The 70,402-nt window shown below is 41.7% G+C and overlaps 2 protein-coding genes across 3 annotated transcripts; one reads left to right on the top strand and one right to left on the bottom strand.

Annotated features, from left to right (window-relative positions):
• Window positions 1-29,442: 29,442 nt before the first annotated feature.
• On the bottom strand, window positions 29,443-33,438 carry LOC108789495. Its single transcript, XM_018559521.1, has 2 exons — window positions 33,048-33,438; window positions 29,443-30,402 (listed from the first exon to the last, which is right to left on the bottom strand). Exons 1-2 carry the CDS (start codon window positions 33,362-33,364, stop codon window positions 29,526-29,528), a joined length of 1,194 nt encoding a protein of 397 aa, XP_018415023.1. The 5' UTR covers window positions 33,365-33,438; the 3' UTR covers window positions 29,443-29,525.
• Window positions 33,439-37,683: 4,245 nt separating this feature from the next.
• TMEM259 (transmembrane protein 259) lies at window positions 37,684-60,542 on the top strand. Of its 2 annotated transcripts, none has more exons than XM_018559537.1 (12): window positions 37,684-37,868; window positions 38,124-38,332; window positions 44,625-44,894; window positions 48,566-48,677; window positions 50,984-51,094; window positions 51,922-52,044; window positions 52,136-52,236; window positions 54,040-54,097; window positions 54,223-54,306; window positions 54,390-54,522; window positions 58,398-58,497; window positions 59,446-60,542. In XM_018559537.1, exons 2-12 carry the CDS (start codon window positions 38,135-38,137, stop codon window positions 60,043-60,045), a joined length of 1,890 nt encoding a protein of 629 aa, XP_018415039.1. In that variant the 5' UTR covers window positions 37,684-37,868; window positions 38,124-38,134; the 3' UTR covers window positions 60,046-60,542. The 2 variants fall into 2 exon arrangements, with proteins under 2 accessions (XP_018415039.1, XP_018415040.1); XM_018559538.1 differs by having other exon boundaries at window positions 37,684-37,871; window positions 38,127-38,332.
• The last annotated feature ends 9,860 nt before the right edge of the window (window positions 60,543-70,402 follow it).

Here is a 70,402-nt window from a genome sequence, read left to right as displayed (position 1 = left end):
CTTTTGGAACTAAAAAACAACATTTCTCTTTTACAAAGAGCATTTTCTTATTGTACTGGTCCTATTCTGGCCTAGACTATTGTAACAATGGGTAAATAAGCTTATATGAGATTATGATTATGGCAAAAATATGTAGCAGATAAGTATACAGAAAAAAGCCACCTCTTTGACTTACATGCCTTTTTAGCCCAATGGTAAATCCATCCCTGCCAGTGGGGTCCCCTGAGTGCTCCCCATAATGAAAGGGAGGGAGTAATACCCTTTCCGCATAGGATCATGGCAGTGACAGGTTTCTATTCCCCCCTTCGGTTACACCTGTGCCCTGGGAGGGAGCTTGTGGCAGGTCAGATGACCTTTGAAATCTTCTGGAAGGGTCTTGGGACTGTAACCGGAGTAACCGTAAGTGCCAGCCATCAGGAGAGCACCACCTGTGAGATTGGAGCTATAATACACTGAGCTATAATACCGAGGCTGACAGGGGTGTCTTTTTCTGGTGACATAAAGATGCTCCGGCGGCGACTTATTAAGCGTGTTGGCAAGGAACATGGAGATTATTGGCGGAAGAGGTGCCTAGACCTACCTCAGTTGTTGGGTCAAGCTTCTGATACTACCACCACTGCCCAAGAATAGGGTTGGGCTCAATGTTCGAGCCTAACGTGAGTTGGACCCGAACATCGGCAGTTTGTGTGTTCGGCGAACACATGAACTGTCAGGGTGTTCGGCGGGCTGTTGGCCAGCCGCGCACACCGCACAAGGCACTGTGCCTTGTGAGCCCTGATTGGCTAAAGCCTTGCGCCTAACCGCAGGTCAGGTGCAAGACTTTGGCCAATCAGGGCACAAAGAACAGTGGGAGCCATGATTGGGCAAAGTCATGATGACTCTGCCCAATCATGGCTCACCCTGTTACAACTGTAAACAGTTGGGCCGAGCTAGCTGTCACTGCTAGCTCCTCCCAAATGTTTATATTTTACCGGCATCTGTCAAAATGCCATTTTGCGGTGGGTGTTCGTCACAGCGACGGGACGGCGCTTGTCGGGTTTTTTTAAATTTTTTTAATTTCGATGTATTTTTTTGTTTTATTTTTTATTTCGTCGAGTCGTCGTCGTGGACAACACTGGACGTCGTGATTGACGTTGGATTACATCGGTGGATCAATTAATTAATTTTTTTAAATAAAAGACTTGTCAAAAACATGTCTTTAGTTTTTTTCCCAAATAAAGGATTTTTTTCAAAAGTCTGGACTTTTTACTTACAATTTTATTTAACCCTTTAGTGAATGGGTAGGAGTACAAGTACCCTTTACTCGTTCACAAGAGGGGGAGGCGGCATCTGGGTGCCCCTTTATTAAAGGTGTACCCTGATGTGAATAAGCCCCCTGCCCCCAACCCCCCCAGGGCTTGTGGGGAAGAGGCTCTTGTCCCCATTTACCAGACATTAAGGGCCTGGTATGACTTTAAAGGGGAACCCCACACACTTTTTCTTTTTTTTTTTTTTTTACATGGGGTCCCTCCTCATTATTGCAACCAGACCTTGAGGGTCTGGTATGACTTTGAGGGGGGAACCCCACGCTTTAAAAAAATGATAATTTGGTCCCTCCTAACATTCTTACCAGACCTAAAGGGTCTGGTATTGTTTGGGAGGGGGAACTGCACACTTTAAAAATAAAAATGTAATTTTTTTTTTCTTTAGAAATGTCAGTTTTGCTGCAGCAGGTTCTATACATCGTACAGATGCGCCACTTTACAGATGGGTTAAGGGGACCCCCCAGGCACGATATTTAAAGGAATTTTTATTCTTTCCCTTTAAGTGATGTAAAAATCACTGCTCCTTTTAAAAAGGTTTTTTTCCCCCCTTGATTCCTGTCCCCTAGTGCAGTACCCGGAACCCAATACACCTTTTATGGCCAATAAATTGCATATAAGCCATCTTAAAGGGGACAATTTTTTCTGAAAGTTCTACCCCCATTGACTTGCATTGAGTTTGAATTCAAACTTTTTGGATGTTCTAAAGTTCTCATTCGAACCGAACTCGGGCGTGTTCGGCCCATCACTACCCAAGAACAAGCTGCTACATCCATGGATGAAGACTGCCAGGAGGAAGATAGTTGCCAGGAAGCCTCTAGATAAAGGTCCTTTTCCAGTTAAGAGAACTGCCACTCAAAGGGGGAACAGTGAATGGACGGCTGCAGAAGAGGAAGTGCAGGCAAAGCAGAAGGTACTCTGCTCTGATCTACCACAAGGAGGGATGCTCGGTGGGAATCTCCCTGGTGCAGTCCACTAGACAATGAGCTGGGACCAGGGAGCATTTTAATGGTCCACCTATCATGGCTAAAACACACTAAAATAAAGGAATTGCCCTTTTTAAAAAAAAATCACATTGCACCACATCGCATGGTGCCATTAAGAAATAAAGTCAGAGCAGAGCACCTAACATTAATCTCATTTGTATCATTCCGCAGAGATGTGAACAAGGGCTTTTTAAAAAATATATATTTTAATGCAGGATCGGCACACTAGTGTGCCGCGGCACAGTGGTTGAAAAACGCTGGAATAGTGCAACTGTTCCTAAAACTCTTGGTATGCATCATCCTTAATTAGTACTAATTACTACTTACCTCAGTGTGATTGTGCGAGTCTATGTTGTTTTTTGCATGAATGATATCTATATATAGAAAACAAAAGGAGAACGTTTGCAACATAACCCTTAACTTATTTCCTAGTAATGTTTACTTTTTATTCCTACTGTTTTGTATTAAAACAGAAGGAAAGGCTAAATAATAAGGGGCGGTTCACACTTCAGCGTTGTGCTAAAGACAAGGGTTCCGTGCAGTTAGTGCACACTAGACATTTGCGAACGTACGAACTTGCAAATCAACGAATCCTAAATAACGAATTATTATGTGCACGAATATACGAAAAACTATATTCGGACATATATTAAATTAGTTTACAGAATGTGCGGCGGCTGACAACGCCTAGCGCTATGGACCCCAGCAGGTCACTTCACTGTTCTATGTGATTCATTCCCAATGTCAGCCCTCCACATTTACACGGATCTTTGCGGTCACATGAGCGTATAGAAATCGTTAAAAAAAAAGGTATTTGCATTGTGATTTATTTTAAAATGTATGCAAAGTAATGAGGCGCAATGGGGAGGCAACAGAAAATAAACATTTTCATCATTGTTTTACCTTTTAAGATGCACATTTCTATTCCAAAACTTAGTAAATCTTGCTCAATTAGTAGTCATCCTCCTCCAGGGCTTGTTCACACTAGATCCGGACCAGAGTGTTTTTTGTCTGCACTTGAAATGCATCCCAATGTGTTCCTATGGTATTTCTGGGCTCTGTTCACACCAGTGCAGTAGGTTCTGGGGCAGGGGGAAAGAAATGCTGCATGCACTATTTTTTCTATTCTGGAATGCACAAAAACGCATGCAAACACACTGCACCACACCTGAAAGCCCATTTTAGCCTAAAAAAACAAAAACGCACCGGAATACATCAAAAACGCACTGCATTTCCAATGCAGAAACGCATCCTGATCTGGTCCGGACATGGTATGAACAAGCCCTCAAACCTACTGTAGGAGTTACACTAGAAGTCTGTGACTTGGTGGCCACTTCACTGTGTAGTACTACAAAGTAGGATGCAGAGTCTGGTCATGTAATGATCAAACATGGAAAATCTCATGTACTTGCATTATTAAAAATGTGGCTGTAACATACACATACATAAAACATGCAGACATGGAAGAACGGACTTTTGTTGCTAAACCAAACCCTATAATGGGGAAGTGATTTGAGTGACTGACCGCAGAATGATTGTTGCTGCCAAAAGTGGTGATTAAACCATCTCAGAAATTGCTGACTTCCTGGGATTTGCACTACAGTCTTTAGGGCTCAGTCACACTAGCTGCAGTGCGTTCCGGCATGATTTCGGCCGGAACGCACTGCCTCGCATTGCGGCCGGCTCACTTTTTAGTGGGGGCAGGAGGGGGCGTGACGGGCCATTCAAGTGAATGGAGCCGTAGCCACGCCCTCCGGCCACAATGCAATCCGCCGCACGGGATCGCAAGGCACATTGTGCCTGCGGTCCGATCCTGTGCGGTGCGATCAAAATGCTACAAGCATTTGTAGCATTTTGCCGGAACGCACTGCCTCTAGTGTGACTGAGCCCTTAGTGTTTACAGAATATGGTGTGGAATGTAACAAAAAAAATACAGTGAGTAGTAGTCCTGTGGGCTAAACACTTTGTTAATGAGTAATTCTGCCCACTCATAAAGAGGAACTTTGTCTTCACAATAACAACAAGCACACCTTTATAAATGTTTAGTAATGACAATCTAAAAACACAATCTTCTAGATAATTGCCAGCTTTATATTCTTTACATATTTTATTTTCCTTTTCATTCTCATTTTTCTGACCGCGGCCATTTTAATTAAGGGCAGATTACTAAATCTCCCTTTACTGGCTGGCACGTGTGACTAGGACATGTGACTAGCACATCATCTCAGGGGAGGAAAATGCCTTTCCCTGAGATCTCATGATTACAGATGAGGATTTTCCAGCAATGCTCTGCTGATATAACCTTCGCAGGATGCATCGATTGGGCACAATTACATCTTTTGTGCCCCAATGGACCAGGAAGTAGAAAACAAGAATTTGTATGTAAAATAACAATGTTGAACTGATGAATGTAAGGTAACTTCAGCATGCAAAGCTGTATACTGATGTGATTTGGTAGCCAAAGGAGGTAAAGGCCCACTTTAAGTGCTTTTTTTTTTAGAAATTCAGCATGAGTTGCTGGCCCTTCTTACTTTATGTCTCCATGAGTAGATTAGACAATACAATTTGAGGTGGGGGAGGAAGCAAAGAGCATGGTGGATGGCTAAGGAGGATGTTGCTTGCCTGGGTGGTCAACAGGTGCATTCTGTAATGCCTGTGTGGATCTGTGAAGTAGATCATTAAAAGGAGAACTGAGGTGAGTGATTTTCACTCAACCTCATAGTTTGAGCTGACGTGTGACAATGAAACTGTCACATGTCGGCTCAATGGATCGGGAAGTGAGCGAGCGCATCCCGCTCCGATCCTCCAGCACTGACTGGGGGAACGGACAGGGGAGGGGGCGGGTACAGCTGGCTCTGCTTCCAGATAGGCAGAGCCAGCTGTCACTCACGCAGCTGGGTGGATCTCAGCAGTAATGTCGGGATCCGTCCCGACTGTGGCAGTCTCAGTATACCGCGAGCTGTAGCTCGCGATATATTGAGCTTTGGGTCACGGGAGGAGGTTAGTATATGTCCTCCCGTGACCCTTAGGAAAACTACGGGGAAAAACACTTACTCCATAGTTCTCCTGGATGTTTTCTGGATGTTCTTCTACCGTGTGGTAGGTCTTATCAGCAGGAGGTGCTATGCCATGGAAAATTCACAGGGTGCTTTCACTGTCTGAGAATAAAAGGTCCTCAATGATTCTGCTTTCATTAAGAGGCAATTCTTGCCAAATTGTTGAAGACTAGACTGCTCAGTAAAAGGCCAATTCCATCCCTGGACTGCCCATACACCAACCTGGCCAGCTCCTGGTTAGGCGCACCTTGTTTCCCCCTGATTTGCCTCTCCAAAACGGTCTGCTGCCCCCTTCTGACTCAACCTATAACCTCTTGTCCTCACTCCAGAACACTTTCCTACCATACCTCTGCACCTGCATATTTTAGTGTCATGCAGCAGACTTATGTAGGCCATAAACTGTGCAAATTGCAGCCGGCATTCCTTGATTAGCTGATTGAAGGAGCAGGTTGGAAATCTCCGGCCAAACGGAGCTTGCAGCCAATCTGCGTGTTTATTACATATGATCCTGTTACACATTTTCTTGCTTTTGAAACTTTAAGTGTACTGTATTGTGTTTACTCTGAATAAACTTTATTATATATAAAAAAAGAAAACGTGAAAAGGGGCTTGGAACTTTACCTACTGTCTAAACAAATACACAATATTAATATCGAATATTTCCTATTTATATCCAAGAAAACTTGTGAAAAGGAGCTAGGAAATCTGCCTATTGGCTAAACAAATACACAATATAAATAATATTCATTCATATTCATATCTTTTCTTAAACAAATATTTTCTTTAGTAGAATAGAGGAATATTGAGGTCATTGTAGATTTATCTGTGTTCATGTAGCATTTTAAACAAAGAATAAATAAAAATGTTTTTACATATACTGTACTAGTAAGCAGTAGACTACTAATGCTAGAAAATGGGACTGGCCTGTATGGACACTGATGCCAAAAGATAATAGCTGGTCTAATTGCTGGTGGTTCAGCTTCCGTTTATTATCATTCTCTCTCTTCATTCTTCACAAGAGTTATACTCCCATCTACAGGATAGAAGCAATACAATAAACGTTAAGTGGTTTCATGAAAGAACTAATATTATGTTAGGTTAACAAAAGTGTTTTGTTTTAAACATCAGACCAGGTAAAGGCAAACATTTTCATTTTTATTAAAGTGTAACTAAAGTAATTTTTTTTGTTTTGCAGTGGTGAAGGGTTCGAATCTGTCTGATTAGGGGTTAAAATTCCTGTCAAGTTTCTATTTAGATTGTAAGCCCTCACGGGTAGGGCCATCTTTACCATCTTTCTTAAGGTGTATTGTAACTGTAATTTCTTCCTTGTAAAGCACTGCGTAAACTGTTGGCTCTATATAAATCCTGTATAATAATAATATTGCTAAATTTTGAGAAGAGCTAGCACAGCAACACACCCACAACAGAAGTCCCATACAGGCCCGGCGCTACCGCAAGGCAAGTCAGGCGGCCGCCCTACGGCGCTGCAGGGTGAGGGCGGAAAAAACAGGGCATTTTGACAAGTAGTTGTACTTGTCAAAATGCCCCGATGTTTGCGCTATGTTTTTTTTTTTTTCCCACTTACTTCGGTGCGGGAGAGCAGCGGCGAGTCAGCGCTGGTCCAGTGGGAGGAGCTCCAGGTGGGGTCCTAATTTAGCTGGCCGGTGACTGCCTGAGGATCCCGACACGCGCGGCACCTCAGGCAGTTGCCGGCCAGCTAAATTAAGATTAGAAAATTCTTCGGGGCATGTAGCTCTGCAGCTAGGGGAAAATGTAATAACTGGGCATCGAACCAGGAAAGTATGAAGTCTCTTCCTTTACATTAAATCTTTGCTTGATATTCGTTTTACCCTGGACAGTGTTACTTTAAAGGCTGACTAGCAAAAGTGTACCCCTTCCAGAACAGGCAAGGTTGGGGATGGGAATGAGGGCAAAAGGTGATGGAATAGTGGCAGCTCGAGCAGTGGCAGGTGAGGTGGTGACTAAGAGGTGGCCCAACAAGCATGATCATGGGGGGGAGAAAGACTGGTCAGTTGTTGCTGGTGGGTGTTGAGAGTGTGGAGGGGTTTGATTGCTAGCAGAGCAGTGAGTAGTGAGAGCATTAGGTGGGTGTATTCCTGGCTGAATGGAAAGAGGATGGATGCAAAGCGGTGGTGGTAGGGGCTAGAGTGGTGAGAGGGGGAGTGGACATACTAAACACCTACCACTCCAGTATCTTCTTCCTTCACTGCAGCAGCAGGGTGGGGGTGATGGCAGAGTGGTGAGAGGACAGACATAGAAAAAAGTGCTGCTATTAGTTCTGGAAGTGCACCCATCTTTCTTACCACTGAACCAGCACAAATCCCTCCCCCTTCAATATAGTAGCATATGGAGCCAGACAATGAGCCACTCCACTCAGTGTTACTGCAGCTCCTGCAATGGTGTTCTGCTCTGGCGGCAGCGCATGTGCGGTATTTGTAGTACAGAGCAGGATCTCACTGCCCTATTGTGATGTAAAAAATAAGCTGGCAAGATCCTGCACCTGTGCGGTAGTGGCCTCCATATTTCTGATTTCACAATATGGTGGTGAGATCCTGCACATTCATGGTAGTCATATTACCGACCAGTCACTACAGCTCATGTGTGGGCTCTGATGTTGGAGGCCAGGTAAGGGGGCACGGGCATCAGAGGAATGGGCTCTGTATGAAGATGCAGGTGGTACACAATTTTGATGCTCATGCACCGACAGGCCCCCATTACTATGGAACCTGGTTTCCACCTAGCTTGCAAAATAAGTTTTTTTTTTTTTACTGTGCAATTCATTTTTTTAAATAAATTTTGCCAACCTTAGCAATTGAGCCTTATTAGATTGAGCAATTAATATATCAGGCTGAAAATAAGGGGAAACTAAAACTTAATTTCACTTCTTGTAGTCTTCTTTTATAAGAACTACAGGATAGGAAAGGATACGATGTACATAGGTGCCAAAAAGCCTTTACAGCTAAACAATTTAGAGTTAACAATGGCCCTAGAATTATTGCTTGCACTCCAGCAGGTGCAGTCATACCTGATATGTCTGCTACAATCATCGTTTTTGTACATGTGTGCTCATGTGATGTGTTCATATAAGCCTGTAATCGGGGATGGGGGCTTTTCAAATTTATTTTGGGTGTTTCTTAATTTATTTGCTTAAAGTAGAATTTTTCAGAAAAGGTTTTTTTTACATAACTGTATTATCATCACAAGGGGCTGACAAGCCCCTTATGTAAAAAGTGTTAATTGCTTTATGTTCGCCAACTATATGTTGCCCAGCAGTGTTTACTTATAAACACTTTTTTTTTTGCAAAAGTCACGATGAATGCGCTGCTCTGTCTCTTGTGTATTCAGTTATGTATAAATCACCAGTACAATAATATAATCAAGCCATTTCGATGAGAATCTATTGGCCAAAATGACTTTGTTTGCTTCACTGAAAGCAAACAGAACTATAGTAACTATTTATATTGTCTATTCATTGCTATAAGTTGTTTTACTTGCAACTCTCATTGCATGAACATAAATTGAATACATAACAGCTTAGGTAAACAGTAGCATTGGTCAGTTGTGTAAGTAATATATCACTTAGGTAGTTTAATTTTCTTTAGAGTGCTGATCAACCTGTTTCATGCATTCTAGCCAAACAAATGAGGTTAGATGTGTAAGAGTTTGTGGGAGGATGAACAGCTTTAATTAAACAGAATGCTTTGTTTTCCTAGCTGAAAAAGAGAAAGTGCACAAACAACTGTGTTATTTGTTAATGATGTTATGGCTCATTAATGAACACGATGACATGGCACAAATGATGCACAACTAGAAAAAATCATTTTGAAAAGTTTCTTATGGAAAGAAGAAATAAATGTAGTCAGCGGAAACAACAGCCTGTTTAGTTTGTTCACAAAATAACCCAAACTCAATTAGTAGTCACTCACATTCCCAACAATCCCATTATAGCAACTAGTAACTGTGATGTAATTGTGGTAAACAAATAATCTAGACAAATGAACCTAAGTGTTGGACCTTTAATCAAATGGGCTGGGAAATCCTGTTCTACCAGGTATTTTAAAAGTGAAAGTCTTGCCGTAGAAAAGACACCACAAGGTGCATATCATCTTTACTCTTTACAATTCCTTACTGAATATGCATGTTCTAAAGATCAGATTAGGCATTTGAAAGCTGAACCCAGACTACTTGCTGTCTTACATGCATGACATTATTACAGCTATCTGACACCTTGGTATTCACGGTTTCTAAAAAATGGCATGTATATTTATTAAAGCTATAACTGCCCTTTCCTCACAGAAGTGAAACTCAAGCACTCTAACAGTAATACTAAGCAAACATTTTTTCTTTAGTCTGGACACATTCTCGACTTACAGCAGAAGCACTCATAAAAGAGACACTCTGCCCAGTCTGTAACCAGGTATGGCTTAGCAGCCACAGGAGCAGTCCAAATGACTCCATTATTCCTCTATTCACCTCTCCAGCACTCCCCTAGTACTTATTCTCTGTGGCTACCACAGCAAATATTCAATGCTTACAGGCAGGAGGAATTAGGTGAACGCCTCCAATGATGCTGTGCATGGGCCTCAAAGGAGTTTTCGTCTCTGCTCCCTTCAAGCTTTGACACCAGAAAATGCCGGGTATGTTGGAGGCTGAATGGCCACGGTGATAGTGCTTCTTTCAAGCTGTACTTCTGTCCATCTGGTGACTTGTCTTCTTTACTACAGTTAAGAAACACTGATAAGTCACCTCCGTTCCGAGTCTACGACCAGATAATATAGGGGCAGCAGCAGGCTGAAGAGGCCATCTCTCTGTGTTCTCTTACATCAGCAGTTTGCTTCCTTATCAGTACATATGAATGTAGTACCACATATAGGGCCCAAGTACTGAAATCCCACTTCCAGTCTGAGTGCTGCTGCACAAGGGATTACAAGACGCTGATATTAAGTCAAATTTAAGTACTTAAATTGAAATATATATTTTTTTATAATACACATAGCTACCATAATATTAACCTGTCTGGTGTTTAGTTCTAACTCTAACAGGGAAACAGAGTATTTTGCAGTGGATAGTTCTTAGACTTGTAGACGTTACCTATTACCCTTTGTAAACGGGTTCCAGATAACGGGTTCCAGATAATAATTACAAATTGGAAGCAGCATTCATAGGTAGACTAGTCAAAGCTGCTGAGGAGCCTGTATAGTATAAGCATCATAGGCATGAAAAGACGTGTATACATATCACAGCCCAAACATTTAAAGGTCATTTGTCAGTCAGAAAAGTACAACTGGACATTTAGCAGATCTTTAAGTAGATAACCCCCTCCCCCCTTCCTGAGTTTATCATTATCTATCATATCCTGTCATATAGGTGCATCACACAGTGCTCTCAGGAGCAGCATATTTCTCATCATAATAGCCTTTGCATGGGAGGAAGGTAATAACGTTCTTGGGTTTTTGGAAATTTCTGACTTTTGAAAAGATTTTACACATTCTTATTGCTGGACTGTAGAGTTAAATGCATTAAACGTCAGTGCTGGTGATATTATCACTCAGAACCAACATACAGACAACCCTTGCTATTCAGCCTCTCTCCAAGGCAGTGTAGGGCATGAAAAAGGATTATGCTATACTCAAGAATGCAATGCATCAGGCACCGTGCACTACATAAATAGGATGCCAACTGGTCCCCTACAATAGTACAATTATTAATTATAGGTACTTATATAGCACCAACAATTCAATTTACGCATTGTTTTTACATATGGTACATTCACTTCAATCCCTGCCCTCGTGGAGCTTACAATTTAAGGTCTCTAACCAGTGGCGGACACGGACCTAAGGAACAAAGGACCCTGGTGCAAGATTTTTTTCTCAGGAGGGGTGCAGAGGGTCACAGGAGGGGTGTGGAAGATCTCTGGAGGGGTAGATGTGCAGGCGGTGGAAGCGCTGTAAGCAGGCGCCATGTGGTTCCCCAGAAGGCTGCTGCACCGGACCTTATGCAGCCGAAATATTAAATTGCTGAGGTGCAGAAGTCAGTTGTAACACAGAGTGCAGAGGTCAGTTGTGTAATGCAGAGGTCAGTGGTGTAACACAGAGTGCAGAGATCAGTTGTGTAATGCAGAGGTCAGTTGTGTAACGCAGACTGCAGAGGTCAGCGGTGCAACGCAGACTGCAGAGGTCAGCGGTGTAACGCAGACTGCAGAGGTCAGCAAAGTAACGCAGAGTGCAGGAGTCAGTGGTGTAACGCAGAGTGCAGAGGTCAGTGGTGTAACGCAGAGTGCAGAGGTCAGTGGTGTAGCGCAGAGTGCAGAGGTCAGTGGTGTAACATGGAAAGAACAGGGACTTACAGTGTACTTAGATGATTTGATGTAGGTGCTCTGCCCTCTTCCTCTGGGGAGGGGGCAGCAATGTTTCCTCGTGTTCTTGGTTAATGCCTACAGCCGCCTTCTTGTCCCGACTTCAGGACCCGCTCTCCTACAGCCGGCCAATGATAGGTCTGGACTCTCCATCTCAGCCTAAAGCAGCTGAAGTCGGTGGAGGAAGCTGCAGATGGCCGTGGAGGAGCCCGATCAGTGAAGGGGGCAGATAACAGAGACAGCTGAGCCCATTTTTCTCCTCCCTGACCGCTGCAGAGCGGCCGAGAGGGGTGAGCTCACAGAAGTGATCACTGCTGCAGAGGCGGCGTCTGTTTTTAAGGGGCCCCTCTGCCTACAATCCCGGAACCGCATCTCAATGGCCCCCCCTCCAGCCTTGGCCCCCCTCCAGCCTTGGGCACTGGGGCGGCGCACCGGCTGCACCGCCGGTAGATCTGCCCCATCTCTAACCCCACATGCATAGGAACAGGGACCCACATAACCTACCAGCATGTCGTTGGGAGTTTGTAACAGGGAAAACATCAAAAAACTTCATGCAGATAGTGTCCTAGTTGGGATTTGAAGTTGTAAGGCAGGAATGTTAACCACTAGGCAACTGTGGTGCCCCTTAAATGTAACCTCTCCTTTGAACACTTATCTGCAATTGTAGGTCACTTTGTACTTTTGATTACTTGGCAAGGGCAAAAGTTTTTTTTCTGAGATTTTAAGCCACAAATCCATAATACTACTAATAATAAACAGTAAAAATAATTCTAAATAAAGGCTGTACAAGTTGAGAGATATCCCTCAGTGCAATGGTTGCACACTGCTATGCCATTTGCAGGGGAATTCTGTTAAAAAAATGATATGTAAAATAATAAAGCATTATATTAGACAAATGTTAGCCCAAAAAATTAATGAAGGCTGCTTACAAAGGTGTAGAGGGAGAATGCTCTTTATAATATTACAGTGATAAGTCAAAAGCTGGGTGAATTTTCTTTTAACTGAAGATGTAATGTCATATACTACATTCTGCTATCTTGCTTATTTCCCATTTAATCATTTTCAATCAACCATCAGAGAGCTAAACGCTTTTTTTCTGTCAGTTTTCTTGTTGTTTTTGTCTACATCAACAGGTAAAAAATATTAGGTATGTTTGGTTTTATGCTTCGTCCTTTGTTTGTTCGCAATTATCTTACTGTTTGTAATACTTTTGCATTGACAGTATAAGCTAAGTGTGCTTTACTGGAAAAACAATAAAAATGTTTGAATTAAAAAAAATATATATATATTAGGTATATTAGGTTTCCACGTTAATATGTGTTTGTATAGCCTGCTTCACTAATTAGTAAAATTCCAACCAAAATTACTTACCGATCCTTCCAGAAGCTTTTACACGGTACACTAGCTGGATATGCTCAGCTCTCCTCACCTTTAGCAGGTGATCTGTGGGCTGTCAGCGTCTTTCTGTCACAATAGGTGAGCAAGCACCAAGCAACTCAAACAGAGCAGAACAAATAGGTGACGAAAGTGCGATATGGGTTCTTTATATACATCTTAAAACGTGAAACTTTTTATTCTGAAGAATGTAATAAAGTAAATGAATTGCAGGAACAACAACTTGCAAGCAGTAACTCAACTTTACTGAATTCAGAATGTGTAAACATGGATCCGCTCCAGGTGCGGCGTCTCAGTATACCGCGAGCTGTAGCTCGCGGTATACTGAGCTTAGGGTAACGGGAGGACGCTAGTTTGTGTCCTCCTGTTACCCTAAGGAGAACTATGGGGAAAAACACTGACCCCATAGTTCTCCTTTAACTTATAATTCTCAAAGGAATCACTTTCAGCTTAGCACTATGAAATAAAAAAATAACATAATATGTAGTTGCCAGTAAAAAAACTTTAAATGGAATCCTTAGCTAAACTCCAATTCCGAAACGCCAATATTTGTATTCTGTCTCATAATTTAAAAAAAAAGATCTTTCTTTAAAGTAACACTAAACTCAGGAGTTAAATCGCAAGTGCCTTAACTATTAACAAAAATGTGTCTTCTTTGTGTATCGCTTGGCTGTAGATCCTCAAATCATCTCTGAATTCATGCTGACACTGTCCTTCCTTCTGGAGGGTGGCTACTTTTGTTCTCTTTGGACCCAGTGTGAGTTGTAAAGGAGTCACCTCTCCAAGCTCACTCCTCTGATGGACTACAATCTCAATACAAATTAGTAAACTAATCATGAGATTATAGTCCATCATGGGAGTGAGCTTGGAGCGGTGACTACTTTTGTTCTCTTTGGTCCCTGTGTGAGTTGTAAAGGAGTCACCTCTCCAAGCTCACTCCTGTGATGGACTACAATCTCAATACAAATTAGTAAACTAAAGGTGAGATTGAAGTAATCACGGGAGCGAGCTTGTAGCGGTGGCTACTTTACAACACACATAGGGATCATGGGGAACAAAAGTAGCCACCTACCAGAAGGAAGGAAGTGTCAGCACCAATTCAGAGATGATTTAGGAATCTACTGCTGAGTGATACACAAATAAGATACATTTTTGTTAATAGTTAAGGTACCTGAATGTATTTTTAAGATTTAACTTTTGAGTTTAAAGTCACTTTAAATTTGTTATTTCTATAGTCACATATCATACAATCTGATGAGGGCACATTAGGAAATTCCTACAAAGCCTTTCAAACAGCATTCCCCAAATCAGTATGACCCTCATAGGAAGACCCTTAATTATCCTGTGAGGCTGCATAGTGTGTGTATGCAAATGTAAAAAAAATATATTTCCCCTATACCATATTTAGTTTAGGGTATCTTCATTTTATTATGCATGACAGAGTCTTCAGTTCGCACCAAAGGCTACCTTTTGTGTGGCAAAATAAAATCATAATGCCAATAGATAGCATCAGAATTCTAACACAGAGAACAGATTCATTGATATGCAGTTTGCATAAGTTAATGTATTCAGCAGATATTAACTCACATCCACAGACTCACATCCATCAAATTCAACCTTTTTTAAAGTGGAAGTTTAAAACAAATTGAAAGGAGACAGTTTTTAAGCAAAGGAAGCTTTGCATGTCTCTTCTGTTAAAAAACCCTTTTTACATGGCCCCATGCTATGTTGGCCCGCCCTAAGCCTCGGGTCTGAGCATCACTACGTCAAACATGCCCTCATGCCATCAATCTATCTCAAGTGGTGACACATTGTGCTTTATCCTCTTAATCATTTGCACACATGGCTACTCTTCGTAATGGGGCATATCCCTAAACACCCCCTCTCTTTTGGATTGTTTATCCCCTTCTTGTCATTTTATTACTTTGTCCTGTTTTACTGCTCCTTTGACGTTGTCATTTGCTTGTAATTGTATGACTTCTTTATTACAATAAAAATTACCTGTGAACAAAAAAAAATCCTCCAAAGAAATATACTTGTAAAAGAATACTCTGAACACCTAGCTTTTCCGCTGCTCACGTTAGTCCGTTCATGAGAAATCTTCATGTAAAATCCACTGAGATTCTTACACTTTCAGGAGTGTTAATCTCCTGGTTCCCCTGCAGTGCTTAGTGGTTCCACATGCAGACCTTTGGGGAAACAGTAGCGACATGGAGGTCAGCAGAAAGAACCAATCACACGTGGATTTCTCATGAACGGAGCAGCTTGGGCATCAGAAGTGGTAAGTATTCAGAATATACATGTATGCTTCTTTGGGGTTTTTGATTTAATGACAGAGCGGCTTTAAATAACTCTACAGCATCTGCTGCACACCAGATTTGTTGAACTGTTCAAGTTAAAAGAAGGTAAAAAAAAAATAAGATACAGTGGTTTAACAATTACTGAACTTTATTCTTTTAGCACATGTGGATGGGTGCCATTTTGGTATGGGGACACAGTAGGGGGTTCAGCTGCCATTGTGATGTGCAGGGTTCCTTGTGTGTCCCTATGGCTTTAAAGAGGTTGGGCTACCTCCTGGAGAACCTGCACCCAATTCATCCATTGCTATATATATGCTCCAAGATGGAGGCTCTCATAGATGAGAGCTAGGAATGCACTATACAGAGGGGTCTTGACGAGACAGTGCAGTTTCCACATGTTTTGCAAAAGTTGTGCAACTTAAACCTCTATTTTTAACCTTAGTAGTTAGACTGTGTACTTTTTTTGGCAGGCTGGCTGGCGAGTGTGCTGGGAATGTTTGTTTTTGTACTGTGTAAATCCCTTCCATGTGCACCTTGCTTTAAAGCTAGTTATAAATTGATGAGTGTGTTTGCCATTCGTTTCACTTGTTAGACCTGCCATACTTACATAGTATTTGAGGTTGAATAAATAAGTCCATCAAGTCCAACCTATTGTGTGTGTGTGTGTATAGGTCCCTGAGTCATCTCATTCTTAAGAGTACCTGTACCCCTGTACATTATGGTCTCTCAGGAAATCGTCCAAAAGCTTCTTGAATGATTCCACACTATTTGCTGAAATCACTGCTTGTGGCAGCGAGTTCCAGACCCTAACCGCGCTTACTGAGAAGAACCCCCTTCGCCCCTTGTGTTTGAATTTTTTTTACTACCAGTTTTAGGTGGTGGCCTCTAGTCTTTGTTACGGAATTAATCTTAAAGAGTTTGTTGCTAATGTTGCTATGACTATAGAACATCTTGTATAGTCCCCCCTTAATCTCCTTACTTCCAGAGTGAACATATTTAAATTTAGTAGCCGTGTCCCATAGTTCTGGTCCTCCATCCCCTTGATGAGTTTGGTTGCCCTCCGCTGGACTCTCTCCAGCTCAAGGACATCCTTTCTGTGCACCGATTCCCAAAACTGCACTGCATACTCCAGGTGAGGCGAACCAGTGATGTGTAAAGTGGCAAAATTATAGACCTGTCCCTGCAAAACATTCCCTTCTTGATGCAGGACAGGATCCTACTGGCTTTGCTTACAGCAACCTGGCACTGTAATCTATTATTCAGTTTATGGTCTACAGTGACCCCCAAATCTTTCTCCATTTCCAACTTCCCTAGCGGCATACCCATAATTGTATAACCCATTTGCTTATTTTTAATCCCAAGGTGCATAACTTTGCATTTATCGACAATAAACCTCATCTGCCACATAGTTGCCCACTCCCCTATTTTAACCAGGTCCTCCTGCAATGTTATACTATCTTGGTCCGTTTCTATTACCCTCCCAATTTTGATATCGTCAGCAAACACTGAGATATCGCTGTTTACTCCGTCCGCGATGTCGTTAATAAACAGGTTGAAAATCATGGGTCCCAGCACAGAACCCTGAGGCACACCGCTAATGACACTAGCCCAGTCTGAAAGGGCGCCATTTATTGATACTTCCTGTACCCGTTCCTTTAGCCAGTTCTCTATCCATGTACACACCCTTCCATCTATGCCCATGGACCTCAGCTTGTATGGTAAGCATTTGTGTGGTACCGTATCAAAAGCCTTTGAGAAATCCAGATACAGTATACCACATCCACAGAGCTCCCTCCGTCCAGATCTCTACTTACCCCCTCGTAAAAAGTCAGTAGGTTAGTCTGACAGAAACGGTCTTTCCTAAACCCATGCTGATTGTCATTAATTATACCATTATCCTGAACAAATTCTACCAAGTAGTCCTTAATCATTCCCTCTAACAGTTTACAAACTACCGATGTAAGACTAATTGGTCTGTAATTCCCCGGTTGGCATCTTGCCCCCTTTTTGAATATTGGAACTACCGTAGCCCTCCGCCAGTCACTCGGAACTCTACCAGTAATTAGAGAGTCCTTCAAAATTTTAAGGACTATAACCTCGCTTAGTTCCTTGAGTATCTTGGGGTGCAGGTTATCTGGTCCCAATGCTTTATTTGCATTAAGTAGATTAAGTCTTTGTTGTATCCTGGTTTCCGTCAACCACTTGGCTATATTTTGTGATGAACTATGTGTTTTATCATGGACGTCAAACCCGTTTCCCTCCTGAGTGTATACTGACGAGAAAAAAGTTTTCAGCACTTCGGCCCTCTCCTTGTCATTTGTGACTAACTTCCCGCTTTCGTAACTGACCCCTGAGACCGTAGGTTACATAGTTACATAGTATTTGAGGTTGAATAAAGACATAAGTCCATCAAGTCCAACCTATTGCGTGTGTGCATTTATGTTTGAGCTGGTGTGTGCGTGTGTATGAGTCCATGTGTGATTTTGCTCTTAGGAGTACTTGTACCCATGAATGTTATGGTCTCCAAGGAACCCGTCCAGAAGTTTCTTGAATGATTCCACACTCTTAGCTGAAATCACTTCCTGCGGCAGTGAGTTCCAGACCTTAACCGCTCTAACTATGAATAACCCCTTGCGCCCCGTGTGTTGAAATTTTTTTTCCACCAATTTTTGGTGGTGTCCTCTGGTCTTTGTTATGGAATTAACCGTAAAGAGTTTGTTAATAATGTTGCTGTCACCATTAAACAGTTTATACAAGAAAATCATGCCCCCCTTAATCTCCTAACTTCCAAAGAGAACATATTTATTTTTGTTTCATAGTTCAGGTCCTCCAACCCCTTAATGAGTTTGGTTGCCCTCCGCTGGACTTTTTCTAGCTCAAGGACATCAAGAGCATCAATACCATAAATACAGTATATAAATTATATCTAAATGCAGAACACATAGGTGGGGAATTTATCAAGCAATTGCGAGTGTCTGAACTTGCATGGAATATATTTCATGCACTTTGCGCCAGAATTATGATGAAAGTATAATGTTATTGATAAATTAGGTTTATTAGAATCCAGGAAAGAAGACTCGTAACTCCAGGAAAAAAGCTGTCGCTTCTTGAAGAGGTGGTCATGGGGACTTTTTAAGTTGTGATTGTTTTCTTAGGTGATTCCGCAGTTTCAGACAGCCGCAGAACAAGTGCAGATGAAAACAGGTGCAAAAAATATGCAATTGGAAAAGTAGTCCAAGCTCTGGTCAAAACAGGGGCACGTGTTAAAAGACAGATTTGCACATAAAAAAAAAATATCTAAGAGGCTAAAACTGTCGCAATTGCTTTGATAAATTCCCCCCAAAGAATGTAACATATAATAAAACATATATGTAATCGAAAATAATACATGCATAAATTCATTACAGATATATAAGATTTTTAACAACAATTCATAATTAATGGCTCAATGATATGACAATGATAATTGAAATTAATAAATCACCCAATTCAGTATTGCAAAACCAAAATTCAAAAACATAAAAAAACTGTAATTGAAAAAGCCACTAGATGGCACTACAAATCATATACTATTCCCCAATAAACACATAACAAGTGACACTGAATATAATCTTAAGGGGGGCCCAACACCTTGCGATTATCGTACGATAATCGCGGGAAATCCCGCGGTCATACGATAATCGCAAGGTGTATGGAAGGAGTGCAACCGTTTTTACTGTATGGTCGCACGTCTTTTGTCGAACCAGCATGCTAGAAAACCCGCCGAGAAATCGTACGATTGTCGGCGGGTTTCTCGCCTGCTCGTTCGACAACTGCGGAATGGACCGGTGTGCGCACGTGCACACTGCTCGTTCAGCATTGTGGTCATCGGAAGATAAGTGTAAAGCTCCTTATTTTACAAAGGGCTGCTTTTATAAGTTCTTCATTTTAGAGCCTTGCTTTTTCAAATGATACTTTTGCTGCATATTGTACCAGCTTATCCGGTACTGTCAGAATACAATACCCCAAAGGGAAAGGGGGGGTCCCCTCCATTCCCGCTGCTGGTGTGAATGGGGGGAATTGAGAGTATGGCATAGGGGCATTTATTAATGCTATTTGCCACTGCTATTCCACTTTAAATAGAAACTACTAGTTTCAGGTCAATGTTATATTAGTTTGATTTTTAATACATGACAATGATTTCTAAGAGCACTATAGGTTACCTGAAAAGACAGCAAAGCAATCAGCATCTCTGCTCAGAAAAGGCTAGATCTCACTGTAATCTCTAACAAAACCTTTTGATAAGGGATGCACAATGATATGATGCACATGTGTCCTAAAATTCTTACTTATTATATACAGCTTAAGAGGCGAATACAAATAAATATTTATTTACTTGACTCAAAAAGATTTTTTTGAAGGGTATTTATTTATAAAGCAATTTTACCAAATTAACAATAATACATCTACCTACGATGAAAACAACCCACAGGCAACATACAGGTTGCAGAACACAACGAACAAGTTATTTTATTTCTTTAACCTAGACCATAAAAGAATTAAGCAAATATACAAAACCACTATACTTTCCATGTCATGCCATCTAGTGGTGAGATAAATTAAGTCTCCTATCTTGTTATCTGCAGAAACACAAAGACCTTAACTGCTACCGTGTTTCCCCGAAAATAAGACACTGTCTTATATTTTTTTGGCTCAAAAAAAAACACACTAGGTCTTATTTTCGGGGTAGGTCTTATTTTTTTATTTTTTATGTACAACAATCCACACCTATTCATGTACAACAGTCTACATGTATTCATGTACACAAATATGGTGATCAGGACAATCAGGGGTGCCTAACCTTTGCTAGAGCAATTTGGTAACCAATCGCTGGCCAGAATGGCCGAAGCACACTTTCACTATCGATTCCTCACAGGCGGAGAGCATTTGGTATCACTCCGCCTGTGACAGGAGGCGGGGCTATAGAGGAGGCATCGGCTTATGCGGCTCTGCTCCCTCCTCTGTCGCCTCGCTTCTTTTAGCGCTGGCTTCGTTGGCACCGCTGACTCTCTCCTGCCTCTCCCACGGCTCTTCAAGTTCCCCCTTATGCCACCACCGGCCCTGGGAATGGTCACAACTAGGTCTTATTTTCGGGGTAGGTCTTATATTTTAGCAATTCCCAAAAATAATACTAGGTCTTATTTTCAGGGTAGGTCTTATTTTCGGGGAAACAGGGTATAAAGTTGTGAACGATACAGTTAGGGTTAATCAACATAAAAAATATAAACTATACCAGAATGGAAGAATTAAAATCATTATTATGGTAAACTGAAAAATTACAGGATTCATTAAGGAATATTTGTCAAGCAAATTAGGGACAAGTTTAGACATAAATCAGTCTGTTTGAAAAAGTGTGTGACAGTTTTTGTGTATTAGTAACCCCTAGCACCTGTAATCCTGTTGCATTAAATTGGCTGTCAGATGAGGAACGTGAGTTTTCGAATAGGCCTGTAAACACGAAGGAGGAATTCTATAAGAATCATGTAAAAGCACTTGCACCGCATCTATGTGATATCTACAATAGTTGCCTTACATCTACCCCCTTCTATGTGTGAGGGACATATTACTTTGATTTATAAACCTCCTAAGAATCCCTCTCATTGTACCTTATACAGATCTATTGCCCTATTAAATTGTGATCTTAAAATCTAAATGAACGTGTTTAGTTAGAGACTCAATAGCTTTGTACACCATCTGATTGATCCAGACCAAACGGGCCTTACTCCACATAAGTCCACTGATATTAATATTTGAAGGCTGTTTACTAACATTCATGCCTCTCATGTTAACATTGGTACTAGGACTATTGCTTCCCTGGATATAGAAAAAGCTTTGGAAACAATGAATTAGTCTTATTTGTGGGAAGTTCTTAAAAAGATGGGCTTTCCAGCTGACTTTATCCGGTGTTTGCAGTGTCTTTACAGTAGTCCTGTTGCTGCTATCAGGCTGGGTGGGATGCTCTCCACTTTCTTTCTGCTGCGGCAAGTACATGTCAGCCTTGTTCATTATTGCAATGGAACCCATTGAGGAGGCTCTTAGAATTTCCCCATCTGTGCAGGGGCTAAGGGTGAGGTGGCTAGAGGACAGGATGGCCCTGTACTCAGACAATCTCCTGTTGTTTCTTAGTAACGCAAGGTCATCTTTGAAGGGGGGCACTACAGTGCCTGATGGGGTATCCCATATCAAAATATTGTCTGATACTCTACAGGAACAGAAAATAATGTACTTTGCTACTTGGCACTGTTGTTATTTGGTACTGGCTACACATTACTACAGATATCTGCAGCTGGCCCGTGCCTTCAGTGCTCAGTTCCCTCAACAGTGTGTGGAGTTGCACAGTACTTTACTTGAATATTTACAGGGTTATTCACAAAAGGGTGAAGAGTTTGGAGAAGTGAACAATCTAGGACAACATAGCTGATATGTAAAAATTCTCCTATTCAGCTCTTTCCAGTTCAGCTATGGTGTCCTAGATGACATTTTTTGCTACTCTTGTGTTGTTCACGGTGCCATCCGTGGTCGCCACAAGCACCCACCTCCTTCTGTAGGTTTACTATTGTTCCGGTAAGGAGTGCGGCTGGTTATCTATTACATAGTACTATGCGTCCCCAGTTGTTTACAAACATTGGAGTGATCACTCTAAATGTTTGCTCTGCACACAGAGGATCGGTAAATATAACTGATATTTACCGATCCTCAGCTCTCCATCCTGATCCGCTCGGCCACCCACAAAGGGGCGGCACAGCCTGCAGCGTCTCTTTGGATCCCTGCTGCGCTCCCCAGCCAGTATGGGCAGTGGGGATCCGAGGAGAAATGAAGCGCTGAAGCTGGCGAGAGGGGCGGAGGAGAGAGCACTGTCACTTCAAGATGGCCGATCGGCGGGGATGCCAGAAGCTGCAGTCTGTGCCTCTCCTCTACTCCTGGCCACCCTATGTGGCCGCCTGGCGCCCCTGTTTTTTACTGGCTGTGTCCTGTTGGGCAGATTTTTCTTCACTTCCTGTCCTGGAGATGCTACAGAAAGTGTGAAGAAACCTGTACGAAGTCAGGGGAATTATCTTAGTTATCAGAACCGGTGCCCCTATTGGAAGATTTGCTCTCACCTCTTTTTCTGGTGATGAGAACTCTCATTACTTTCTGTCTCAGTGATAATAATCACCACGGCAAATAAAGTGGTGAATCTCCCCGGCAAGGACACAGACAGCAATAAAAAGTTATGAGTGGTTATCATTTCTTCACTATCTAAAAAAAAATGTTTTGCAATACACACACTTTAAACCTCTAACTGTAGCTGTCCCTTTATACGTAACCAAGTTAACCATAAAACCTTAACAAAGAACTCCAGGCATTTTAAAAATTAACCCTTGCAGTGGGGCTACCCATGCACTGCAAGGGTTAAGTTCCCATTTTGGGCTAGGGGCTAAAATAAAAAAAAAAGGATATACGCACCTGATCCTTGGTCCTGCCTAGCCGCTAGACTGGTCCCCGCAGCCTCTTCTCCCCTGGGCTCCAGCAGTCTAAGTACCGCTGAAGTCCATTGACTTGCATTGAACGTGAGGACATTCCACAACCGCAGCGGAACCGAGGATCAGGTGAACGTATCTTCTTTATTCTGGCCCAAAACAAGCACTTAACCCTTGAAATGCCAGGGTAGCCCCACTACAAGGGTCAATTTGTAAAATGCCTGGAGTGCTTCTTTAACTACCACCTAAACTATAAGATCTATACTTACCTTATTAGGCCAATACTTTGGCACAATACAAAACACAGACAGCTCCCAGCACATTTACCAGCTAGCCTACAACAAAACAAACACAAGACCAAGTGCTCCATGCATGTGATGCCCTGGGGGTATTCCACAATGAATTAATCATGATGATGATGCTTCAACAATGAAGAAATACTAAACTCAGAAATTAGATAATAAAAATAGCTTCTATTATACAAACAATAAATGACTGTGTACCTTTTTTGCCATAGTTCAGCTCTAAATGCTCCAAAATCTGTTTCAATGTTCTCCAGCCACAACTTCCTGCCAGAGGGTGACTACTTTTCTTCTCCATGGTCACTATGTGACCATGGAGAACACACACTTTTTTTAAGGTGCACTGCTGCCTATTCATTTTGTATGGGCTGTCTAACCCAGAGTGCTCCAACAAGTGCAAACAGGTGCCCTTACAATGACGGCAATTTTGCCAGACAGAAAGTGAGGGAAAATGTCCTACAGGGACAAAGACCACAATACATTCAATATTCTACTTTAAAAAAAAATTATTGTTGCTGTTGGAAATTTTCCTTTTTTTTCCTCGGTTGTAAAAGCATTGTCACCAAGACAGTAAATGATGGGAAATCTTTCCAACAGAAGCCCAGATAGCTGTAAAAGCATCACAGGGTTCATAACCCTTTCCAGCTCTATCCAAGACTAAAAGAAAAAAAAAAAAATCTATGGTTGGATATGCACGTTAAGATTTATTAAAGGAATCCTCTTTATGACTGCCTAAAGAATTTGTGAACTTGAAAAGTTCATACACTGGATGAAACTGTTTTACAGAGCCTGTTTTTTTCTGTGAAAACAAAGTCCTCAATTTCTTTTTCGGCAGCCCTAGTTATAAATGAACAGGAATCATCTATACTGAGTGTTCCTGTTCATACATAACATGAGGGCAGAGTGTGTTTACCATATCCACAATCATGAATGAACAGGAGGTGATGTAGATCACTTTCCATTCATTCATAATTGAGGACACAGTAAACATACTCTGTCCTCAACTATTTACAAACACTCAGCGATCACTGGGTGTTTGTACTCGCTCTCGATCCTGACTCCTGCTGTCACAGGAGGCTGAGCGAGCGGTGCGGGAGGAGAGCTCAGCTTCCTGTGACAGGAATCTCCACCCACACCGCCGCTTTCCATCCTGGATTCGCTGTCATAGGAGGCTGGGCGGGGCAGTGTGGGAGGAGAGCTCAGCCTCTTGTGACAGGAATGGCTGTCTCCACCCACACTGCCGGTCCCCTGATCTGTGACAGTATGCTGAGCGGTGCGGGGAGGATAGACGCCGGCCGTTCACCGCCCTCTCTTCCCGCACTGCTTGTCCTCCTGTGACACTTTCTCACGGATGCACCGCTATTTTGGCCAAAAAAAATTGCACTTTCGGCATATTGCCAAAAGTGCAATTTTCGGCTGATATGTTTTGGCAGTCGAAATATCGGTGCATCCCTAAAGGTTGCTTAGATTATGAGCATTTTATTCTTTTATTTTCTACACGGACAGCTTCAATCCCACTCCAGCTCAAACTGTGAGCAATCAGGAGAGACCTGCACTTTTTTTCTAAAGCCGAATGTCAGATAAATATAAAAGACACAGATTAATGCAGCTCTGTATTTAGCACAACATATGCTGTACTTTTTTTCAAATATAAGCAATCTAAAATTTGACTTGGTATCTTGCAACTGAACATACAAAAGACTGGCATAGGGTTTCAATTGTTGTGCTGCCATGCTCATGTGCCTTCAAGCAGAAAGAAAGTAACAAGCTCATCAGTGTGCTGCTACACAGGCAGGGACAAGACCTAGTTGTATTACTTAAACCCACCTCTAGGCAAAACTGGAAAAAAATCCCGCATCATGTAATTCACTGTAGCATCTTGTATGTGAAAGAAACAAAAACAAAAGAGCGCCTCCATCGCATAAAACCGTTTTAATGAGACAGATTTAAACAGATAAAAACATACTCACAAAAAGGCATTTTTACAGGCATGAATAGGTAAAATCGTGAAAAGCTTAGCCCACCGGCTACTCTTCCTCCCTGAGGTTAACGTTTCTGAGGCCACGCCTCCTTCGTCAGAACCAATAGGGAGTGTTCTGTTGACTCCCTTTTTAAAGCGCGACTCAGCTCAGGCTTACCATTAAGAAACACCTGGGGTCACTGGGATTCGAAATAAATGTTCCCGCTTAAGCAGAAGTCATATTATAAATTATCTTCATAGCTATGTTTATATCTGGAGGACTACGATCATTTATATATAAAAAACAAATTTGCGTGATAGCATGATCCAAAGGAGAAAGTTTCTAACAATAAATATATAAATACAAATAGGGCTACAATTGTTTAGCCCAGATATATTATATACATATCTAAACATAGAATTAAAAAACGAATGCTAGTTTTATATATAGCCTAAAATAATTGTAGAGTTTAGAAGGCTTTATAAGGTGTTTTGATGAGAATTGAAAAGTGTTTAAATGAGATCGGGGATGTGTGCCGACAAATTCTGTCTCAGCTTTTCGCGGCTGCATGAAATGGCACTGTGCGACACATGCATCATGCTGGATAATGTTCAGGTGCAAAGAAAGTGTATATTGAAGGAGTATATAAAGGGGAGACAAGGGGGAAGATCTGTATAAGTTAATTGGATAACGAAAAAACCCAAAAGGATTTGGGATGAAACAATTAGGTTATTCAGAGTCCATAGTCGTTAAAACATAGACTAAGTAATGAGAATCAAAAACTGGGTGGTATCTAAAACGGACCTTGTAATTGATGGTGCTATATTGCCACAGTTGTTTAATAGAGAGAACTGAATTCTTGATAAGGGGTTAAGTGAAAAAGATGAATCTGTATCTGGACCTCAGTTACAGTGTCACAAAGCCATAAATTGTAGCAAAGCCAATATAAAACACAATATATAAAAACGTTAATAGCACACATATTTATACAGCAAATCTTCTAATACAAGAGAAGGCTCTATGTGAATTAGGAACGAAGTTGGAAGGGGAGCACAAATGCTGTGAAACAGAATATATATATGGTATTAGTCTATAGTATTTCCTAGTGTATCAGCCATTTGCATACTTGGAAGAGTTTGTTTTACTCGTTTTTTGTGTGCATAAATTGCACAAAAAGGAATATGGTTTGTTGGTTGGATCACAATGTATATATATAAAAAAAAGGCACTCATATCTTACTTTGTAAGGGGTGAAGCTGCAACTATAGGTGATTACATTATAGTGTATACCTAATGTATATGGGTTCCCCACCGATTAAACGATGCCCTAATAGTATGACAGGAGTGTATATAGAGAAATTTATAAAAACACCAGAAAAATATATATAGATAAACAGAAAAAGCTATATATATCTATAGAAAGAAATTCTATGTGAATGGTCACGGCAACGATAATGGTGAAAATGTATAAAAGCATGTAAAACTAGAAGCAACGCATGTAAAAAATCCATATCTAGTTGTACCCTATGTACATTTCGGGTATATAGTCCAAAAATGGAGGTGGATTGTAGTTGGGACAATATTGCCTATTACCCCCCTGACCATTTATACTGCCGTGGCTAGTTCTAGCCCCTCATTCAGTCCTACTGGAAATAGACTGTTTAGAGTATATATCCAGTAGGCTTCCCTGCGGCATAATTTTTTGTACCTGTTCCCTTCGTCTAGATCTGTGGAGATTACCTCAATCCCATAGTTTAAGACCCTCCGGATTGTGATTGTGGAATTGAAGAAAATGTTTTGGAAGTGAGTGGTCGTCTACCTTTTTCTGGATATTTCTTTTATGTTCTCCGAACCTCACACGCATGGCTCTAATGGTCCTTCCTACATATAGTTTTCCACAGGGGCATAGGATACCATATATAACATAGTTGGAAGAGCAGTTAATGAATTGTTTGATCTTAAAATTTTTTCCATTTTGTCCTTCTATGTTTTTCTTTCTGTGCCAGTGGAAGTGGCACGCCCCACAATTCGCTACATTACACCTAAAACTTCCAGTTTGGCCAAAAAGTCCTTTATCACATCCCATGTTTTTACGTGACTTGGTTTTACTAGGAGCTATCAGACTACGTAGATCTTGGGGTTTCCGAAAAATTACCTGGGGGGCTCTGGGAAGATTTTTCTCTAGAAACGGATCTTCCTTCAAAATCGCCCAATGCTTCTTTAGAATTACAGAGATTTGAGGTGCCAATCCATTATATTGTGTACAGAAATGAGTTTGATATTTCTTATTGTTGTCCTTTTTCTTTTGTTTGGCCCTAGTGGTTTCTTTTGATGGAGAGCTTTCGCAAGGGGATACTCTGTGTTTTGTGAATGCTTTGTTGATGAGATCAATGTTATATCCTTTATCTAAAAATTTGCTCTTTAGTTTTTCCCCTTGCTCAATGTAGTCCGCATCTAGGGTACAAGTTCTCCTCAACCGTCCGAATTGACCATCCGGCACATTTTGAATCCAACGTGGATGGTGGCAACTCCTCGCATGTAAATAGGAGTTGCCTCCAGAGGGCTTAAAATGTGTCTTAGAGATGATCTGCCCTTCTTTATCTGTGCCCAGTTCCAAGTCGAGAAACACCAAATGATCTTTATTGGCTACATATGTAAAATCCAATTTGTAAGGGTTTTTTCTACAATAGTCCACAAAATTGGTGAGGCTGGCTTCTGTTCCATCCCAGATGATAATGATATCATCTATATACCGGGCGAACAGAACCAGATGTGCACCAAACGGGTTATTGGCCCAGATGAATTGGTCCTCCCACCATCCCATAAAAAGGTCTTATATGTGGGTGAAATCTGCCGATCAACCTCGGAGTTTGTCCTGGCTCTGCTACTGCCCAGGTGTTGTTGCCGCTCCTGGTTGAAATGGCATCACACTGCCACTGAAATCTTTAGGACTTTGAGGACCCCACTGATGGAGCTTGGGCAAAGTAAAGGCATCTATGTAAAGCAGTTTCCATGTTATTTACATCTCTACTATTTCCCTGCCATTCCTTCCTTCATCTCATCCACCACCAAAATAACCAGTATCAGAAAGCCAACATCACCTCCTACATTATATAACAACGCTCAGGCCTAGGCCCGAGCATTGCAACATGGAAGAAGGTCACCTGCTCCCCAATACCACAGTGTACCAGCTGTGGTGGAGAAAAGCAGGAGGGGAATTTAGTTTTTGAAAAAGTATGATTTTATTAGAATTTTTACATGCAAAGCATGTAAAGCAGTATATGAATTCCTAAAAGATTTGTGCTAATTTTTACACACTAAACATTTTAGGTGGTACTAACATTTTGCTAACAGAACCGGACTTAATTGCAGCTGAACATTTCTAAAGTGGACTGAAAGAACGAGAGCTAAAATGTTTACAGTACAGTAAACAAAGTTCAACTTTAGTTTTTTTTTTATGGATTATTCTTTTAGTCTGTGTAGTAAAAGTAGTAATTGCAGTACTTACATTCCCCATACCGGGACAACTGAGCGCTGTCCAATGATGCATTACACTATAAACTCAGGCTGTGCAATGACACGTACCCAGAGCCCAGGGGTTGTGTCAGTGACACCCTGGGACCACAGAAGGAAGTTGGATGACACGTGGCATTATTCAGGATGGCAGAAGGGAGTGGACCAAAGCACAAGGAGGACCAAAAGAGCAGCGCTTGCACCTTTCCAACATGTGAACACCATTCTATGCAGCACTGAAATCTGCCCACCGGTACAGAACAGCACTGATCACATGACTGCATGGATTAAACCTAAAATTAAAAGTATTTATGCTTTAAACTCCTAAAAATTATGTGTTGGAGGTGGGGGAGCCAGTTGGAAGCTGGAGTTGGCATTCAAATAGCGGTATTCTGCACAGGCACTGTGAAAAAGGACAAGCAAATATTTGAGTGTTTACTGGGCACTCAAGAACTACAAAATGTAGCTTCCATATAACACTTGCTGTTTGGAAGTAATGGTTGTACTTCACATAACTAAAAGGGATATTTGGATACAAATGAAGTGCTTCAGTCTTTTACCCCATGCATATAGTAAACATATTGGGGGAAATTTATCAAAACTGGAGCAGACAAAATCTGGAGCAGCTGCCCAGGGCAACCAATCAGCTGCTCTTTTCAGTGTGTTCAGTTAAGATTTGAAAATGAAAGAGAGAAGCTGATTGGTTGATATGCACAGCTGCTCCAGTTTTGATAAATCCCACTCACAGTTTTTAACTCCACTGTTCAAAAATGACCCAAGTATCCAGTCACATCTGCTACAAATATACATGCAAAAAGTCCTCTATAAAGTAAAGTTTCACATTTCAGTGGAGTGTTGTCCTGAAACCTCTCCAACTGTGCTCATAAAGTAGTCAGAGAACAGGTCCCGGATTCTATGCACATACAAGGGAGCACGCACAGGCTTAAAGTCCACTTGTTGTAGGTTATATGTTACAATTTCATCATCAGTGTGTCCTTCTTTCTGGTGAACATAATTGTGAAGGATACAACAAGCTCGTACAACAGTTCCTGCTGTATCCACATTTAGCTGCATGGTGCTGTTCAAAACTCTCCATTTATTTAATAAAATATTGAAGGCACACTCCACCACACGTCTCGCTTTGCCTAGTCTGTAACCAAAAACTTTCTTTTTCTTAGTAAGTCCTCTATGGGCGTAAGGACAAAGAAGATTTTCAGAAAGGCCAAATCCTTCACTAGCAACCATGACAAAGGGGACAGCTGGCTCAGTTTTTCCTGGCAGTGGCTGCCTTGGTGGAATGTTAAATTTTCCCTCTGCCAGTTTGCTTCCCATAGGAGAAGAGCGGAAAGATTTAGTGTCAGCAGAGCTTCCAAAGACATCTATGGCCACAAAATGATAGGAACTGTCAACTATGGCTGTTAACGCCATTGAAAAATGTCTTCTGTAATTATATGTCCGTGATTCTGACATTGGAGGCATCAGAATCCGAATCAGCTTTCCATCTAATGCCCCAATACAGTTTGGAAACTGCCAATGTTGCCAGAACAGGTCTGCATTCTCCAACCACTGCTGTTGTGTAGGCTCAGGCATCATGGAACTATTTAGCTCTTCCCAGATGGCTTGGCATGTTTCTTTTAAAATCTTCCCTATTGTTGTAGTGCCCATGAGGAAAAGAACGCGAAGGGAGGCAAAGGACTCACCAGTGGCAAGATATCTAATTTTGAAAGCAGAAAAAAAAAATGATTTCATTCCGTGCACATGATACAGACTACTGAAGTAACTGCAAGCAGGAAAATGAGAAAAGTCATGCAGTAATTTCCACAAGTTAGTTATATACTCAAATGAAGTGCATTAACTGTATTGGATGTTTACTACTCCACAATGCTCAGGTGTTCACCATTGTATATTTAAGATGACTCCACTGCAGAAGTTGTGTTTTTATTATATACTCAGTAGGGCTGTCCCGATAGCACTTTTTCAAGACCAAGTACAAATACTTGCCCTGAGGTACTTGCCGATACCAATTACCGATACTTGGCACATGTGACATTTTTTCTAAAACAACACAGACTAATGATTTTAGGGCAGTTTCTCACCAGGCTGTGTCCAGATCTCACCAGGGCTGAATAGAGATCTCACCAGAGCTAAATACAGATCAGACAGAATCTGTACGCAGCCTGGTGACATCTGGACTCCAGATCCAATTCAATAATAGCGCATATACTGTGAGGGTGATTTTCAAAGGTGTACGTTTAAAAAAATGCTAGTGTGTTTGCACACACACAGTGCTGATGCACCTATCTCGTGAGAGCAGGCTTTTTTCAGGGACGCCAAACATTCTAATTTCCAGCATGTGTCAGAGTGCCCACTTACATTGCTAGGCTCCATCAGAGTGCCCCTTTAGAATGTTTAACCCCATCACTGCCTCACATTGTGGCCGCTTCTGGTAGGTTGTTTCATGTTTTTGTACTGGTACATGCTGAACAAATCGGAACATGTAAATCCTGCTTTTTAGCAATTTTCATCATTTTAACAGAGAAATAACTGTTGCACTTTGCTATAGCGGTGCTTTTTACTATTTTTTTGGGTGGTTTGGCAGAGTAAACTATGATCCTGTCAGGAGGATTGTAGATTATTACAAAGGATGTCATTGTGCAGCTCAGAATACATTCCCCACATTGCTTTCTCTACTGATCACCGTGACGACTTATCTCAGCCTTTCACAGCTGTTACGTGAGATAAGTTTTCTTTTCGCAGGTTATTAAACAGCCTCTGCACAGCCGAGAAAAACAAAGAGATCTGCTGACTAAAGTTAACTCGTGATAAAGCTAGTTTTATCACGGTTTATTAAACGTACACCAAAATCTGGAGCAGCTGTGCATGGCAACCAATTAGCTTCTCTCTTTCATTTTCAAATCTTAACTGAACAAACTGAAGAGAGCAGCTGATCGGTTGCCCTGGGCAAATGCTCCAGATTTTCTCTGCACCAGTTTTGATAAATTCCCCCCCATTATGTAAGTACTTTATATACCGTTCAGCTGTAGAAGGTGCTCATACATATGCTTCACATTGCTTAGAACTGCATTCCAAAGCCAAAACTAATTTACATGTTAACTGCCATTTTTCTTTTTACTTAACTTTACTGCTATAACACTGTAAGCCCTCACGGGCAGGGCCCTCTTTACCATCTTGTCTTGAATTGTATTGCGATTGTAATGTCTTCCTTATATTGTAAAGCGCCGCGCAAACTATTGGTGCTATATAAATCCTGTATAATAATCACATAGGGAGCTCACACGCCAAAGATCATGCATTGCTTTGTCAGCTGTGGCCAAAAAGTTTGTCGCTTCCAGCTTCATTCAGCACAGGGATGATCAGAGAACAGATGTTTATTATTTGTAACTACATACAGAAAAGTGGGTTTTTTTTGAGAGGTATAACACCAAAATTTGATTTGATCACTACAAGGTTAACCTACTCCCATACTAGCCCCACAGTTGATGTTACAAGCCTCTGCCGTTGAGATCCTGACAGAGCAGTTAGGGGCGTTACAACCACTGAGGCAACAATTCACTATTGTATTTCTAAAACAGATGTTTATTAATCATCTTCTGCCCCACCTGCTGACGTGTAGGACTTTACCTTTGGCAGCCTGTAGAATGATTGGACGGCCGTATATAACTTTCATTGTAAAGCCGACAGTTGACATTACACATTTAAGCAACTAGGAGTCTGCATAAAAGGCCCTTGTAATCAGAGACTTTCTGTGCTCCTGGTGCTGCTGTTTGCTGTCTGGGAATCAGCTGCCTCACTACCCGAATCCATGGTGAGGGATGCTGGAGCCAGCCACGCCAAACTTGTGCAAAATGCTTTTTTGTCAAAGCCGGTGGAAGTGCGTCACCCACTACGCAGGAAATGACACTGCACACTGCCTGCTCACCAAGCCTTCTGGAGTATGGGGAGATCCAGTGTCCCCTGCAACTTATGCCTGGCAAAAAAAAGGACACCTCTACTCATTTGGGCTTCTCTGCACAACCAGCGACCAGAAGACAGCCAAATCTGAAGCAGCTGTGCAACCAATCAGCGTCTCTCTTTCATTTTCAAATCTTAACTGAAGACAGAAGCTGATTGGTTGCCATGCACAGCTGCTCCAGATTTTGTCTACTCCAGTTTTGATAAATTTCCTTCCCTGATGTTCTGTACAGAAGGTGGTAGAGAAGAAAGGGATTCTTGCACACACAGAAATTGAGTGGAACACAAAGTGGACGGGGGTTGGGGGATTCTGAACATAGAGGTAGGACTGTAATGGTCGTAATAACAGTTCTCCCAAGCATTTTTCTCCAAATACGAAGCACATACCTTAGGGTTACAATAAGACGTTCTTCAGGGGTTATGCTCTTTCTCATATTTGTGGTCATCCTCATTAACCTAGGACGCAGCACCTCTAAAAGACCATCAAAAGTATCAACAGACATCCGGGTGTAGCTGTAGAACTTCTCTGGATACTTTCGAAGATCTCTGAACAAAACGGAAAAATGTCCAATCGAAAGCCTCTGAGAAATTAGTGGATGAACCCAGAAGCGACGCTGGCGTTTTCTCCTCTGATCCAAGGCTTTCCTTCTCCTCAGCAAAAGCATCATTGTAACCATCGTGCTCATTTCATTGTAAAAATCCATTGTAGAATACTCACTCTTAATTTGTCAACATAAATGTCAGTGAATGAGAACAGGTAGTAGTAAATTGTGACAGAATGGAGTCTCCTGGTAAAAAAATAAAAACAATGAAAGATATTTTCCATTACATCACTTATTAGATCACAAATGCTAGCGCCCTGTTTATGCGAGATAATTAAACCTCACATCTGCTGCAGGAGGTGCACCGAAATGAAAATGTCTAAACTGAAACGAAACCGAAATAAAATAAAATGTAAAATTTTATTTCTGAAACGAAACCGAAATAAAATGTCAGGCAGAAACCGAAAAAAAATTTTTCTAACCTTTTCAATTTTTTACAAGTATTTTATTTTTATTAAATATTTTGATTTTTTTACTTTTAGGGGCTTCGAGGAAATATTAGGGGACTAAACAGACCACTGAAATTTCCCTTTTAAAATAGAAAAAGAGATTGAGAACACAGTTCAATCTCTTTTTCTGCAGCCCCAGTTATAAATGAACAGTAATTCTCTATATTGAGTGTTCCTTTTCATTCATAACTTGTGGAGATTGTATGTTTACCATGACCACAATCATGAATGAACAGGAAGAGATATAGATCACTTCCCATTCATTCATAACTGAGGACACAGTAAACATACTATGTCCCCAATTATTTACAAACACTCAGCGATCACTGATCGCTTGTACCTGCTCTCCTTCCCGGATCGCCTGTCACAGGAGGCTGAACGAGCGGCGCAGGGAGATCTTGATCTCCTCTGACAGCTGACTCCTCCCCCACACGCCGGCCCGGCCTTCTGTGACCGCTTACAGCGCTCTCCGCCCGCACACCGCTCTCCTGATCTGTGACAGGAGGCCGAGTGGTGTGGGAGGAGAGACACCGGCCACTCACAGCTCCCCCGTTCCGCTCGGCCTCCTGTGACAGTTTCTCTCCTCGCTGGACGCTGTGATGTGTCAGCGGGGAGGAGAGAAACTATGGATGCACCGTTATTTGGCCCAAACATGACACTTGCGGCATTTTGCCAAAAGTGCCATTTTCAGTCGATAGGTTCCGGCGGCCAAAATTTCGGTGCATCCCTACCTAAAAGTGCTAGGAAGCACTTTTTAAATGTGCGCAGATATGTTCATTTTTACAGACCAATTTATTACTCAAAATGTCTACAGAAAATAAATCTGTCCTTAACTCGAAAAAAAATAAAATAGGCAAAGGATTAGAACCAAAAACAGTTTTGACAAATGTCCTCCTGTGTATCAAAAACAGCTGTTTTTATTAATAAAATATTGTGTGCATCTTTTTTTCAGCATTGCTTGCATCTCAGTGGTGCGGATCTCCTCCAAAAACTTCCTGTCTACATGCCCTGGAGCAGCATCCTGATAGCAACACCATTGTAGGTCCACTATATTGCCAAAAGTATTAGGATGCCGGGCTTTACAAGCGCATGAACTTTAATGGCATCCCAGTCTTAGTCCGTAGGGTTCAATATTGAGTTGGCCCACCCTATACAGCTTCAACTCTTTTGGGAAGGCGTCCACAAGGTCTAGGAGTGTGTCTATGGGAATGTTTGACCATTCTTCCAGAAGCGCATTTGTGATGTCAGGTACTTATTTTGGACGAGAAGGCCTGGATCGCAGTCTCCGCTCTAATTCATCCCAAAGGTGTTCACTTGGGTTTAGGTCAGGACTCTGTGCAGGCCAGTCGAATTCCTCCACCCCAAACCCACTCATCCATGTCTTTATGGACCTTGCTTTGTGCACTGGTGCGTAGTCATGTTGGAACAGGAAGGGCCCATCCTTAAACTGTTCCCACAAGTTGGGAGCATGAAATTGTCCAAAATGTCTTGGTATGCTGATGGCTTAGGAGTTCACTTCACTGGAACTAAGGGGCCAAGCCCAAGCCCTGAAAAACAACCCCACACCTTTCCACCAAACTTTACACTTGGCACAATGCAGTAAGGCAAGTACCATTCTCCTGGCAACTGCCAAACCCAGACACGTCCATCGGATTGCCAGACAGAGAAGCGTGATTCGTCATTAAAGCAGAACAGAGAAAGAAAAAAAAATTACACAGGTGAGTGAATTTCTTTTTTTAAAATACTGTAGGCCAGGGGCAGGTTTTATTTTGTGGCAGTACTACTGTAGTGTAGCAGAGGAAGGAGTTTTAAAAAAAAGCTGCAGTTATAATAAACCCATCTCATTGATCCTGTTTAGCATTTGTGACTGAACCGATGTGTGACTGAACCGATGCATGCCCCCCAAAGTCTTTTCAAACAGGTCATGTGATTCACAGTCACTTTGCATTGTAGGCACCTGTAGCAGTGGAGCCTTCATTTAACTTCTTCACTTAAAGTGACACTAAATTGCCCCCCCCCCCGTTTTTTTTTCTTTTTCCCCCTCCCCCCCCTTCCCCTCCCATCCTCCCTTCTTCTTCCGGCCATGGGTCATTATGTGATAACACTGGTAGTGTAACATGTGATCGCTTCTCTGCTCTGCTGTTTTGTCAATGGATATTCTTTATTGAATGTGTGCTATGTTTGTGCTTAATTATATTGATATTCCTGAGTGTACTTGAACCAAGAAACCTTTTGTGTTTTTTCTGTTTCTTGTTTACTAGGATTTTTTGCCTGCACTATTTTGTTATACATTCTGTATATTTGCAAAATACTCAATAAAGTTGACCTATTAAAAAAATGTATCTTATTTGTGTATCACTCAGCTGTAGATCCTGAAATCATCTCTGAATTGGTGCTGACACTGTCCTTCCTTCTGGAGTGTGACTACTTTTCTTCCCCATGGTCCCTGTGTGTGCTGTAAAGCAACCACCGCTCCAAGCTCACTGCTGGGATGGACTACAATCTCATGTCTAGTTTACCAATTTGTATTGAGATTGTAGTCTATCCCAGGAGTGAACTTGGAGTGGTGACTACTTTACAACACACACAGGGACCATAGGGAACAAATGAAGCCACCCTCCAGAAGGAAGGACAGTGTCAGCATGAATTCAGAGATGATTGGAGGACCTACAGCCGAGTGATACACAAATAAGATACATTTTTGTGAATAGTTCACAAAATCCATTTACTTGAATCCATTTTTTAAGATTTAAATCCTGAGCTTAGTGTGCCTTTAACTACGGAGCATGCTGCTGCTTTAGGTCCCGTGACCCAGAAATAGAGTGTTACAGCTGCACACTCTGGGCTTCATCACACCAGTGGCTGTATTCTGCCGCTGGTGTTTGCTGTAAAGTAAACGGCGTCAATCCCTCATAAATGACGCACTGAACTGTATACTTTATTTCCAACTTTACTGAAATGTCACAAAATGACATTGCATTCATGTTTATTTACTGCAGCGCACTGCGATGGTGTGAACGGAGCCAATAGCACAGAAGTAGGTACACTGGGCACTCCATCTGTGGTGGAACTACAAGTCTCATGAGACTGACAGACACAGGCATAACAGGATTTGTAGTTTTACCACAGATGGAGTGCTGAGATTGCCTACCATTGTCACAGGACATTAAACAATTAGCCTTATGCATTGGTCAAGCACAGCCCAACATGGTGCCAATGGGCCCTCAAACCTCATGGGGTGCAGTTTCGGGTTTTTACAATAATCACTTTTTTTTTTTTTTGATAAACAAGTGACACGACACTCAGGTGTGAGCGACCACAATGTAAAATAATGGGATTCTTCATGTTAAGTGTTGCCACGCTTTGGGAAATATGTGACAAATTGCTCAGGTATGACAGTGGGCTAATACAGATGTGTGCATGCACCTCTAGAACTGACAAAGAATATTTTGATATTATAATCCCCAGCTTCTCCAACCTCCTAACATGGGCCCTATGGATCTATCTACCACCTGGCACTGTGTTATAACTCTGCCTCAGGAATATTGCTTTTTAGACACCTACTTTTTTGATTGAAAAATATACTTTATTAATGTAATAAAATAGACACCTACTACGGTATGCACTCCTATCAGCAACTACACAGGCCATACTTTACCTTACAGACGTCTTAGCACTACCGGTAGCAGCCCTGTGCAGCCCAGCAAGCATCTTATGTTATCACGCCGCTGCCTACAAAAAGGCGGGCTTGACCCTACGACCACGCCCACCCTTCACACAACTTTATTCCTACTCCGACAGTCTGGTGCTTTTTCGCTTCAGGTGAATATGCAATGATTACTTCTACCCCCCCGTTAGGTATTCTGACTAACTCCTGGCATACGGGTTGTCTGTACGAAGCTACAGCCATATACAGCGCCGACATAGGGGGCCGTGGTGCATTGTGGACATATGCAGATATCCTGACGATAGCCCTGCCCAGCATCCCATCGTTCCCCGCGGCTTTCAGGGTCACCGCAATGGCTGAGACCGGAGGAAGCGGAAGAGGGGCAGGAAGTGGACGTTAGGTAGACACTGTGCTACCCAGACATTTAACGGGGTCCCCTCCCCACAGACATAGGGGTAGTGCTGGGGGCCCCCCTTCGAGCAGTATATAGGTAGGTGTACAGGTTGATTTTAATTTCGTTGTAGCTGGCAGAGTTGTTGGTCGGTAGCATTTGGCAGCACAGACCTGGATGAAGAGAGCACTGACACTGCTCTGCTGACACCCTGACCGGGAACTTGTGGTACAGGATTATTATGGCAGCCCTTAGTCTGCCTGCTTCTAAAAAGAAAAGGCTTTTGCTGATCTTGAAGGTGTAAGGCTTAATTCCATATGAAATAATTGTTATTTTCTGCTTCTACGTTTCCAGGCTCCATCAAGATGTCTGAGAATCAGGGAAACGTCCCCATCAATATCATCAATGGAAATCGAGTACGAACCCCCAACCTGAACCAGAACCCTCTAATCAACGTGCGGGATCGTCTCTTCCATGCCCTGTTCTTTAAGATGGCGGTCACATATGCGCGGCTTTTCCCACCCTCCTTCCGTAGGATATTTGAGTTCTTTGTGCTGCTTAAGGTAACTGTTCTTTGAAGCTGAAGTGTAGTGTAAGCATAATGTACCGATCAACGTGCACTTAAACTTTTCAATCTAATCATTTTGTTATTTCAGAAGTACCCGTTTTGAGACCCAGTGATGTCATCACTGGGTCTGCCTGCTGCTCATTGCACTGTGTTTGGTGAGAGAGGTTGGCAGGTCAAAGCTTTCTGTCTGAGATAATTTTCAGAGGAAGTATATGAAAAGAAACATTTCCCTTTAGATGTGCCTGCATGTCCCTGGTGGACACTGGGTGCAGTCTGCTGATTGGTCGCCTGCAAGCACATCTAAAGGGATGTCGGGCATGTGTTCTTTCATATAAAGCTCATGAGCACAATGTAAGAGGGGGGCTAACAACAGTACAGATCAATAGGAGAATAATGATGGAGGTTGTTTAAACAGGAAATGAATGTGGAGTGAACATAGTCACTGCAGCTTCAAATGGGTATAGTGTAGAGATGCAAGTTTGCAGGGAATTAGGAGTAATCAGTCTCAACGTGGGAGAAAACCTGCTACAAGTGTGGGGGGAAAAAAGGGTAAGGCTGGAGTTCAGCTTTGAGTCCACATTGCAAGACTGAGTGTATTCGCAAATCACCCAGTCGTACTACAAGAACATTTCATTCACAGTAGTTTTTATTCGGTTTTTCAAAAGTATCGGACACCTTACAGAGGTATGGCGAACAATAGAGATGATACAGTCCCAACCAAAGCAAAGATGATGGATTCAGGGCTCTGAGCAGTTGCTTGCCTTGGGGATCCAATCTTGTAAGGACTTTTGGCCTTGCATTCGTGATTCAGCTGACAATTACTGAATTAACGTGTTTGATACCAGGCTCCATTCCCTCCACCATCCCGGTAGTGTTTGGTATAGGGAAAACGGAGGGGAAAAAAAAGTAGAGAAGGCTAATGATAGCTGAAGAAAAGGGGAAAGTTTGGAAATAACTAAGGTTGCAGGGATGGAGGCAGGTGGAAGGGAAATTCCCAGGAAAACCTGCCCTCACTACCTAGCATTTGCTTGCTCAGTTAGTCATCAGCATCTTCCCACCCTTGGGGCATAAAAGTAATTCAGGGATCCCAAATATTGTGAAACTATGGGATAGCTGTATTTGTATTTTTTTTGTTCCTTATTGGTTTGTGTGAGGTTCTGTGCACAATGCTCATTGCAGGTCTATGAACATGATGATTGTTTGTGCTCCTGTGCACATTGGCATACTGAAAGTTGGAGTGTAAGCCTGCAAAGCATTTAGACTGCAGGTTCTGATAAGTAGTGGGTGACCCCGAGGGAGCTCGTCACTAGCAGAAAGCAGCGCAGGCTGGATGTGTTGAAACAACGTTGTGCAATCCGCATCAAGAGCACGCAGATTCGGATGGCAACACTACACACTGGAACCTACAGATAAAAATGATTAGAAGTACAAGATCCATGAACACTCATGGTATAATATGTTTTTACAGTTTAACTTTAGATATAAAGGGCAGATGGTGCATTATTGATTCACAAATCAAGCAAATATTAGTGATTGGTTGTTTCTCTGCATTATTATGGATGGTACATTTTGACTCCAAATTCCAAGATTATCTTTCTCTGCAGAGAATCATGTCATTCCCAATTGCTTGGATTCCAGAATTGTGGGATTCTCCACAAATCAGACAGATCTACATGCAAATGTTCTGGGACTCAGAATGTAGCAAACTGCTGATTCCGGGGATTTGATCATAATTGTTTCCAACATGTGAGCAATGGCCTCATATCAACTTGCCATATGTATTTTTCGAAAAGCTCCTGGACATTTCTAGGTCATTGACATATTGGGCAAGTGGGCCCCCAACCTATTCCCAAGGCCGACCAAGACTTTTTCTGGATAGGTAAAGTAAATCTGTCAAGAAAGAAATCTAGTGGTTGCCATCACTGACTTCCTTCTAAAAACATGAGTTGCCTGGCTCTTAAACTTGCCCAATCCACTCCGCTTTGTTTCTGAAAATATGACCTGGAACAAACAAGTAGATCAGGAATGTCAGAAGTCCTATGTGCATACTTGGGTCTAGGTTAGTGACAACATCGAATCAAAAGGGTTAGTTTTACAGCTAGGCAACTAGCATTTTCAAAGGCATAAGTCAGCACTGGCAGCCTCCATGTGTCTCTTATGGCAGGTTTTCCTCAAATGGCTGAGACACTAATTCATTTCTCTGAGCTTACTTGCATTTGCAGCACAAAGCCTGTAGACACTGGTCCTTGGTATGGTCATAGATGGGTAGATGTATTTCTCAGAATAAAAAAATGAAAGAACTATCTCAAATCAATTATTATTTTTTTTGTGCATCCCGTCTGCCAACACTAAAATGTTGCTGGGAGGTAAAGCTCTTTCAGATTAATTACGCCTATGTGAACTTGTATAATAACGGTTAAAAAGTGTAGTAATCCAAAGCTGCTAGTCAATAATCGTCTCTCATTTTCCTAATTCTCTACACAAAAAGAGGACATTTCAGTGGTTGCTATGCATTTTGTACCGTGGGACTGTTTTTTGCCTTAAGGTCAGTCACAATTGAACATGGTCACAGTCACAATTGAACATAGCAAGTTTTTTTTTTTTTTTCTCCCCCTTTATGTTCACCTGGTAACATATTTTCTGTACTGCACGCTATCTGTGGAGGGACATTGTCACCCTAAGCTGGTTGCTTCTGATTTCCACTACAGAACACCTCTTTCTCCTTATCTCCCTAACAAGGTAGGGCGGTATTCTGTATTGAACTGAGCAGGACTTATAAAACACCTGGAGATTTCAGTGCAACAGAAGCAGAGTTCACAGCAAGTTAGGGGCTCACTTGATTTATGGCAGCATCAACGGGTATAATAACACTTTAAATCAGTGGTTCTCATCCTTTGTAATCTCAGGACCCACATTTTGTCCTTTGCCGTTAAGTTACAACCCAAGTCTTACTGGGTTGAAACGCATGGCGCTTGGATACTATACGAGCGGGAGATCAAACTGGTGGGTGCATGGTGCGTTTGGGGTGAAATGGCAACACAATGCGCCTCCCGCATCAGAATGTGTGGTAGGTGCAATTGCGTAGTACAGTGCGTTAATCACGCAGTCCTGTGAACGGGCACTCGCATACATTCTCATACACACTCCAAAAATAAATTTTTTAAGATCCACCTAGTCTCCTTTTTCTAAAGAGAACTGGAGTGAATCTCCTCAGCCTGGGGTCCAGTGTGGTCTGCTGTGCTGTGATGCATTGCTTGTACAGCTCCCTTGTGCGCCCTGTAGAGGTGTCGGGAGCCAGATTGTAACAATACTCCGGTCCAGGCACCTCTACAGGGCATGTGAAGGAGCTGTAAACAATGCACATATGGATGGAGCTCCATCGTGGCCATATCCCCAGCCCTTCTTGCCTCAAGTTGACACTCTGCAGCATATTTTGAATGGCTGCTGAGCTTGGGAACTGACCGTGATGTGCTAGGGGGAAGCTGAGGAGCCTCTCACCTAGCACATTGGCAGGCATGTGGAGACTCGCGGAACACGGGGTTGCGACCTACAAGTTGAGAGCCATGGCTTTAAATGGTGTATTTAACAGACCAAACGAGAAGTTAAAGGAGAACTATGAGGTGAGTGCTTTTCACTTGCCTCATAGTTCTAGCCGACCTGTGACAGTGAGACTGTCACAGGTCGGGCCAGTAGATCGGGAAGTGAGCGAACACATACCGGCGTTCGCTCACCTCTCGATCCTGTCACAGCTCTCTGCCGTGACAGGGGAGGGGCTGAATACTGGCAGATTGGACGGTGGCGGGTACAGCTGGCTCTGCCTCTAGATAGGCAGAGCCAGCTGTCACTCACGCAGCTGGGCGGATCCAGACATAATTGTCGGGATCCGCTTCAGCTGCGGCGTCTCAGTATAGTATAGCAGTAGCTCGCGGTATACTGTGGTGTCTCAAGTGTAACACTCCATGTCTGTATTTCATTTAAAGTAACATTAAAGTCAAAAATATTTTTCCCTCCCACCAATGTTAATTAAAGCACTTACCCTAAATGATGTTTCTTAATCCGATCTTCTACTTTCCTGTCCTTTAATCTGTCCCTCCAGTTACTAGGATCACACTAATCCAGCACGTTAATGATCTCACGTGCCCCACTCAATATGGCCGCTGCTTGAGTGGGGCAACTCAGACTAATAACGTGCTGGATTAGTGTGATCCTAGTTCATTTTATCACTTAATTGCTGTGCTGTATGTGTATAGGCCAATGCCTTGGCTGGCGCTTGTGCAGAAAGTTTTTAATTGATCAAAAAGTTAACGATTAATCGAGAAATTTAATCTTTTAATTTCCACAGCCCTAAAAAAAAATAATCAGCCAACTAATAAATTATGAAATTGTTAGCTGCAGCATTGATAGTCAGTGCTGTTCATCCAGAAAGCAGTGGACAGGACTGGATGTGGCTAGGTGATGATTGCCAAACCACAGTCTTGTGACAGTCCCCATGTTTACGCACATATAAACAGAAATACGCGTTCGATGCACCAGTGTGCGAAAATGACAAATGCGCTACACATGTTGCATATCGCCGTGAACGTCGGAGTGAGGGCTATCATTTTAGGGCCATCTATCACTGATGACACTAAACTGATGAGCGGGAAAAGCTTTTTGGGCCTGTTCACACCATATGCAGTTGTGATGCAGTCCTTTTATTTTAACTGCTGCAGTCAAAATAAATCACAATGTTTTCCTATGGGCTTTCTTGTGCTTAATTCACACCATTGCAGTCCGTCCAGATGCAGTCAGAAAAAGTACTGCTTGTCCAACGGAACACATACAAAAAAACCCCAGAATTAATTGTGGCATCATCCAGGGACATGCAGAGGAAAAAAACACATCGCAATGCAACTGCGCAGACGCACACAGTTGTGATGCAGTTTCTGGTGTGAACTAACCCTTAAAACGTCCCCTATGGCCAATTTTGGATATTGTAGTTTTTTGAGGATTCGCGAGGGCGCGCAATTTTAAGGCTTGACATGTTTGGTGTCTATTTACCCGATGTGACCCCGTCTTTTATATTTTAGCAAAAAATTGGTTAATAATAAATGTTATATAATTTAATATAGGGGAAACAGTTAAAAAATATATATATATTTTCAGTAATTTTTCCTTAATATAGTAAAAAAATAAAAACCCCAGTGGTGATTAAATACCACCAAAAGAAAGCTCCATCTGTCCCCCCAAAAATGGTATAAAAATGTTTTCAGTACAGCATTGCATGACGGAATAAATGTCAGTAAGGTCTCGTTCACACCTAGGCTTATTGCATATGCGCGTCTGTCACGCGTTTTTTTACCGCGATTCGCGGTAAAAAAAGTTGCGCGTTTCCGAAGGCTACTTGGCTGTATCCCAATGGAAACGCGCGACAAAACGGCCCAAAGTAGTACATGTACCTTTTCAGGCGTGGGCCGTTTTGTAGCGCGTTAGGGACGGGCGGAAATACGCCAAGGTGGGAAAGAGACCATTGAATACAATGGGATTTATATTTTTGAGCGTTTTGTAGAGCGTTCGTCGAGCGTAGAACGCACTACAAAACGTTCAGGTGTGAACGAGGGCTCAAAGTACTGCAGCGCTGAATACTGAAAAATGGCCTGGACAGGAAGGGGATTTAGCACCGCGGACTTCAATTGGTTAAAGTGATATTAAAGTGATATTACAGGCTATTCCCCCCCCCCCCCCCCCATGCTGCTGTAAGCACTTGCCTTATTTGATGCCTCTTGATGCAATCATCTTCTTCCTTTCAATCGCTCCCGGCTGCGTCCATTCACTGTCACTTTTCTCCTCTAACCTTTGGTGTTATCTACTGCGCATGCGCCCACTCACTTCCTCCTTCACAGCCATTCAGTTCTTCAGCTAGGAGCGAGCGGAGCTGGGGCAGGTAAGTTATTAGGTATTTGCCTATTTTTTGAAAACAAATGTTTAATCCTGGGGCAAATATCTACTGCTTGCTAGCAGTAGATATATGCCAAAAAAGAAAGACTTTAATTCTACTTTAAACTAACCTGAGGTTTTGTGAAATGTGTCCTCTTCATATAGCTTCATATGAGATGCATTTATATGTACATATCCATGTAGTCCTGAATGCAGGACATGGGTATGTCAAGACTTGGTGTGGTATGCCTCGTGGGACATGTGTGTACTCATAATGCAGTTGCCAAACAAAGTAATACATCTTTCACTAATTAGCTGTTTGAAGTGTGAGGTTACATATCTATCTCTAATGTCATATTTTTTTCACCCAGGCTCTCTTGGTGCTCTTCATCCTTGCTTACATTCACATCGCATTTTCCCGGTCTCCCATCAACTGCCTGGAGCATGTGCGAGATAAGTGGCCTAGAGATGGAATTTTGCGGGTGGAGATCCAGTTAAATTCAAGTCGTGCACCTATATTTCTACAGTTTTATGACGGCGATACCTTCCCTGGATTAGTGAAGGAACCTCTTGCAGAGGAAGATGTGGAAGAGGATGAGGAAGAGCTGAGTATGGACATGTATCACAATAGCTCTATCAAGGTATGAGATGGGTTGCTATGTGTCTCTGCATTTAGTCATAATATTGTTGGCATAGATTTACAAATGCTGCTTCCACCTTAAATCCAGAAAGTGTGATCAGTTGCCAAACCAAACTGCTGGCAGGCTGACTTTTTGAAAACTGGTGTATTGATAAAGATGTTATCAAAAGTAAACTGATTTTAAAATGAATTCTTTTTGCCTGTTAACCCTTAGTCTGACAAGCATATGATGTACATGATGGTTGTACCACATATTTATTGGACAGAGATGAATGTTTTATGTTGTGGCAGAGGGTTAAAGCAACCACATGTCTACAACTCCTAGTTATTGGTGTACCAGGAGTCTTGTGTTCGCTCATTGTCTTGTGGCTGGGACTGAATTCAGAAATGTTCAGTCCTCCATCACTTCTGTCTGTCTTTCCATACTTTATCGCTGCTTTTTCCCTTTTTAATCGTCTCTTCAGAATTCTAGATCAGAGCATTGTTATTTAGTGTTTAACAAGGTACAACTAGCTTCTTTTTTTTTTGAAGTCCTTTTTAAAGGAGAACTATGAGGTGAGTGATTTCCACTCATTCTCCTAGTTAAAGCCATCCTGTGACAAATAGAGCCAACCTGTGAGAGCCAACCTGTGACAGCTTATCGATCGGGAAGTGAGCAGAAACATGCAGCTGATCTGCTCACTTCCCGACAGTCTCCCTGCAGTGATTGGTGACTGTCGGTCACCGCTTCCCACAGGGATTCCCCTCTCCGATCCTCCAGCATTGAGGGAGCAGGCACAGCTGTCTCTAGATAGGCAGAGCCAGTTGTCACTCACGCAGCTGGGTGGATCTCGACCGTATTGTCGGGATCCGTCCCGGCTGCGGCGCTCTCAGTATATATCGCAGGAAATAGCCCGCTATATACTGAGCTTTGGGTCATGGGAGTAGGTTAGTATATGTCCTCCCATGACCCTAAAGAGAACTATAGGATAAAAACACTTACCCCATAGTTCTCTTTAATTCCTTTTTAACTCTCCTTAGTTTTGACCTGGGACTGTTAAACACAGATTATTGTCATATAAGGTGAAGAAACGGCCACGCCTCCATATAAAAAATAAATATTTTTCAACTGACAACACCTAAGGGTAGGTATGCTAACCCTTATTCCACTTTTGCAAACGCATATAAGACAACTCCATTACATGTTTGTGTTCCAGTCACACAGCATACCTATAAAAAAATAGTTTCCCTGCTCCAAAACAAATTAGTTAAATGTAAGCAGCCGGCGATTTATGTTGAAATACAAGTGTTCCGGTGTCCGTAGAGACGCCCGATCACTTGTATTTTGTGCAGGTGTGCGCCTGCCGCCGGTCCTGAGATACACTGTGCCTGGTGCTGTCCGGGACCGGCACGGCGTCTCTGTCACCGGTCACCGAATATTACATCACGTCTGCATTCAGCTGTCATTACTGGCTACAGAATCCGGGGAGAAGCTGCTGAAGCAGATCTCTGCTTCATCAGCTTCTTTGAGGGTCCCTAGGTGACATTGGGGGTCTTGGGGACCCCTTATGTCTCCTTTTTAAGAGGACCTGTCACGTAAATTTGGCTATTAAGTAGGGGGCTTCTTAGCCTTTAACCTTTGTTAGGACAGACAGTGTTCAAATCAACTGATAATGGGACCTGGCAGCAGAGTACAGACAGGTTTAGTTATGGAGAACATTACCTCCCTAGCCCCCTCCTTTATTACATAGAAGGAAAAACATCAGTTTTGTAGTTTTCAGTAAAGAGCAAGTAATAGCTAAGCAGCATTTTAAAAATATGTATATATCCAATATAAAGTAGCTGTTATTCCGATTCAGCTGCAAAAATAGAAATAACCTTTTTAAATGCAAATACTAATTATAATACAGTGCTTGTATCGCACTTACAGCAGTTTATACTAATTGCCACATAAATATCAATATATCAAAAACATGCAAAATTAAGATTTAACATGGTTTGGTGCAATAATAACTGTAAAAAGGCCAAATGTGGAAACAATCTACTTTATAGGTCAACGGTAATGATCTTGTCCTGTGAATATGCAGTGACCTTTTCTTTAAATATAAACAATGCTGCACTGTTGTTCAGGGATGTACTATCTTTAATTAAATATTTATACTTTACTTTTCGGGGCTTTGGGGAAATATTGGGGATATAAACAGACCCCTGATATTTCCCTTTTTTAAAATGGAAAAAGAGATTGAGGACACAAGTCCTCAATCTCTTTTTCAGTATCCCCTGTTATCAATGAACAGGAATCCTCTGAGTGTTCCTGTTCATTGATAACATGAGGACATGGTATGTTTACTATAATTACAACTATGAATGAATAGGAGGTGATGTAGATCACTTCACATTCATTCATAATTGAGGATATAGTAACCATGCTATGTCCTCATTTATGTACAAACACTAAGCCATCACTGAGTGTTTGTACCCGCTCTCCTTCCTGACACGCTGTCACAGGAGGCTGGGCAGTGCAGTGAGGACATGTCAGCCTCCTGTGACAGCGCGGGTTGTCTCTGCCCCCACACCGCTCTGCTGGATTGTGATAGGAGGCTGAGTGGTGTGGGAGGAGAGACGCCGTCTGCTCACAACGCTCTCCTCCCGCTGCGCTCGGCTGGCTGTCACACTTTCTCTCCTCCCCGCTCGGACATAGAGCAGCGCCCAGCGGGGAGGAAAGAAAGCAGGGATGTGTCGATGTAACGGCACAAAAATGGCACCTTCGGCATTTTAGCCAAAAGTCCAATTTTCGGCCGATATGTTTTGGCGGCCGATATATCTGTGCATCCCTAATATGTATTTCACCTGAACTGATAACAAAAGGTGATCTTGCACTTGGGATAAAGCACTTGATTTTGGTGTCCATGTGCTCGTTACCAAACATAGTAAATAAAACCTGTCTTGAGAGAAACAAGCCTGTCATGCTGACCCTTATTTCTTTTTCTTCAGTATTTTCAGTTACTGACTTAGAACAAGCATTCAGTAGTGGCAGCTGTTATTGGCTTATACAGCACCTCCCACCCACAGGAGATCGCATGGGTTTCACGCAGGAATTCGAGAGACTCCGTGATCTGGGCCTTAATTGGACAAACAGAGCCTCAGAGCAATCTTCATATTCTGTGCTGTCTTTTTAGCTAGCCCATAGTGCTTTGAGAATCATTTGCCAGCTATTGAATGTTTTATTTTAAAAACAAAGGCTGTATATAATCAAAGCAAAAGGCAACAGTTCAAAAACATAATTTTAAAAAGAAAAAACCTAAGTTAACCAAATTCTTCCCTTTTTTATTAGAGCATTTCAGATCAGTAGATTACTTGTTTAGGCTGGTATAGCATTGTAGTTGAAGGTGCACAAATACAGTTTGGTATTTCTCATATCATTGGAGTGTCTGCTATGCAAGTATGGTCTAGGGAGGCTGTATAGGGTTTTGTAGGAGTACTCTATTGTAAGTCTTGCTGGTCAGGATTATACGACTAATGCTGTAAAAAGTAATAGAATCAATTGTGTGGGACTTGCATGTAAGCTACGGCACCCTTCTTGCTGGGTTCTAACAAAGATATATGTCCAGAGATATATATTAAATGACATTAAAATTGTCTTTAGACTATCGCAGCGTTCTAATTAATTGTATATTTGTTTCTCTCTTTCAGTTTGAACTTGACATTGAACCAAAAGTGTTCTTAAAACCGTCACTTGAAAGTGTGACCCAGAGCAATGACAATCAGAGTCAAGCACTGTCATTCAGTGATGCTGCTAGTAAAGGTAAGTATCCCTGGAAATGCTGGATACTGACTATGTAATAAATGGCGGCTTTTCTGCAATAAAAAATGTATTGGAAGAAATAATGAAAGAACGAGGTGGTGAAGACAAAATTGGGGAAAGATTTTTGGAAATTTAGAAACAAGAAACAAGTGGGTAAACTCAGTAATAGGCTGTAAAGGGCTTTGTTTCTTCTCTTTTGCTTCTTAGTTGTTGTTTAATAACAATACAGGTTAAAGACAATCACATGTCGGCTTTGCACCTAAATAGCAAGGTCTGCTTATTCAGACAGGACCTCTCTCCTATCTTACTAATCACCTGTAGGGAAAATTTAATAACCTTTTCCTCCTATTCCACCCACCAAGCCTAGGTGAGGGTAATGTAATGTGCTGTAGTGTCATCTTTTGCGACATTTCAGGTACTCTGCATTTTCCGGGATTCTCATTGGAAGGGTGATGATGTCCCCTCCTGCAGTACGCAAGCTGGAGTACAGTGAAGCTCGGGGAAGGCCCTCGCTGAATAAGCACAACTTGCATGGTAGCGTGTTTTCTTCCTTCAACCTGCTGGCTGAATTAAGTAAATGGAACCGATTCCTCGATCACTACTTACGAGCGTTGACGAGGAATCTCCTGCTGTTCCCTTTGTATTCTAACAGCGGCCGCCAGCCACTGTCGGGATACCCAATCTGAGCTGGCAGCTCATTGTCTGCTAGCTTTGTTCAGCTGACAATTTTCCAACTTGTTACTTCGGTCAGCTGATGGAGAGGTGTTGAAATCAAGAAACTGAAGAAATTCAAAGCATGTATACATGGCTTAAAGGAGAACTATGAGGTGAGTGCTTTTCACTCATCCTCATAGTTCTAGCCGACCTGTGACAATGAGACTGTCACAGGTCGGCTCAGTAGATCGGGAAGTGAGCGAACACATACTGGCAGAGAGCCGTGAAAGGGTAGGGGCTGGATTCCCCCCGCTCCGATCCTCCAGCGCTGAGTGGCGGAACGGACGGGGGCGGGTACAGCTGGCTCTGCCTCTAGATAGGCAGAGCCTGCTGTCACTCACGCAGCTGGGCGGATCCAGACATAATCAGCTGCGGCGTCTCAGTATACCGCGAGCTGTAGCTTGCGGTATACTGAGCTTAGGGTGACGCGAGGACGCCAGTTTGTGTCCTCCTGTTACCCTTAGGAGAACTATGGGGGAAAAGCCCTAACCCCATAGTTCTCCTTTTTAATATAGCATCCAAAGAAGGCTTGGGATATAATGGAAGAAGGACCTCTCATGTTTGAATGTGGCACAGTATGGTGTGTTTTTAACTATTGTGCCTGATTTTATAGTGTATGACTACTATAGGTAGTAAACCTATTGCAGTTTCTTCTTTTACTGTGTATTTAAAACTACTGCATATAGCACTCCATACAGCAGTATTTGCTGAGAACATACCTATTGTGCTTCCTAGCTATGCACAGAAAGGCTTTAAGCTGTTATATTGCAAACCTTAATTTCCTATTCTAGAATGCCTTATTAGTTTATAATCTGTTTGAATTTGCTTGGTGACTAAGGTTGTGAAGGTCAGTGTATTTGCGTACACAGTGAATATGCACAGTGTTTATCCCCTTGTATTTTCTGCTGTTTTTAATTCCCCTTATAGTATGGAATTGTATTTCTTTGTTTTGTACTAATGACTGCATGTTACATGGTGCTGCTTTGAGTCATCTTCCCCGCATTTTCTTCATTATTTACAGAGAGCAGTTTATGGAAGACATTTGGATCAGAAGACGCAAGAATGTCAAAACCTTGTTTTAAGTAGAGATTATGAGTATAGAAAAGTGGGAGCAGCAGTTGCTGATTTGTGTTCAAAGCTGCAAGCCCTGTCATTCTTACCCCTGGCTTCACTAGCGAGTCACTGACCTGGAACAGATATATGCAGGACAGACTTAATTTTCTAATGTCATTTTTCTGCATTTTTGTTTTGTTCCAACCAAGTGAATTCACTGAGATATGTTGGAGCTGCCATTAGTGAGCTTCTTCTGAAAATGCTACTTGGTTGCTGTGCTGACCCACTGGCAATGGTATTTTCAATAGTATTTTCTGAGTCACTGACCTAGAACAAGTGTGTAAATCGGAGAGTCAAAAGTCCTTATCTTTATACTTTGTCTGGTTTAGTGACCCAAAGAGTTAACATAACAACGAGACCACTAATTTTTTAATATAATGTGAGGTCAGCATTGGCCTTCATGTTGTGTTCATGACATTTTTTTTCCTTTTTAAAATATTAAAAGGTTTTAAGATTATCTTGCCTATATTCTTTTACAGTTTGGCCTCAAGAAGAATACATAGTGGAGTATTCACTAGAATATGGATTCCTCCGTCTCTCTCAGAGCACACGACAAAGACTCAACATCCCCGTTATGGTGGTGACACTTGGTAGGTGATTTATACTGAATAATAAGCAAAAAGCAGTGTCCTTGTGCAGTCAGTAATATATCGCACTGTCAGTGTAAAATAGCAATTCCAAGCATACATCAGAGGCAGCAAAAAGATGAACCCTCCTAAGGCTGCAAAGATTTTCCCTTTTCACCTACTTTTTCAACTATTTCTCAACGGAGATTGGAATCAGCCTGATAAATTGTTTGCGCCTTCCAAGTGCTTTATACCCATTCTTATGAAAACTTTGTCCAAAAGTGGTCTATTCCCACCGTGGAGGCAGAAAAAAATAACTTTGAATATTTTTCCACCATCAAAATAAAGGCAATTTATATTTACACTTTAAATATATCATATAAAATGTAACATGCGGCAAATGTTTAAATACGTATCCTGTATAGATGATCGTTAGTTTTAATGGATTTTCTAAAATACTTATGCCATTTATGAAAGTGAACAATAAGTTGTAGTGTGCAAACTTCACTGCTCTAAGTCTTGAAAGTGATCTGCTACTCTGAGAAGCTGGAAAGGGTTCTGTGTGGTTAGCTACTTATTTGCATAATAAGTAGGCCAGGTGTTCTGTGCATCACAATGAGATATAATATGGACAGTGGGTTTGATGTAATTGGAGGAAAGGAACATGCATAAATAGTCTTCATTTCTCTAATCTAATTTCATCTCTTTCGGGGTTGTGCATAAGATGGGAGCCCCATGACTCTCCTAATAATCCTAGGATGAAACCGTTTTGATAGGGAGTTTATATGGGCTGCCAATCAACACATAATAAACCTTTGCGCTACACTAATGCTACTACTTGTTCTTCACAGACCCAACACGAGACTTGTGCTTTGGGGACAGGTTTAGTCGTTTTCTGCTGGACGAGTTTCTTGGTTATGACGATATTCTTATGTCAAGTGTGAAGGCCCTGGCAGAAAACGAGGAAAACAAAGGTGTGTATTGCAATTTGTGTGAGCCATTCTTATTGCAATGATTTGGCTTGTGGATGGTTTAAATATATATTTATATATTTTTTGTTTACAGGCTTCCTAAGAAATGTGGTGTCAGGAGAACATTATCGATTCGTCAGTATGTGGATGGCTCGCACTTCATACCTTGCTGCCTTTGTCATCATGGTTATATTTGTGAGTGGATTTCCTCCTTTTTTTTTCTTTTTCTTTTTCTTTTTCTAACAGTCAGTTTATATCAGTGCACCTAAATGTGGATCCCACAGTAGGAAGTATTCAATAAAGTTACTTGCAAGCAGCCTGATTGTCACTCCCCCTCCCCGAACACCACCTCTCTCTCCCCACCGCCATCTGTCACCGTCCACTGTCCCCCACCTCCACTGTCACCACCAGCCTATTCTCTGCCTCCCCGCCATGGTTTTTGCAGTGCCCTGCTTTTCTGAGGGTCCCAGCAAATTAGATCAGGATGGGGAGCGGAGAACATCCCTTCTCCACTCTGCTCAGTGTGAACACGAAGACAGAGCTGCACTCGCAGCCTTCCAGTTTCAGCTGTCACGAGATCCAGCACAATGCTGTGCTAGAACTCCTATATTGGAGGTGACAGGTTCCATAAAGAAAACCTGTCACCTCCGAATGCTATCACACAGCGGCTTGTTAGTGATGAAGTCCTGTGTGATAGCAATTAAGTTAAGTTAAAATAATACAATAAAAAAAAAGAAATAGTGATAAACTTAGAAAAGAAAAAAAATGAAGTAAAAAAAAAAATCCCTATAAGTAAATTAATAATGAAAAAAATAAAGTGATAACGTAAAAAAATAAATATGAAACAAGTTAAATACAAATTATTAAAGTAAATGTAAATTAAAACCAACCCCACTGCCCCTCCATCTGCATGCGAATAAACGCACAATTACTGCATTGTGTGTGTACTCTGAGTGCTGCCCCCATTCCACTGTGTGCCATATTGTGGTAGTCGGGCAGCAGCACTCTCTAACATGCACAATGTGCAATAAAGGGAAAGTTCCCTTTACCAAGTAATTTGGGAAACTGGAATTTCCTGGTGAAATTTGGCCCCCTCTTCCCCCCGCTATACTTGCCTTTCAGCGAACAGTCCTCCCGCTCCGCTGCTACGGGTGTGGTATCTGTATCCCATACTGCCGTCCAAAACATCCCTGTGCCATGTATTCTGAATTTTGCTTGCAAATTAGCACTGTATACATACAATTTTGGTTAAGATATTTTTTTTGTATCTTGACAAGTACATAGATTGTTGTAATGGACAAGTAGATTGGGCCCACACTTTAGTCCTTGAACAAGTAGTTTTTTTTAGTTTTTTTTTAGTTTCCACACTCCTGTCCTTGTCATTTTGTTTTGCCAAGTCTGATGCCTTCTTTAGAATTGATAAAAAAAGACAACAAGGCTAGCATAAAGTGAGGGGGGATTTGGGGGAGGAGTATATGTACAGAAACCTCTGCCTTAAGGATATAATTGATTATCTGGAGGCTGACCTATGGAAACCCTAAAAGAAAAATATATTTCCCATTTGTTGTGAAACACGTGGGGGACACAGATAACACTAAGGTATAGCCCCCTCAACTAGGAAGTAGGACACCTCGGATAAAGACAACTCGGATATGTTGCCAGCAGCACCTTAGATGTTCCTTTACTGCCCCCTGAATGCACTGAAAACCAAAGGTCCCTTCTGATTTTTCAATATGCAGGTGTGGCATATTCTGGTTTTCATTCTGCATGCAGACATTCCACCATAGGAAAACAAGGTCAGAACTTACAATGAGAGTAACAGGGTGTCCATAGGCACATTATCCTAATGTCAACTCATGACTGGTTGAAAATGAAACACTTCAAAAACTTCATGTAAACTATAGGATTGCTATGTTTCAGAAAGTAGTCCAGTCTGAAATGTTAGCTTATTTTTTTTTATATTTGTGTGATTTTTGTGTCCTGATCCACTTCCTTTAGACTCTCTCAGTGTCCATGCTTCTGCGGTATTCTCATCATCAGATATTTGTCTTCATTGGTAAGTGGCTCTTTAATCAACAGGCAGCATTTTTCTTTAGCTTTTATTGCAATTCTTTTCCTCTCGCCATTGTGATTCCCTGCTTTCACATTTACCCATGTTCATTATTTTCTGTCTTTACACAGTTGACCTTCTGCAGATGTTAGAGATGAATATGAGTATTGCATTCCCAGCAGCTCCCCTGCTCACTGTGATCTTGGCACTTGTAGGTAAGTAGCCTGCTTCAGATCCTGAATTATTTCTGTTCAGTTGGCAGTAAACCTGTGCTTATAAATCTTATCTCGCCAAACAGGAATGGAAGCCATTATGTCGGAGTTTTTCAATGACACAACTACGGCCTTCTACATTATTCTCATTGTGTGGCTTGCTGATCAGTATGATGCTATATGCTGCCACACTAACACCAGCAAGAGGCATTGGCTTAGGTCAGTTACATCATTCTAATACAACATTCTTCTTTATCTAAGCACTTTGTTTCTATGTACCTCTATCTTATCCAGTGTACTTATAATTACATATTATTGCTGTACTTAAACTGTATGTAGCAGAGATGAGTTCTGTGCAATGCACTGGTTTATAAACTGTATTTATCTTGTAAACTACCAAGGTCTAATTCCATGTGAGATTTACCATAATATATGCACCTACATTGGTGTTGCAGGAAAAGCAAATGATGCTTAAAGTGGACCTTTCAGTAACTTGACATGGTTGTATCTGTTAATTCTGACTTTTCACCATATACAGCAACCAGTATACTTTTTCAAAAAACAAAAATCAGTACTGTTATCAATTAGAACCATCCTGGAGCTCCAGGCAAGTGACTGTCTAAACTAAGATGATATCAGTCTGCTACAGGTAGGAGTAAGAATTTCCTTCATCTCCTTTTTCCCCAGTGATCAGGCTGCAACATTGTAACTTTGTAGCAAGTCACTGAATCGGGGTCTAAAATGTCAGATGTTTTTGAACAAGAACTTCACTTAAAGGCTAAGTTCACATTTTGCAAAAATTAAACAAATGCATAATTATTAATATATAAAATGCATTTCTTTTAATATTGTCATTCAAGCCTGTCAAGCATTGCCATCACTCGATCACAGCTGCAAAGCTCGGGCTGCTTCACATTCTCTCCCAGGCAGAGCTTCGTACTGAGGTATGGAGTTTCATTTAGGCGAGATGGGGGGGACGACGGCTGGACTTCAAACTGCATTAAATCACCTCCAAACGGCGTCCAGCCGTCCTCACTAGGTGGAGCTACCCATATTCCTGCATCTATCTAGAGCGAGGATGGCTGGACGCCGTACCTCCGTATGAGCTCTGCTTTGGGAGAGAATGTGTGTATTTTGGCGTTTAAAAAACAGCTCTATCCTTTTTAATGAGGAAAGCAGACGAATGCATTTTGAGGGAGAGTTTAGTGATCTGAGTGGTAATAAATACCTGTAAGTGTTACACTTGCATATTGCCTCATGTACAAGCACTTAAAAATTAGAAATATATATGATGCTAGATATCCTTTAAAGGTGTTCATATCTGCAAAATATTAAACATTTCAGCATTCTAGACAATCTAGGAAGAGATGAATGTTTCATTCAAAAGCCAAGGTTACACAGTTTTGCATGCTTGTGTGTTAGCTAGCTCATATCCTGTTGCACATGCTGTAAGGAATATTGTATTGTAACAGAATTTACAGTTAGGTTGTGGAAAGACAGTCATAGCATTCTTCTGGGAAGTGTGTATTTCAGTTGTTTTTGTTTTCCATTAAGGGACAAATGAAGTCCTACTCTCAGGTTATACTGCCACCTAAAGGAGGATCGTACACTGGCAAACAATCTTTGTGAGGTCAGCCCCGGATAACTCCTCCTACTCCCAACAGTCTTTAGTTTTTTGCTAGTGTCCTAGGAGGATGGACATTTTTCCTTCAGCTCTGCTTAAAAAAATGGAACCGCATTTGACAAGCTTTTTTTTTTTTTTTCTCCATCGAATTTACTTCCTTATCCTAGCTTTTGAGTACCGTACCCAGGCCCCGTTGTGTGTAGGCCACTCGGCCTGAGTTACGGGGGCTACCTTGTTGTTTGCATCACTGAACACATAAACATTTCCTGTTGTCTGTGTTGCAGTTTTTCCACAGAAGAGTTTATTGCTGATGGAGTCATTTCATCGACCAGGTGGAGCGCATGCGCTCACCGATCTTTCCTGCTGTTCAGCATTGAGCTGCGCTGCTGTTGTTCTGGCGGGAACCAGAAAGAAATCTGGTCCGAAGTCTGTTCCTACAGCCTACCTAGAGTGACTTGATCACATCTAGCCAGCTTATCCTGCACCTGCTTCTAGCAGTTAGGCTTGTAGGTACTTGAGGCTTTGCCTCATATCCTGAGCTTCCTTGCCTTTCTGTTCTGTGGTGTAGCATTTCTGATTGTAGACCTGGGAAGAGGGAGCAGATTTTCTATTTGATTTGCTCACGGCCTCTGGGCTCTTAGCCACTGAGATTCTGTCTGATGCTGAGTTTCTTCAGGCCTTAATGGACAAACATGTCTCCTTAGGAGTTGCAGTCTTCTGCCATTACTGCCATTACTTCCAAACTGAAAGAACATTTTAGCTCTTATTTATTTTACACTCCACTTTAGAGGAACAGCCTGTCTTCCTTTTGAGGGACGCTTCTTTGGGGCTGCCCTGGATGCCCATCAAACATGCCACAGATGGCAAGAGTACTCCTTTTTTTTCTTTCTTTTTTCAGCCAAGGAGCCCAGGGCTCAATCTGGGAAGGCTCACTCCTTGCTGGAGACAAAGCTCAAGTTCAGACCCAGGCCTGACCCTCAGTTTGCCCACGGACCTTAAAATTCCAAGTCTCTGAACCCTTTAGAGAAGTCGTCTTCAGCATAAGGATGTGCCCTCACTTGCCAATTGGGGGATGCCTATTAGTCTTTGTAGACACTTGGACAGCCTGTATCTTAGATGCTTCAGTACAGGAGGTGGGCTCCACGCTAGAGTTATGCTCTGAACCCCATCCCCAGTTCACTTCCAACCTGCCTGTGTCATTGCACAGACTAGCAAGATCTCCATGTAGCCCTAGCCAGTCTGCTAAAAAAAAAAAAGGTTTAATTGTCCGATTCCTTGTGGCAGAACAGTTTCAGGGGCTCTACTCAAACCTCTCAAGCTAAATGGGGGCATCTGCCTAATCTTGGATCTCAAGGCCCTAAGTGCCTTCATCCCTGCCCAGAAATTCCACATGGAACCTACCAGGTCTGTTATAGCCTCACTCCATCAGGGAGATTTTCTGGCCTCTGTGGACATAAAGAAAGCATGCCTGCATGCCACCATTTTTCTATCGCATCAACGATTCTTTCAACTTGCTGTGGGTTTTCTGTACTACCAATTTGTGACGCTGCCATTCGGTCCATTTTCTGTACCTCATCTGTTGCCAGCTTCCCGTTATAAGGGCCTTCACGTGGTTCTTTTGAGCTGGAGGCAGTCCCCGCCCTTTTTGGTGGGTATGTTTACGTTTTATGTGCTGTTGGACTGCTTTTGAACATTCAAACAGTATATGACTTCCTGTGTCCCTCAATGGATGAGAGAGAAAATCGTTTTTTATACTCCAATAACATCCTATTCTTTTAGGCTATTAAGCGACACCGGTCACGTCTGTGTTTTATGATGAGGCTGATTACGAAGAGCATTTCAATGGTGCTTTTTAGACTACACATCTTATTAAAGGATTTTTTAAACCCTCCGGTTTTTTTTTGCATAGATCTACTGTTATCAAGCAGTAGATCTATGCAAAAAGTTTTTTTTTTTTTTTTTTAAATGGTTTAAACTGACCCCTCTTCGCCGCACGCTCCTGTCCAAAAATGCTCGGGTGGCTGCAAAGCATCTTGGGGCGGGTGCATGCACAGTTCGGATTTTCGGCTGGGAGACCAGGAGAGGCGCAAGGTAAGTATTGACGCGTGCACCTGCATGCAGATGCCGTGGGACAGGAAGTGCCAGCAAAGACAGAGGAGTCAGTGCTGGATCGGAGACCCGCCGTAGCGCTGGAAAGAAGAGGAAGATCGGATTAAGAGACATTATTTAAGGTAAGGGAAAAAAAGTTTTAGCCTTTAATGTCACGTTAAGACTCGCCTACACATCTGCTGTTACAGGAATGCCTTCGTAAAACCTATAAGAGTACAATGCTTGACTACATATTTCTGTGACTTAAATTGGAATCTAAAATGAGTGAGTGAAATGCCTTAAAAATAGGAAGGCGTGTGTTATGTGGCTTTCTGCTTATAGTTTCTTGTGTGGTGTTCATCCTTTTTTCTCTTTCCCCTAGATTTTTCTACTTGTATCACTTTGCATTTTATGCCTACCACTATCGCTTCAATGGACAGTACAGCAGCCTGGCACTTGTGACATCTTGGCTTTTCATTCAGGTAATAGATGTTGTTCTGTTTTCACAGCCGCTGCACACTCTAAAATGCATTGCTTCTTTGGAGTGCTACTTATTTAAGGTACAATCCAGGCAAAATAAAAACAAGCCATAAAAAGGATGCAGTACGAACAACTTATGCTTTTTTGTGAGGGCATTGCTGTATTACACCAGGCCACCCCAGGAACAAAAATTGCACTGTTGTGGTATTCTGGCGTTTTCTGTACACCATTTTGTCTACTGTTTAAAGGATAACTATGGGTAAGTGTTTTTCCCCATAGCTCTCCTCAGGGTCACGGGAGGACATAAACTAGCGAGCTACAGCTCGCAGTATACTGAGACTGCCGCAGCTGGGACGGATCCTGACATTAATGTCGAGATCCATCCAGCTGCGTGATTAACAGCTGGCTCTGCCCCCTCCTCCATTCGTTTCTCCAGTCAGCGCTGGAGGGGGGGGGAATCCCTGCAGGGAGACGTGAGTGAAAGTCACGGCTCTCTGCAGGGACAGGATCGAGAAGTGAGCGAGCGACGGTATGTGTTCCCTCACTTCCGATCTACTGAGCCGACCTGTGACAGTTTCATTGTCGCATGTTGGCTCGAACTATGAGGCTGAGTAAAAATCACTCGCCTCATAATTCTCCTTTTTAGTCTAATGGGTGTTCCAATTCCTGCTAACTGTGGGCTTCACTGTCTGTTAGAGGGCTAGTGGATGAGTCTTTATGATGGAGCTATAATCCTTCTGAATCCACTTCCATGCTGGCAAATACTTTTGTCTTGCATTCCTATAGTTATCCCTGACACATTACTTCCCTTTCTAGGAACAGCTGAGGAACATTTCTGAACTGTTTGTGCAGATTGTGACATTGTTGCTTTTTATAATATATGTATTAGTGTGATAAACTAGTACTTTTTTGCATGTGTGTAATTTTTATCTTTTCTTTTATCTTTCCAGCATTCAATGATCTATTTTTTCCATCACTATGAACTCCCTGCAATCCTGCAGCAGATCCGAATCCAGGAAATGCTCCTTCAGAACCAGCAGGCGGGTCAGAACCAGACAAGTCTTCAAGATAACTTAAATAACAATACTGCTTCTGAGCCATCTGTTGTAAACCCTCCACCTGCCCCTGGACTTACCCTTCAACCAGCTACATCTGGCTTGGGTGCTGTAGGTGTGATTTTAACGGATGGTGGGTCGGGCAGTGGTGAAACATCAACTATAGAAGTTGGTACACCTCGTACATCTCCACAGTCTGAAGAGTCAGCTCGGGAAGCCGCTTGCAGTGAACTCCCTGAACAAAGTACTGCGGAAGTGACACAGACTGGGGATCCTCCCCCCAAGTTGCCCTCTGCTACACCTGGAAACAGCTCTCAAACACTGACTGAACCCCAAGTGGAGAATAGATCCCTTCCCACAGACTGTAACCCAGGATGTTTAGATACCAGCCAGGATAATTCAGAGCGAAGAAATCTCTCATCAGGGCCCCTGACAGAAGCTAGTGCTCCACAGCCAAATGCAAATGATACAGAGCATATTGCTGTGGACTCCTGAGCAGAGTCTCTCTCCCAAATATTCTTTCCATACGCCTTTTTATATGGGGGATTGGGGAGAAATGTACTTCCCCCTAGCAGGAGCTGTATGGAAGATGTATTGCTCTGCTATTGAAGGCAGGGGCCTGCTGCACATTCAGACCAGTGCATGTGTGTGTTAGTGTACACGCACTCAAACATGACTGCATTTATTTACATGCTTTTATTCTGTCATTTAAGCTAAATACCACAAAAAAGTCTAAATCGGGGAAAATACAGATGCATAATAAAGCAGGGGTAATGTTTTCTTAGCATTTTAATGTAGGGTATTTTGTGGGCATACATGTGAACTCTGTCTTCCCTACGTATGAATGTTAAACTGCTCATCTATGATCAGTTGTCAGTCATATTTCATAAAATGTATTTCCTGTTCCGCCGCGGTTTAATTTCTTAAAGGGGAGGAAATCATATGGATTTTGAGATTACCCCACATTAGAAAGGCCAAGCATTGGTGATCATTTTGTTTTAGGATTTTTTTTAAAGATTGGTGGTTTTATACCTACACCCACTTATTCTCTGCTTACAGGACTATGAAATGTAAATGTGTAAGCTGGGAGAAGTGTGCTTGCATAGTTCAAATTAGTTGTCCCATATAGTCTGAAGAGCTGGTTGTGGCACAACGTGTGTACAACAGATTTATGTATATGTGCCTTTTTATCTGTGGCTGCAAACAAGGCCTGTGTTTGTATAAGGCCTGCTGTTTAACCGTGAAGCATAGCAATGTGTCAGTGTTGGCCAGGGCATCAATTTAGATCTTTAATTTTCTCACCACCACAGCAGAGATGGCAAGAATTTGGTTACTATAGGCAAGAGTTACATTTTGCTTTCTTCCAGTTCCATAAATCATCCTAAATGTGTGAAATAATACATTTTCCTCTTATCTTGCACTTTTGTATAATCGTATAAATCTTTGTGTATGTTAGTGTATACTTACATGCACTTGTTTATGTGCTATAGAAAATACTTTATATATCTATATATGACATATTGACTTGCTGCAGACTATATCTATAATCGTAATACTTTAGCTGAAGATTTAAAAAAAACTAACAGATTAGCAGTTCTGGTAATGGCCATATGCAGTTTTTTGTGCCCTTAACACTGCCAATTTGGCAGAGCGTTGAACACTAAGAAAACACTGCAGAGTGTAAAGTCCATCTCCTTTCTACCTGGGAAGCTGCCATAACTGTCAAGGGCACAGAATGGGGAGAGTATTTGAATGTGTCCTAGGCGTATTGGGAGCTGCCTAAAGCAATGGACATGTTTCCATCAAAAAGCAGATTTAATACCAGCTGAATTCATAATTAGAACTCAAGTGACTGTAGTAACACCAATATTTTATTGTCTGTCTTCTGATGTGTCATTAATTTATAATCGGTACACAATGGGCTGCAAACCTTTTATGTACCTTTTTTTTTGTAGTCTTAAAATCTCCTGTACTTCCTCCCTTATTGCTGCAGTTTGTTTTGGCCCAGTGCAATATTGTAATTAAGCCAAAAATATGTTCCCTAAATATTTCATTTATGCAAATTACTTATATTGTGCTCATGTTGTCTTCCTTACCAAGACTCATTTGACTTGTATGTAAATTACAGTAAGAATTTTACTTATGGGGACCCAACTTGTTTGCTTTAAGTCTAATGCAAGCCTAACTCTTTCTCCTCCCTTTTTTTTTCTTTGTTTAGTACTGTATAGGGTAAAGAAGGCTTGGAACACCAGTCAAGTTTTTATTACTGTTTGTGGCCCTGTTGGGATGATTTTTCCCTCACTTGGTCTGGTGACACCAGGATAGGAAGCGAGGCAGGGGAAATCTCCAGTAGAGACTTGGCTAAAAAAAGGAACTAGGATAGACTACCTGAAAAATGATTGTGACCCTAATTTCAATAGCATTTCCAATTTGTAATAAAAAATCTTTTTGAAAGTTTTTTAACCGTTGCAAAATCCTTTTAAACTTTGCTTAAGATGTATTCCTTTAAGGCAGCCATTTTGTGGTCTAGCTAATATTGGAGAAACAAATGTTGATAGACATTACAGTTCTCAAAAACTTTTGACCAATTTCAATGAAACAGACCAATACTGAGAGGAAAATGTAAAGCTATGTTTATGGGGATGGCTAGTTAAAGTAATGGAAAGACTGGAATACTTGCTATTCCTGGAGGAAATGTTGCTCCAAGCTCCCTCCTGTCATTCATGTAACCAAAAGCCTAGGGAGTTGCTTATCTGATTTGAGAGGTGGGGCCAAAGCTTGGTTTATTCTTTCCACATGGTCCCAAATGATCAGGCATTGGGTCACATGACTGGCACATGATGTTTTCCTAGGAACGGTCGATATTTCATCCCTTCTCTTACTCTCCTATTTGGCTCTTTTTTTTTTTTGTGAACACACATGAACTTGACTTTCATTAAAGGGTTTCTTCATACACAGTGACGTTTTTGCATTGTGCAAAGTTGCTTCTGGAAACAGTGGACAGTCCTTTTACCTTGCCCACAGTGCTAATATTGGATAAAATAATATTTTTCCTTTTTTTTTTTTTTTTTGTGGGGGTGGGGGGTTATTTGGGTTTATTGACCTGCCCATGTGCACATTCAATTTAAAAACTAGAGATGAGATGACATTCTAAGGAATGGATGTGGTTGTCAAGGACCAAGTTGCAACTGACTCACAAGGACATTTGACAAGAACCAAGTGCAATTTGTAGATTGGTGGATACATCCTATAAATGTGATCTGTGAAAGTTTGGTGAATTTGTGAACTGATTTGACATTATAGATATATATATATTTTTGTCTTTACATTATCTGCAGAATTAGGCAAGATATATTTCCTCTTGAGTCTTTGACTCTAGTCAGATTTGCTAAAAGCTTATATAATAAGCTTGATATATTTTGTTTTTAAAGATGCAATTGGCAGAGACCAGCCTTGCTGCTATGAGCCAGGTGACGTCATTGTGGATAACTATTCTGGATGCAGCAACTTCCCCTATGCACAGCCTGGAGTGGGCTTATTGTTTTAATTTTAGTGGACTGAGTACATACTGGGACAGATTTCTGCCCAGCACCCAACATTCTATTTAACTGTACCTCATGAAATTGATAAATGGTGTTTGTATATATGATGATAATAAATATTCTAACTGAAATGTGTGGTGTGCTGTATCTTACCTGAAGTGTAGAACATTTCTACTGCAAAAAGCCTATCCATATAATGATTAGAATGATACCTATACCCACATAGTCACATGTGCATACACACAGTACATACATGCACAAAATCTTTGTTTTGTAAATAAATATTTAATATCAGGTGCTTCTTTTAAAGAGGAACTGAACTCGGCAGACGCAGAGAGCAAAGGGCTAGTCACCAGCATAGCCTGTGGCCACAACGCAGCAGATATCTCATTACTGACTGACCATGCCTTTTTCTGTACTGTTACTGTGTGCAGGTGGCCATCTTTGTAAAGGCAGAGCGTTGCATCTTTATGTAACAATATAATAGTGATGTCGCCAAACGGCACAATTAACATTTCTCCATATTAAACATGTTCCCTATGATAGAAAAAACTTTTTTTTAATTTCAGTTCCACTTTAATACAGGATTCTTGGAGCTTGTGGGTTTTCTTGAGAGGACACAGCACAAAGATTGCTTCAAGACAGTCAAGGAAAGGGTTAAGTTACTACTGGCTGGTTATTTGGTTTTGGAATCTTTTGGACCCATTACCCAGCTGTTACTTACATACACTCCCACGGACTATAAGCTCTTCCACATTCTGCATTAAAGAAATACCCAACTGTGTTAAATTATGTTTTAAAAAGTATACCTGGCTGGAGTTCAGCTTTGAGAACGAATAAGCAGTGGATTGAAGTGGGTATTTTAAAATAATTTGCTGCCTAGCAGGGCTTAGGACACTGCTATGCAGTTGCTATAAATTGTCTTCTCGATGTCCTCTCTGATTGTAAATTGGGTTGCTTGCCATATTCTTTTTGCTGTGTTTGCTTGTACACGCATATAAAAGGACTTCAAGCCTGAGTCCCAAACTTGTCATTATTGTGACCCTCAGGTAAACGTGATTTTATTTTTTAAAAATAAAAATTGGCTTTCATTACATTTATAGTATAAGGCAAACCTTTTTTTTTTTTTTTTTAAATGTGGATAGCATAGTCGGTGTATAGAACCACTGTTAAGGTTGTTGTTGTGTTTTTTCTTTTGTTTTTGTTTTTTTATTGCTGTCTGTGCAGTAGTTGGGGAGATTTACCCCTCCCTTAAGCTTGGTATACATGTGTCTATTTATTTTCTTCCACATGCAGGATAAAAGAAAAAACTAATAGAACAGATTCCTCCATCAATCCTTACGAGCACAGATGGTGCAATCCCTGCTGTTTGCATTGTATTCGGACAGCGGACAGTGGCCACTGTCAGAATGCCTAAACCGGGCTTGCAGCTAGCTAATTTCTGCTGAGAATTCTCCAAGTGACTCCTTCGATCAGCTGATCGAGGGTTGCCAGGTGGAAGGGTGCCAACAGCGGCACCTGCAGTGTGAATTTCAGCGGGTATATCAGGAACCGGCCAAAATTAGACACGTGTATATCTGGTTTTACTCCGATCTAAAATGGAAACAAAAGTTTTACTTTAGACATACTTTCTGCTGGCTTAGCACAGGGAATTTTTCTAATGTGCACTTCTCTTTTAGGCGTATCTATATAAAATGTTAACACCTTTTGATTTATGAAACCTTAATTTTGGTCTTCGAGTCTTGAACTGTTTGATTTTATGGTGAGATGCAGGGCTAAACTAAGAGACAGGCACCGGCCTCAGATGCTGAATTGCAGGGGGGCAGAGTTGAGGTGCGGGTCTCTCCCGGCTCCACATCGCTTGTCCATCCAGGGCTTCATTCCCAGACAGATTTATCCCTCACTTAGGGCCCATTCACACCAGTGTGCTGCAGTACATAAGGGGAAAACCTAGAACCCCTATGACCTGTTTACGGCTGTGTGTTACCCTATTGCACTGTGCATTAAATTCCACATGGAAATGTGTATGTGGTAAGACGCTGCAAATAAATGTAGGTGTGAAGGGCCTTTAAAAGTTTACATCCGATTAAAGTAAAAAAGGGGGAAAAACTAAGGGTAATAAAGGAGCTTTTCCATTTAAAAAAAATATAATAAACACAACGCAGCTCAGTCATCGACTGTGCAGAAGATGGCTCAGAGATAGGAGAGGTTCTTTTCCCAGCTGTTCCCCTGCAACAAAGTACCTGGGGCAGTTGCCTTTCTTGCCTCTGCCTCAATCCAATGCCTCTCACTTTCTTATTATACTTGCTGAGCCATTTCCAAACCTTACTTTAAAAGAAAAGTTGACTTTACTTACTGGAGTCAGATGTGTACAGACCAGAAAAGTCTGGACTCATTACATAGAGTTTCCAGGTCAGTGACTCATATTTAAAGCCCATTTGGACCTTTTAATTGAAACTATTATAATATTATCCAGGTGCATGAAAACAGAAGATGTTCAATGACTTAGTTATTGTTCGGTTTCTTTACAAAGCTGCCACAGCCTAAGCAGAAAAGCCTGTCCTTTGTCAACAGCTGCATAGTTGAACCCTTACTTTCTGTGTGGAAGCAGTGGTCTCTGCAAAAGTCTGATATGCTCCCTACTGAATCAGAGTGATGTTTCTGCAATCAGCAAAACCCATGCTCTTTGTGTTGGACCTCTGCAAAAGAGATCACATCTCTACAGAGAGCAAGGATCCCACTCTACAGGAGCTTGGCAAGGGACAGGCTTTTCTACTCGGGCTATGACAGCTTTAGAACGAAAATAAAACTAAAAGCCCTCGATCACCTTTTTGTTTTAATGCACTGGAAATGTAATTAGCTAATTTGAACTGAAGGTTCAATTAAGTTTTAATTTAGTGGGCCAATATAACAGCGGTAAGGACTAGGAACATTTGGCCTGGGGGGCAAACGCATCTCAATAGTCCTTTCGTGGTAGGGACAAATGTCTGTGGGCTAAAGAAAGTGTACCTTTTTAAAAGAGTTTCACAGTGCCACAGTTGATGTGCAAGTTAGGTGGTCATAAAGGACATGGTTTATTGTGCCACACCTTTTCAAACATCTTCCAGTATGAGCTTTCTTTGTGCCTTCAGTTTTCAGTCACATGACATTTCATGGTCCCAAAGGAAGTTGGTGCTGGAAGAGTTCCCTTTGCCAGATGCTGTGATCACAGGTCTGAATGAAGAGAGGCTAGCTATACTGTATAATGCCCAATATGCGTCACTCACAGCAGGTCCTGGTCTGATCGATGTCTAAATAGTAAAGTATCACTCAGAGCTGCCAGTCCAAAAAAGCTTTTTAGTATTGGCCTGGAGGCCTCCCTCTTTAACTATCCAGTGCTCACCTGGACAGGTATCTTAACATTTTAGCAGGATAGGTCTGCGATGGCAGCCTTCAACTTTCTCTCGTGGCAGGTTTCATTTAAGTAGATAACAGGAAACACATTTATCCTGTTTCTAGAATGTAATAATAATGCTGCATGAAAAAAGACCAGTTTAGAGAATTTATGTTCCCACATGTACAGTAAGGATCATTTATAAAAAAAATAATGCAAAAGGAAGACATATATTTGTTACCATCCGTGAACACATTAGTCGGCTATACAGAGAATATTACAGAAGCACAAATCTGCAAAAGAAAACTAACAAAAAGTAGAAGAATTGCTCATTTTAACACTGACACTACTGGGGTAGATGCCTCTTCATGGAGCCTAAAAAAACAATTTGTAGGATTTTGTTACAGTTTCTCTTTGTCTTTTTATGACCAGAATTGTCATATGTATTGACTGAAACATCAAATAGTTGAGTGCTGCTTATAACTCACGTGTTTAAGAAAACTTGGAAGTAAATGATCATTACATTATACAGAGCATACTATACACACAGATAATACATGCCATTGGCAGACATGCGCTGCATATGTTATGGTTTTACAGGATGGGCTTCAAGAATATTACACACATGCAAGATGACCTTTTTTGAAATATGAAATGATTCCCTTTCATTGCTATGTGTACTGTTGGTTTCTGCAGCATTTTCTTTCCTTAACTATCATTATTGCATGTAGCTTTGAGTCCAACTAGCAAGTCCACTGCCTGCGTGCCCCAAGAGTAAATGTGATAGTTCTGACCACAGTGCAGTATCTTCAACAGGCAGAACATGTTCTAGTATGTAATAACGCATAAGATTCCACTCAGCGCCAAGGTTTTAGTGTTTGGTGCAATTGTTTTTTAGGCTTAAGATACGTGGACATTGAGCCTAAATAGTTTGAGATCTGATAGAGATATCTTCCTTTTGACAGCTGGCTGTTGTGCAGGAGAACTTTCCCACTGGGACTGGGACAAACAGCTCACACTTGCATTCTGTGCTCAGCTGTAGGTGTACAGAACAGACTTGAGAAACCTCCATTCCCAGTAGAGGAAAAAGACCATCAAAGCAAAACAGAAGTAGTAAGCGTCAGGCTGTATCGGCTTGGCAGCAATGGATACATAGTCTTAAGCTTGTTTGTGCTATGCCAAACCTGGCCTTTCAACACAGGTAACAGTAGATGGACAGCAATCATTGGCCAAATCATTATCATAAAAAGGCCTAACCATACATCTGCATGTGCTGTTTCTTCTGGTTTATCTATACCCTACGCGCACATGTTCATTTGAATCAGATGGTGGTGTGGCAGGGTTGGTTTGAATTTTTTTAATGTATTATTTTGTAGTTTTTTATCACCTTTTTATCTCTTTTTTTCACTTAACTTTTTTTGTAGCCAGGATTCAGGAACACAATATATTTCTGACACAGTGCTTGTTTTTTTTTAAATAAATGGGCTTCTGCTGGCATTAGACATATTCTGTAGCATTGAATACTGTGGACCATAGAATTTCAATTCAAAGACAAGAGTCTGGGGAGCACAGGTCTCAGTTCCTTCCAATCCTCCTTGACTAGCATATCACAACAAGTATGTCTGGGAAACCACTGTAACCTGGTACCTTTTTTCTATGGTTTCTCACATGGTTCAGTACTGTCACCACTAAATTGATATGCTACCTGCTGGTAAAACTGACCAGTACCAAGGACTTGGCTATCACTATAACACAGGCAGTCCAGAACTGTGTTTATCCTTTAAACCAGACCTAAAACATCCAGCATAAACTATTATTAGCTACATAAAGGAATTTAAAGATTGGAAGAATTCCCTTTGGTTGAAACTGCGCTTTGCCAAAACTGAGGCATTGCTGGAGAGTGGCTCACACCCAACAACAAGTTTACAAAAACCTGAACCACTTGGCCTGACTGCTGGTGGGGATAGCTTGCATTGCTCACATTCCGTGCATGCAATGTGCACAACCTTGTAAATGTACTTCATGGAAGTTTATCATTTAGATAGCAAGTGTCAGCTGTTGTCAAATCCTCATTCTTGCATGACAATGAAACACCTTATTCCCTGTTGAAGCCCAACTTCGGCTAAAACTTTTTTTTAGCTTTGGGTAGAGTGGGGGAAATGTTAGAATCTCGGTTAAGTTTAAAAAAAACAGTCTCTGTCCCTATTCAGTAGCTCTCCCCTCACTTCCTGGCCTGACACTTGTCAAATGGACAGGAAGTGAGCGAAAGTCTCCCCAGAGGGAACACAAACAGCAATAAAAATGTGATAGAGGTTCTGTTTCCCACACTACTATAAAAAAAGTTTTTATTGCTGGCTGTGTCCCCATTGGGAAGATTTCCCCATACTTTCTGTTTTGTCTTGCACCTGTCAAATAAAATGGAAGTGAGGAGAAATCTTCTAAACTGGTAGCACAGACAGCAATACAATGTTAACAGAAGTTCTTACTTTTTCTACTCTATCCAAAACCCAAAAGTTTTGTCTGGAGTTGTGCTTTAGGACCTTAATTATACCTAAACCCACAAACAAAAATTTAATGTATTGCAGCTAACCAATCCCTAAGACCCCGTTCACATATAGCGACATACCTTTGCAGCGGCCGGGATAGCGCGACTTTTGGGGCAACGTTCCAGCCAACGATCCAGCGACGATCCAGCGACAGTAGCGCGACCTTCTCCGTCGGGCTCCATAGAAAAAAAGCATAATCGCGCAAAATCAGCCGAAAAAAGGGTCCGGTAGAAGCGACTTGTGACCGCGACGCGCGACATGGAGTTAAGACAGCTCCATTGAATAGCATTGGCCGGCGACTTCTCGCGATATCGCGCGCCAAAAATGCGCGATATCGCGGCGGAAATCTCGCAACAATTCGCTATATGTAAACGGGGCCTAAAACTTGATCCACCAATTTAAAGGCCTCCCAAAACAGTTGCTTTCAAGGCATGCCAACTGCCAAGGTTGCCAGTGTGCTTATTTACCCTCAACTGAACTTTCCACCCCTCAAATGGCTGGAGTCATAATTAACTATGTGCAGCACCATGACAACTGCAATCCAAATAGAGGCCAAGATGGAACCCTCCTTGGCTGTATAGGATAGGAGGCTGTAGTAAAGGTGGTGCCTGCATTATTTTTTTTGTGTGGCTTTTTTTCTTTATTAGAGCTGCATGCTGATATGATTTTTAGTGAAATGGGTTATGGTCAGCTTTAACACTGACAGGGGTGCTTACAATGGTCGACTATTATCCATTTACATAAAACCTTTATCCCAAAACGAAAAAATAAACTATTGCTGTAACTGCTAAAAAGTGTTAGCTGAGGTTTGGATTTAAACTGTTAGTCAAGGCCATCTAAAATGGCTCTAGGTGGAAATAAAGAAAAAAACAAAACAAATGCAGCCACGACGTTTAAGGTTGGGTACGCTGCCATATATTAAATTTTTGTTTTTGGGCTTAGCTATGCTTTAGCAAATAAATTCTTGCACTTGTATACTCCCAGCTAGATTACTGGAATGCTTTATTTATAGCGCAACCAGAAATAGTCCTGCAGCCATTACAATAAGTACAAATCACTTCAGTTATACTGCATAGAAATACATTCTGCTGCCCCCACATCTACCTGTTCTCCACACCATTCACTAGCTGCAAAAATGACCACTCAATTTAAAGGAAAACTAAAATGATTTTGTGCCAGTTTTATTCAGTTTAAGTTTATACTTTTTTAAATTGATGTTTTATATATGTGTTACAAAATATTCTTTACTTTACAAATAAGCTTGTAATACAGGATGCACTTATGATACTGGATTCACATAGCACAATGGGTTTCTAACAAGACAGCACAGCAGATCTTTTCCAGACATCTCCTATAAAGACTGAGTTTGGCTACACCTCTCCTACCACCTG

Source organism: Nanorana parkeri, unplaced genomic scaffold, assembly GCF_000935625.1.
Source record: "Nanorana parkeri isolate BGI_ZX_2015 unplaced genomic scaffold, ASM93562v1 scaffold401, whole genome shotgun sequence".
Classification (NCBI taxonomy): Eukaryota; Metazoa; Chordata; class Amphibia; order Anura; family Dicroglossidae; genus Nanorana; species Nanorana parkeri.
This window is presented reverse-complemented; position numbering and strand designations above follow the sequence as displayed.

Coding starts and splice junctions, on each gene's coding strand:
- LOC108789495 (XM_018559521.1), bottom strand. CDS start 33,364: ATGGATTTTTACAATGAAATGAGCACGATGGTTACAATGATGCTTTTG. Junction 30,403..33,047: donor CGTCTTATTGTAACCCTAAG/GTATGTGCTTCG, acceptor TTTCAAAATTAG/ATATCTTGCCACTGGTGAGT.
- TMEM259 (XM_018559537.1), top strand. CDS start 38,135: ATGTCTGAGAATCAGGGAAACGTCCCCATCAATATCATCAATGGAAAT. Junction 52,045..52,135: donor AGAAAACGAGGAAAACAAAG/GTGTGTATTGCA, acceptor TTTTGTTTACAG/GCTTCCTAAGAAATGTGGTG. Junction 54,523..58,397: donor AGCAAGAGGCATTGGCTTAG/GTCAGTTACATC, acceptor TCTTTCCCCTAG/ATTTTTCTACTTGTATCACT.